Source organism: Dermacentor silvarum, chromosome 9 (genome assembly GCF_013339745.2).
Source record: "Dermacentor silvarum isolate Dsil-2018 chromosome 9, BIME_Dsil_1.4, whole genome shotgun sequence".
NCBI classification, from domain to species: domain Eukaryota; kingdom Metazoa; phylum Arthropoda; class Arachnida; order Ixodida; family Ixodidae; genus Dermacentor; species Dermacentor silvarum.
In genome coordinates this window covers 113,328,840-113,400,637 of record NC_051162.1, presented here as the reverse complement: position 1 = coordinate 113,400,637, position 71,798 = coordinate 113,328,840, and the positions used below count along the sequence as shown (strand labels likewise).

The window sequence follows — 71,798 nt, the reverse complement described above, 5'->3', positions numbered from 1 at the left end:
TGTCCCTTTTACATAGATTATCGTTTTTGATATTTATCTTTGCTAACAAAGAGAGACTTAATGATACTGTAATTCTCGGTTTGCTCTTTCATACAAACATTGCTGAATGCTTATGCCAGAACTGTGAGCTTGAAGACCTCTCACTCTGACTAACGGCTAATCCTCCGTCTATCTCAATACGGTGGCTGCTACGTATATGAGAGGCAAATATATGTTATTTTTCTTTTTTTTTCTTGCAGGTTGAAGAATGTGACGGAGAAAACAGACTCACCTGCCGTAGCACTTGCACAACGTTCAAATGGGGTAAAAATAAACTGATGGTGTACTGATTCCTAAAACTGGCTTTTCACTTTTGCGTGTTTTCTTTTTTGTTTGGACGTACTCCTAAACAGGAGAGGATGTGTCGACATGTGAGACGGTAGGTGTCACATAGCACATCAAATCCTAATTATGTCCAGGTAAATCTCCATGCTCCATACATCAGTTACCTTATGCACATCGGCAGACTGCGAGCGCATCACTTGTAGCCAAACTGCTGACGAAGAAAACAGTTCGAGAGACAGCGAAACGGCTCATGCCGCTGCTCGAGGATTTACGGACCGAGTGGCCGCAAATGTATGCTTAACTTTAGAACCCAATGATTCCCAACAACACACCAATAGAGACATCCTCATTACATTCCATGAAATTTGCACACATTACCGACACCAACGCCTAATGTATCCACCTCTCTCTGTGCCTGGCAGCAGCCAGAGAGAAATATTGTGGCGCCAACTACAAACTCGCACTTTTGTTACCCCGCGCACTTTGCACTTATTCTTTCCCGTCACATACCCGACCCCTAAGTGTCGCTTCTGCCCTGTCCAGATAGGCCTTCTGCGTTGTCCAGATAGGCCTTCTGCACTGTCCTGAGGTGGGCTGAGGAGGTAGAGGAGGCCTACCATGACTGGTAGGCGGACGTCCAGCCAAATAAGGTGGTGACGGACGCCTGCTGGTACTGGAGCACATAGACCTCCCTCTCTCCACCCGGCCCCTCCCCTTTCCTAAAACGGGGGGATAAAATTAATTAATTAATTAATTCATTCGAGAGGCGCTGCCATGCGAACTATCTTGAGTGCCGCTGACGGCGTCGCCTAATACTAGCGGCTCTGCTAAGAACTGTTATCCGCCCTAGAAGTTGTGTTACAAAACGTTAGTGACCCTGGATCCTTCACACATCACAACTAAGTTCCATCAAGCCTCCGGCCCGACGCCATGGATCAGGCCCCCGATGAATGTCCTGTCTGTTTCTTTACGCCATTGATGAGATTTTCTGCTACGAGACATATGTACATACGTGGCCAGCGTGGGACCCGACAAACAAGGAAATCAATAAAGCTTGTTAAAGCATCCGGCACACCGGGTTGCTTTCTCCGGAGAACTTCTGCGCGCTTCTCCAGTTTCGCTTACGTGACTTACCGTCTGTCACGGCCATGTGTTGGCCAGGGATCGGCACAGAATTAACGTTTGATTCCGCCGTGACAAACTGAAGGTGTATGGGTGTTCAGTTTCAGGCTTCACGGGATCTTTTAGATTGACGTCCCACAGCGTTGCCTTCAGCCTGACACGGTGCACACGAACTTGCTGGCAGAGGTCGCTCAAAGCATCTTGCACTTTGAAAAGCTTATGATAGCGTACGACAACGTAGAACGCACCATATTGTGGGATATTGTGGAAGGGGAAGGCTTAGGCAACAACTCCATACAGCTCTTGAGGGAGATTTACTTAGAAAAAACCGTTTGCGTTCAATGGGAAGGGATGAGGCGCGAGAAGACAGTTGACATCACCAAGGGACTGAGACAGGGGCGCCCTTTATTCCCGCTGTAGTGTATGATCTACATGGTTAGGATGGAAAGGGCGCTAGAAGAAATTAATATGGGGTTTAATCTCTCATACAAACAGGCGGGCACAATAGTAGAACAGCATTTTCCAGGTTTGTTTTATGCGGACGAAATTGTGCTTGCTAGCAAACAAAGTGATATGCAACAGTCCGGCCGGAAATCTGTGAACAGAAATGTGAGAGATTATAATAAAAATTTAGCATTAGAAGTCAGGTTTTATGAAATTCAATGAAACCAATGAACAGACAGTGTCAATAAATGGCCAAGAAATACCTTGGGTAAAGTACATCGGGAAGAACAATAATAGAAAAGGGGAAGAGAAATGCGGCTATAATAGAACCCAGAGCGCTATGGGGATACGATAGGTACGAGGTGCTCCAGGGTATGTGGAAGGGGTGATGGTTCCAGGACTTGCATTTGGAAATGTGGCGGTTTGCATGAAGTCAAAGTGGGTACAATGGGGGGCTCAATGGCAACGAAAGGCCAGTGGGATACCTCGCATAGGTCGCTACGTGGGTATGGCGTTGCACTACTACGAAATGCGGCCGCGGCGGCCGCATTTCGATGGGGATGAAGTACAAAAACGCCCGTGTACCGCGCATTTGGTGCACGTTAAAGAACCTCAGGTGGTTCAAATTAATCCGGAGTCCTCACTACGGCGTGCCTCATATTAAAATCGCGGTTTTGCATGCAGTGTTGCGTAGTATAGGCGTTGAAACAAACTTCAGAGACTGTCGTAACTATGACATGGAAGTGGTGCGGAGCTGACAAATCATGTGGGCGTTACATGAACCAACAAGCTGTTTTTTTGTTATTCTCGGACATGAATGTTCATCTTTTCTGGCTATCGCTTTTGTACCGGATGCCGCGAAGCAGCAGTATGCTTGGTAATAGAATACCTCAAGTTGCATAGAAAGCAGTATAGTGCTGAAACTCAATCACTTCTTTCAACATCGATGCAATCGAACGTCACTCTAACGTCACAGATGCAATGTGAGGACGGCGTTGGCGATTCGGAGCAGACAGGAGATACACTTTATTTTTTCCTGTCGTACACCTGTGAGTGGCTGCGCGCGGGCGTTGGTTGCAAGCGAGTATCTGGTTGTATGGCGACAAGATCTTGTAAAAGGTAGAAATTAAATGAAAAAGCGGTGCAATATTTTTCAAGGAAGATAGCCTGTGGGGTGACACGTTCTGAACCAATAACTTCACTCTTTTCACCGGTCTCTTTTTCCGTCATGAAAGTTTATACACTCACCCCCTTCTTGCGTAAGCCGATCAGTACAGGTTGCATGGATCTGTATATAAGGCCAGACTTTTCTTTGCAAGTACACAGAGAAGATTTCTCCTTTGACACCTTGAGCCAACTGCCAAGACCAGCTGACAAATGCTGCCCCTAATTCTGACCCTTGCACTTGTCGGCACTCCTCTCGTCGCGGCTTCGGTGCAGACTCCCGAGCTTATTTCATGCTCCGGTAAGTACTCTGCCCCGCTTTTCTGTTTCGCGGCTCAAAGAAAATTCATTTAGCTTAAGCTCAAAATAAAAAAAATCAAGAAAAACTAGCAACATTTATAGGACACCAAACGGAATGTTGAGTGAAGCTGTATAAGCAAAGGTCGAAATACAGGGACGTCCTTGTAGCCAGATCATTCGTTTCAGCATGACAGCATTGTTCACGAAGAAGACGACGAGCCTTGGAAGCATGCATAACTAAAGGACACGTGAACAGAGTTCGAGATGGATCAAGATAGAGTCAGACATTTTATCAGAACAGAGTATACAGCGTAGGGTGCGATACTGAAGCGGTGGGCACTGCAGTCTTGGAATAGGGACCCACCCTGAAGCGCTCCCTTACTTTTTTCTTTTTTCATGAATAAATGTTAATGCCTCCTCCAAGGTTTTAGTGTCACGACCATTCAAGCACAAACGAGTAAAGCTCTCGGCACCCAAGAATAGCGTGAAAGTGAACTTAACAAAACGTTTCAAGGAGCGCATGCATAGATTGGAAGATTGCGGAGGTGCCAGGGCAACACTAATACAAATAAAGAATACATGGCAAGATTGGAATAAACTTAGTTGGTAAAAGAATCTAGAAAAGAACCCGGCAAAGTAGAAGATCTAACAGGCGTCAATAAGTAAACACCTATAACTCCTTCGGGACACACTGTACAAAGGCGTTGATTTTAAAAATATTGGTCTATAATTGTTCCAAGCTGTAATGCCGCGGAATTCTGAGATCCGAATATTGTAGTCATCATGTACTTTTAGATGGGAGCGTACAGACGTGAAGGGACTCAATGACTATATTGCCAAATGGAAGCCTGACAGCTCCCCGTCTAGCCCCTGTGTAACCCGGACTGTCTATTCTGGGATACGCTAAACACTGTTTCCGTTCACTTTCTCCTGACCAGGCATGACCCTGCTCTCGGTAGAAAAATACAAAAAGCGGAGTGTGTCGTAACAACGGAAAGAAAGACGCAAGGGTCAACCATGTATCGCTCTTTAGGTTTACGCGCGATCGTAATAAGCGGGATATCCCTGTAGTTCAGTTAGAGTAATGAAATGCAAAACGCCTGTACTTTTGTCGGGAACAAGTGGAGCTTCAAGTGAAAAGATGTTTCGAATAAAGGAATTTTCTTATATTGAGGATGCACTATAAATGTTTTACCTCTCTCCCAAAAAAGCCACCTGCGAAAGTCAACAGGATCTTGTAATCCTAGCTATTTGGTCCTATTACGTGAGAGCAACCATTCCAGCGAAACTTTGTACTCATAACAGTGCTACGTGCCTTTATTTCCTGACTCGCGCAGACGCCGAAGACATTCAGGTGCGCGACGTCACCATCACCGATGCGCAGATCGGAAAAACTATGGTCGTGAACTTCACGCTGGACATCAAGAAACCGCTCGGATCGGATCCAACTCTGAAGGTGACCTTGCGTAGGAAGGACGGCTCCGTAATCCCATGCATCACGGGCCTCGGGACGTGGTAAGCTATAATCTTTTTGTGCTCCTACCAGGCACAGTAAACATGAAACTATATTGCAGTAAGAAATGACAGCGTTGGCTTTTCGTAGTGCTATCGCTGTCGCGTTTACTTGGGAACCGCGATCAGCGGAGTGCCACTGTAGCTAATGTATATCTGCGCCGAAGCAAACCTGTGCAGGCGCAGTGACGCCTGGAAGCATAGTTTCGTGTCGTCTGCTACATTGCTGGGAGCCGCCGTGGGGCCCGTGAGCCTGCGTTGTGGTGAAGCGGAGTATTGACCCTTTTCGCGGAGAAGATTGTTTTAGAGAAACGAGATGGCGCTCACGGCGGCGCGCCATACCTCTCCTCAGCGACCGCGCACGAATACGAAACCATTACCACTTCTACCTTGCTTCTGTGCGATCGGCTGTCGGAAATGCAACTGAGTTTTCGCTAACACACTGTGCTCCAATCATGCTAGATTGAATCATGTGGATTGAAGACGCGTGCAGTAGCTGGCTGAAAAAATAGTGACTGGCATGTTAAGGAATAGAATGAATCTGTGTGGCGAAGTTCGCGGACCGCTGCTGCAACTGTCCGAACGTGTTACCGGCACTTCGTGATGTACGGCTTTTCTCAAGGTTACAGAAATTTGCTCATCCGCCAGCCTTGTATCGCTAGCCTTCAAAGAAAGGGCTTCATCGCCAGAAAGTCGGCAAAAGTGAGTACCACTCGTTAAACAATCGCAAAGGAAGTAGCGCCGCTTCCTGTCATGGCAAGTTTCGCGCACGTTATATATAGACATCTGTCCCAAATGGCAGGAAAACTTGCGCCCACTCTATCGCCGACGTATCAAGAAGAAGTGAATGGGCGCACACTTGAATATATGCGCACTGTATACGCACAATAAATGAGAGACTACACCTATGGCGCACGTATGGTGGAAACGGAATGTTTCGTGACGGTCCACAAGAGTAAGCGAGTTACTAGCTGTAATACATATTTGCTGCAAGGTATTGCAATGTGCAAAACAGCTAAGTTTCAAGCTTTGTGCGCAGCAAGAACAAATCTATCGGAGCTGAGAACACACGCGAGCGATTGGGCAGAAAATAATCAGATAGTGGCCGCACCGAGGAACTGCACTGAGTCAGAAACTGACAAGCCACTGCTTCAAAATATTTGCCGAATAAAGAACAAAGAGCAAAACACACTAATCCTGACTGAGTTAATAATAGGAAAGCTTGGATAGCTTGGAATACTTATTTAGCCCCGCTTTTAGAACAAGCACCATATACGCTGATTGCGCCGTTTGGACACAGCTTAATCAGCTCCGAAAGCGCTTTTGCATGTTCTCTGAAGCTGTGATCAAAGCTTCGTGTCGTCCACCTAGTCACCGTCTACGATATCTCGGAAACAGAGGTTTTCTAAGCCGCGCCGGCGTCATACACTTCCATTGTAAACAAGGAGGCAACGGAGACAGTTGAGGCAAGCAATGGACGCGTCACCACGTGATCAAACATGGCAGCGCCCACGGGATCGGTGCGAAAAGGGTCAATAGGAGGAGAGATGAAGTCAGGCCTATCTCTGGGCATCACATGCGCCTGCGCATGTTTGATTCGATGCGTGGCCGCGCTCACTGCATCGGCGCTGCGCGGAGAGCGGCCACACGATCCTGCCCATGCTAAGTGTGATGAAAGAGCGTACAGTGTTTTATTTCACACAAACGCTGTTGAGGCTCGGTGTTCTTGCTGCTAAAAACCGCGTTACGCGATCGGCTATGCGGGAAGCAGAATCGTACCCTCGGGCAACGATACATCAGCGGGAGCGCGACGAAACCTACTTTGCGACAGCAGACAAAAGCGCGAAACCGCGTTTGCCATGCCGTCCTTTGCCTTAGGCCGGCGACAAGACCATCGTCTGCATGCCTTCATCAGGCCACGTCCAAGTCCATAGGTTCAGCCCCGCCAAAAAAGACGAAGAGAAAGCCTTTGACGTCCACCAATAGGATTTCAGTTTGTGAGCCTCTGCAGAAATGTGCATTGCACTTCTGATCTGGACGCGCTAATCAAGGGGCTGTCGCGCATCTGTCAAGTTTTGTAACTTGTGCGGTGTTTTGTGCGACGCACACAGTTCGCCGCACACAGTGCATACAATTCAGAAGCACAACAGGAAATACGATAGCAAAGGAAGACAACATTGGGCTCATTGCGTATAAGTATTTATTGTAAAGACTTCAGTGTCCGCCTTGAGAGCCTGCCGCTGTAGCAGTGAACAGGTTGAGAGCGGGATTAGTTGCTGAAGTCAGCTGATTCGATTTTTTTTTGTTTCAGCGAGTACAAGCTGTGTGATGGAACCAGTCCTAATGAAGAAGCCATACAAGAGTTATGGGACAACCAATGTCCCGTTCCCGTTATTACCCTACGGAAGTCGGTAGCGGAACCACTAGATGCAGATGTTCAAGAAGGAACTGGGGTAAGTTGGTAGAGCGAATGCATTGTATAATATAAACGTGTACGGATTGGGCTGGGTGGTGACTATTCATGGTGCTTTGGTACATCGCAAATGCAAGACATGGGACACAGGAACCAAAGCACCCGTACAATATCAGAATACGCACACAGGCTTTTGACTCTTGTATACATCGCAAAAGCTTAGGTGCTATGAAATCAAGTGAAGCTTAAAGCAATCTCGCCATGATTTCCGGATTTCGGAGGCTTAAACGAGCAGGTTGTACTTATGCGTAGTGCCACCATAATATGCCTCGTCGAACATGCCATCGGACAAGCTGCTTGCGTGTGCACTGAAATGAAATTAGTTGTTTTTATCCTCACCGGCCTGCCGTGAAAACTGTTGTCTCATTTTGTGAAATAGAATTGTCATCAATGCTCCTCAAAGTTTCCAGGTATTTATTCCGAACATCTACGCCACATAATATTGTAATTTAGAGCTAAGTTCTCCTTTCAAAAGACATATATTGACGTTCCATGGAAAGCTTAGACATTTGTTTTCTTGAGACGTAAACATGGCATGTGGATATGCTGTTTACTTTCGGCCTAAGCTTCTTGCAGACCGTTCTCTGTGAACTCTAAAAGCAAATATTTAGGGTTTACTGATCGCCTATAGGATGAAAAAAAAAAAGAAACTGACGTGTCAGGCACTGTTGTCGTAGGCAATCTATGTAGAGAGGAAATAGCAAGGAAATAGCATGCTTTCCGAGCACGGTTATAACAGTAGTTTTCCCGCCCTGAAAACTTCTCTTCCGCGTTTGATAATTTGAGCGAGGGTGCCTATTTAAATACATGGTAACGGACATACTCATTTTCTCGGGCTCACCGCGCCGAAAATGGTGAGGTTCGCGGCGCTAAAAGACGAAGTTAAGAACTACCGACTGTAAAAACAAGGTTTTTGATGTAGGCCATAAATGTTTGAGAAATATTTCTTGAAAACCTTCAAATTTAGTAATGCTCAAGTACCAAGTTTACAGGTCTGTAACTTAGCAATAAAAATGATATCGATGCCACACGTGCCAACTCTCTCAAAAATTTTCTCCGAGCTTTACAAATTTGTGCTCGTTCTACAATTTTAGAATGTTGCGCCATGCTTTAAGAGAACTAAATGCCTTCCGCGATAAAGCTTTGAAAATGCTGTCAGGTTCCGCAAGATTGAAAGAACAATCACGTGCACGAAAGAAAATTGTGATGGTACTTGCGCCGCTCTCTTGTTGCAGCACAACGTGCCACGTTCTGCAAGGTTACTTGCATCGAGCAAACTTATACTGCATAGATCCTAAATCCGGTGAATTCGCCAACAGCAAAGTCGCTACAACAGTAACTCTGTTCTTAAAACAATGCCTCGCTTGTCAAGCTCTGCTGCATCAAACATGGCGCTGCCCACGGGCTGTGCCTAAACGGGGTCGTTGTTATGCGCACATGTATACTAGAAAAAGTGGGCGCTCTGGACAAAGTCTAAAAGAAAATGCGCGCTATCTCGCCTCCCCCCCCCCCACACCCACTTTGGGCTAGTTTTTTCCACATAGAATTTTTGCGAATTTTTGAACATCACAGGTTGGCAGGTGCGATACAACGACTCAGCAAACTGCCCCTATTGAGAAATATATAGCAAGGAAATTTGATGTAATATACCTCTCTCTGCATTACATTATTAACTTAGTAAGACTTTCGGAAACCCTAGTAAACATTGTAACGATTTTGCCTAAGCTGTAACCTCACACGTGATATTTGTGCGCTTTAGATTCTCTAACAGACGCACATTACAGAAGTCTGATATTTGTTTTTGGTACTGAGTTATGGGCTTGCAATCTATGTGCTTGAGATTTTTTAATGTCAATTTGCCGTAATTTGTTGTAAAAACACATGAGGTCCCAACCCAAAATTCAAGGCCCGCATTCGCAGAAAAGCACTTAAACATGTATTGTTCGTAAGCGAAAGTTCCAGCCAATCCTGATACTGCACATACTATTAGCGAAGGCACCTGACGAATGGCAAAACACAAAAAAAATGTGGTTGATCCCTCTTATATAGGAATCGGTATAGAACACGAAAGTGAAACGTGTCTTCACAGAAGTAGTGTAATGTTTATTGCACATTGATATATAATGTCTATTGGTGTTTTGTGGCTAAAGCGCCCTTAGGCGTTGATGCACCCACGCTGACGCCTGGTGGCACGTCTCCTCCATCACGACTACCAACGTCGATGACCATGAGCAACCGTCGTGCATATGGAAGCTGCACTACGCTGCACACGCTAGCACAACGCGAAAGACGAAGCACGTAACTGACACACTAATACAACGCGCAAGACAAAGCACGTAACTGAATCGTCACCGAGTCAAATCAGCGCGTACAGCGCGTCGTAATTGCAGCCTCCGCGATCAACTTCAGAAACATTTTCAGAGCTAATTGCGGAGGCCACGCTCCGCTGTGCTGAGTACGGTGAACGCCACCTAGGTGGCGTTGGTAGTGCTTCTTGATGCCAGCGTCCCTTCGAATGCTGGCATCGAGGCGTCGTAGTACTGAGACCACCGAAGCGTTCACTGTCGGTGCGCGTTAAGGCCGGAATACATGGAGCGAATAACCGGCGTCCGAGCGAAGAACTTCGTCGGGCGGCGAACGTCCGACGGCCGGCGTCAAGAAATTTGCCGTCCGCAGCCGATCTGCCTGTCCAAACATTTTCGTCGGGCGAACGCCGCCGCCGGAAGCGTCTAGCGCGCAGCGGTGGACGACAGCCAATCAGGAGGCACTAGTTCCGGTCGCAATGCATGCTGGTGTTTCGCGCGCGCGCGCCTTTTCGCGTCGTCTGCAATCGCGTTGGTGTTGCCGTGTCTGCATGTCTCTGCACCGATTGAGTAGTTCCTAGTATGATCTCTCAGGAATCGCGTTGTATTTGTACATCCCATATCCGCTGATCTGCGAGGAAACAGACAAGCAGTGCAAGCTCTCTACAACAACCTTCAACAGAAATCTTCTGATCTCAGAGGCCACATGCTGTCGTCATGCCTATCTCCCGACTTCCCCGATAGATGGCGTTGGCATCGGATATTTCTTTCGCTAGGCTTAGACGCGTTCGAAACGAGAAGCGATCTCGAAAACTACTCAAGGTTATCCATAATACTCTGTCGTCGAAGCGGCCTGAGACTAAGCGAAAGCCGTTTACGCAGTCATTTGCTTCCAACTAAGTGAATTCTACAAGGACAACGCCAAATTCAGTTCGAAGCGGGCGGCCGGGACCGCCGCCAACACGGCGGCCAACGCGCGGCGGCGTTCGCCGCATGTATTGCAACACAGCAAACATCCTGCGTCGTGTCGCCGCGTCGTTACTTGACGCGTGAAGTTCGTCGAGAAAGTTCGCTCCATGTATCCCGGGCTTTAGTGTCATAATGCAGTACTTCTCTTTTCTGCTCATAGGCGGCGGCACCGCCCCGAGCAAGAGCGCGGGTACACGGAGGAGTGTTAGATATATAAGGCGCGTCTGTGTAGCTCTCTGCGAATGCGTTTGTGGCGCAATGGGTTAAACGCTCGGCGATCAATCGTCGCGGACCGAGAGGTCGTGGGTTCGATTCCCAAATTTTGCATGTTTGTGGAACTTTTTCTTCTGGTTTCTTTCTTTGTATTATGTTCTATGACGTATTTCCGTGACGGAAATACGTCAGTGAAGTCTTGGTGGACCCCGGAATAAAACACTTTCGTGTTAATAAAAAAAGTATTTCATTCAACTGAACATTTAAAGCTTTACGTGCTTGAGTAACGAACTTGTTCCAGATGCTGGGTCAAGAATAATAGGACATTTTAGGCTCAGTTGCGTGCCGAAGTGTGAAACCTTTGCCTGGTTCCAGGTCTATGGAAATAAGACATTCGCTGGCTCTACGTTTTTATTAGTGAGTGGGGCCAGGTCGACTCGGACATTTCTTTGAAGACGTGAAGTGTATATAATGCTTCGTACTTTGTATATTGCATATGTTATCGTCCTGGTGGAATTGTGCTGTCAAAGTGACTGAGTCTTCGTATCGTCTTTTATCAAAATAAACTTAAAAAAAGAGCACATTCTAGCGTCAGTCGCCTGCAACTGTAAGTCAATGTTTATCAACAACCAAAATTTGCGATTGTTAAAATGACACAAGAATAACCAAACTTCCGCTTTGAAAAACGTGCCGATTATACAATGTTCAGTCCTTAGTGTATGATATTGTCATTGTAGTATTATGTCGTCAGTGTGACTCAAAATGAGCGCACCGTTTTAATGCAGTTAGGATTCTTTGCATACTTCAGCCGTCTTCAGTCTATCTATATAGCCCCTTATGCCGACAAAGTGACCCAAGGTGCCTTGGGATACCATAGGTATTCTTGAGATGGCCAGCTTGGGACACTATAGGTACTCGCTCATGGTCATGATGCTGTCGGGATCATTCCATCGTCTTCCCCTGACTCTCGTCATGCCTTACACGCGGACCCAGAGGCCAAAGTTGTCTAATAATTTGGGTCACTAGGCATGTGCTCGTGCTCGTGATGCTTTCGTGGTAGTTTGGTGGCTGCATTATCGTCATTCCAGCTTTGTCATCCAACTTATACCGACTTCGTCATGCCATCGTTGCCATACCGTCGTCGTGATGTCATCGTGATCGTTCCATAAACGTCATTCCAGCTTTGTCAGGTGACTCCCGTCATGCGATCGTCGTCGCGCATTCTACACCGAACAAGTGGAATAACTTGTGTAACAGCTTGGTCCAGTAGGTATGTGCTCGTGCTAGAGATGCCTTCCTGGTATAGTTTTGTTGAGATGTTCATTTTTTTCAAGGATACGATCGCTCCTTGACCAAAGTAATATGGACGAATGGGGAAAGGGGAAGAAGCGTATGGTGAAGCTAAATAAAGTGTCCGAGATTAATTTCTCGTATATAACACAACAGCCCTCCTCCCCCCCCCCCCCCTCCGCAAGAGAAAGAAACAGAAAACACGATCAGCACCCAGTCGTGCAAATCCGGCAGCCTATTCCTCGGTGACAGCATTTTCAGGGCTTGTTGACACAGCCGAGCGAGACCAGGGCAAGCCCGCAAGATATGCTGCAGGTCCTCTGGGGGTGCGGTCAGACAATGGGTACATCGGCTGTCATCTAGCGATGCGAAGACGATGCGATGGCGCCACTTTGGAGTCAGCACTGTGCTAGTGAGGAGACTATGTAGACGCATGTGGCCGCTGCACGAGGAACGTTCGCAGAAATGCGTGTATGAATTTCGGGTAGTGTACGTTGTAGTGCTTATCATCGTTCTCAGTGGGCAATGGGCACCACTTCATCGTAGTCCCACAGCAGAGCGGAGACGTCTGTTTGAGGGACTCGGGGATTGTGCAACTCCTCCAGTACCAGCCTTTTATTACACACGTTCCCGGGAATGCCCCTGTGACCAGGGACCCAACTGATTGTACATGAGAGCCAGAACTCTCCATCTGACGGACTGCTTTATGTATGCCCTGTATGGCGACACTAATGGGAGAGATGTCGTAACAGGCCCGTGCCGCTTCCTGGCTGTCAGAGTATATGTGATAGGTTTGTCCAGAAACTGTGTCGTTAGGTGCAGTAGAAACAACGCCGGTATAAAGTAAAACTATTTAGATCTGTGTTTATTCCATATCCGCCATTAGCCCTCTTTCAAGAGACCACAAGCACTCACTTTGAGACTACTTCAAGCCAATGCATACCCTACACCCAAACGCCTACACTACTACATGGCGGAACGATTCCCCTATACACAGTGCTGCGAACTGTAATGAACCACTTGACCTCAAACATATGTTCTGGCCATGCGACCGAACTACCAATGCCGATTACACTCAGGACCTGGCCAGGTTCGTGGCTGCCATTCGCATTCCGTATCTGGTTGAACAACTTTGGGCAGTCCAGCAAGCCCACGACGCGGCTGCGAAGCTTCGTTTTCCGGTACCGACGTGAGATGAGCCCTTCTATGGGTCACCCCATAGGCTTGCAGGACCAAATAAAGTTTTCCATCCATTCATCCATCCTCCGTGATGGGTCGGAATGGTTCAGGGCCACACCATATGGGCAGAGCCCGAACCCGAACAATTTTGATGTATTAGGAAGGGCTAATGACCGATTTGGAATAAAAGTACACGGGAATAAGAGAGAGAGAGAGATAAAATAGATCAGAAAGGCAGGGAATTTAACCGGAGGATAGATATCAAGTTTGCAATGGCTTTACGTTATACCGGCCAAGGTCTACACATGCGAGATGAATGGCAAGTAGCTCCGTCGTCTATGGACTGAGCTTTCTAGCGCACACAGATACTCGGGACGCATCTGTGTAAGGTACTTGATAGCCATAAGCTGCAGCCGTTGAGGAAATGGCTGCGTCACAATAACTTATAGTAGCGTCAGTGGCTTTTGGCGCTCGCAGTGCGACGGATCTGTAGCTCGGCTTGCGTTTTTATAGCACCGGCGGGTTCCCGTAGGTCTCATCTCGCGCACCATCAAGAAACGACGTTTGCAAAGCCACTGGCGGCGCTCCTTCTTAAGCGAGCGTTGCGAGATGCCTGGTAGCTGCCAGGGCACTGTTCCTGCTACCCCTGAGCCATTGTTGCCTTGGTTGCCACTGTTGCCATTGTTGCCTTGGTGTTTCCGGGATAGTGACGCAGTTGCCTTGGGCGCTGCGTCGCTATCCCGATGTCGAGAACAGACGTAGCGGGAAAGCTCCGTGCACTTGCTCGCGAGCTTACGTTGGCACAATTGAATTCGGCAGACTCTAAAAAACCATCGCCTTTGTTCCCTGGATCCTGATCTGATGCTCCGCCTTCCACATGGCTTACCACGACGGGAGAGGTAGCTCTCATTTGTCGCCTATGGCTTCGAGTAGCTTTTACGAACGCGTACTCCTACCTTATCGGAATGGCCACAAGTCCAGATTGTGAAGATTGCGGGTGCAAAGAGACGATAGCGCATCTTTCCTTCCTTTCTTCCACAATCACACCCGCGTATAGTTAGAACGCCGTCCGAGGAGATGGAGCGTAACTCTAAAGCTTGCTATTGCTGTGATAGCTTCGCCACCCATGTCGGGCCAAACTGCCAAGTTTTATTTCTCAGATACTGAGGTATTTTAATATTTTGGCACCGACTGCACTAAAGGGACGTCCCGTCACTGAAAGACGGTGTCGTGCAAAAGTACACATCAGTGCCTGGAGGAGTGACATAACTTTCACATGCTTGGACACCGGAGATGCGTGAACCTCCTTTTCATTTACCGCCGTTTCTACTCCGCTGCTTCGGACAGTTCCATACTGGGTCACAGTGGTGCGAAGAGGAAACGTTATTAAACGTCTATCTTAACTTTGCTATACTATAGTCGGTGAGAAGCTAATAATTACAAGCAAGCTTCACCAATTAAAACGCACAGCACCTGCCATTCACCTCTGAAAGAGAGACGAGCCAGCAAGAGTCCACTTACAGCTTAATGAATTTGCTCTGCTAATGTAAATGCTGCGCTAACTGAAAATAAAAGCCAGTTGCTTCAAGTTAAGTTGTTACGCTCGGCTGAGCAGTGATATCATGAACTACCATGAAAAGCGCCTAGACGTTTAGGTTTCATCATAAAACCAGTGACACAAAGGCCGATCTGTACAGAGAACAAAGTTGTTTGAAACGCTTGAAACGGCTTGACGTCAGGTAAGTGCGCGAACCTAATTGGCTGGTACATCTATTTCATTGGCAATATCCGTGCGGCATTCCACCTACAAGAGACAGGCTTGAACGCTGGGATATGGTAGCGAGTGATAAATGCATACATTGTGCACAAACAGCTAGAGACCTACATACATGTAGTAAAGGAATGCGTTGTAGCGCGAACCTTCTGAAAGCTGGTTGGAAGATTATTTGGAATATCCATCGTGCGGGCACCACCGCGGCGAGATCCGTTTGCGAGTCTCGTGTACTACAGCGTTAGCTACGTTTTGTGGTGCTTCCGGAACATTGCAGAACGATCCCGGCAGCCAAATAGAGCAATGTACCCCAGATTGCGCAAACTACGCGTGATAATATGGGGTCATCTTGAAGAACAGCTCTTCAAGCTCGGTGAAGCCGAGTTTCTTCGCCGCTGGTCTACGCGGTATCTAACCGTGTCTCGAGGCAAAGTTTTACTACAGCCAGAATAATGCCCAAATTTTGTTTGCCTGAGTAGAAACTGTACTTGTGTGTGCTTCGGGTGTCATTCATGAATCTGAGGCTGACATTTATGATTTTGCATGTACACTGTCATAGTGTTTTTGATGTGTGGCAAGTCAAGCAGACGCAATTTACTATTTTGTTTGCTCATCTGTTTTGTTTCTATCAAGTACGATGTATTATATGTGTGGCACGTTATATTGTACTCTACGTTCATAGAACAGTTGTACGCGTGCCTACGGGCTAAATAAATTTCCTTGCCATGTAATGAAATTTTGGTTGAGTTGCACAGCCTACATGTAACCTCTTATTTCTTATGTTGCAGCCGACTATGAAACGATGTGACGCGATCGATAGTGAACGTCGCTACTGTTAAACTTTGCACGTGCAGGTCGGAGATACTCAGTCATCTCCTTACGCCACAATGCCAGCTGCTATGCCCGAAAGGTGCAGCAGAAGCTTGTCCGCAACAGCTCGCGAATTGTGTGACACATATATCGGTGACATCCGATAGTAAAAATGATAGCGTGGCGAAGAGCGAAATAGTGTTTCGCAACTAAGATTGAACTGTGTTTTATCGCTCTGTCATGTCAGGAATGACAGTCTACAGTTCAATCACGTGCCACTCTTGCCTAACCGGCGGTGCGGGCTCGCAGATTCTGTATTTAATGCATGTCCTATACGCATAGAACCACACCTGTTCTATTCACAGTTCCGAGGCACAGAAGCATGCTTGGCGTGTTCGCGCTGTTCAGCGTGGTCGGCTTATCACTGGCTGATCCTTGGGTGCAGACACCTACGCTTGAATCGTGCTCTGGTAAATACTTTACCTGGTTTTCCTTTTTAACAGTTGTAAGGTCAGTTGGGCCGCCACCCCAGAGTTAATACAATTTATTTTGCTGCAACGCTCCTCCACGCAGTATAATGATTCTGTATGTTTTCGAAAACAATGCACTTAATGTTCCCGTGGAAAACACGAAGGTCTTCATAACTTCATTAAGAATAGCGAGGGAACCAATGGAATTGTTAAACTCGGTGCAAAAGGTTTTGGTAGGGATAATACGCATTTTGAAAATGGGGCATTGCTGGTGATCAGTTTTATTAAATTACAGTGCATTTAACAAAGGAAAATAAAAAATTACACTCCAGCAGTATATCGGATGGAACACGCAGGTGCTTAAATTACGTTGTGAGTACTTCGATTCCCACCCGCCGGGGTGGCTCAGTCAGCTAAGGCGTTGTGCTGCTGAGCACGAGATCGCGGGATCGAATCCCGGCCGCGACGGCCGCACTTCGATGGAGGCGAAATGCAAAAACGCCCGTGTACATGCGTTGTAGTGCACGTTAAAGAACCCCAGGTGGTCAAAATTAATCCGGAGCCCTCCACTACGGCGTGCCTCATAATCAGAACTAGTTTTGGCACGTACAACCCCAGAAAGAAGTATTTCGATTCCCACGACAATGTGAAGAAATTGCAACGTTTTCAGTTTTCCTCGCTTTAGATCCACAACGTGGGAAAAAAACTCAAAATTTCCTTTAATTGGAGAGGTGTATCCGTTAGAAATACATTTTTTATGAACAATTACAGAAGGCCTGAAATTAGGTAGATAACTCGGTAAAGTTGAGCTATATCAGTTGAATGTTTGAAGAATCGAGCACAACATGGGGTAATAATTTGTCCTGTAGTAGGTGACATGAGTGTTGCCATGGGTGACCTTAAGCAATGCAATCCACTTCGTAGGAGCGCAGCACATGCGCAAAAAAAAAAGCACCCGAAAGGCTTGGACATCTTCCAGGGCCGGTATTTTGTAGCGATGCGTTATGCTTTATTCGAAACTAGTCTTATCCACCGCTCACGACCGACTGATCCTGTTGATAACGTTAGCGGACCGTCGCTCTGACCACTGACCAAGCGCGAAACGCGCGAAAAGGCATTAGCATCGGAAAGGCATCGCTACAAAATACTAGCCTAGGTCTCCATAAGCAGTTTCTTTTTTTTTTTTGTCACTGCGTACTGAGCTATCTCATTGCTGTTGCTTAGGATGGCGTGGCAAAATTAGATTATCAAAGCACAATCGGAGCTCGTAACAAAACTGTTACAGCTACTGGCCATGGCCAGAATTTTTGAAGCTCACTCGCTATTTTGCATGATATGAAATTGAAATACTTTGAGCTTGCAGGGACAATTGCCAATATATTATCCATGGTTTGAGGACTAGTACATAGGGCGAAATTTCGATGGGGTGAAATGCAAAAACGCCCGGGTCCCGTGCATTGCGGGCACGTTAAAGATCCCCTGGTAGTCAGAATTAATCCGGAGTCCCCGACTACGGCGTGCGTCATAATCAAATCGGTGTTTTGACACGTTAGACCACGGAATTCATTCATTCTTATAGGTGCAAAATATTGCAGAGTTGAGGCAATTGGTTCACCAGGTACCTCCCGTTTCAGGAATCTGCTTGGTTGCCTCGTAATGTTTGGTAACTTGTGGAGTTAGTACGCAATCAGCAGATGAGACTTAGAATTTTTTAATGTTGATTTTAAAGGGGGCTAAACACCACTTTGAGGAAGCACAGTGAATGTTTGATTCGTGGGGCTTATTACAGGAAATCAACATCGGACCAAGTAGTGGAGCGCTCCGTATTAATTACTATCATTTAGACTGCATTAGTACGCCTTTCAAAAGCTGGGTAGTACCGAAGGGTTACTACACTCTGCTCCAATTGGAGCATGTCCGTGACTGTAGGGGAATCGAACCCGAGACCTCTTAACAGCAGCAATACACTTTAACCAGGCGATGCCGTGGTGGGAGGACAGCTTGGTCAACATGAGCGATTGTTTGATTTATGAGGTTCAAAGTCCAAATCCAACAATCGGGCTATGAGAAACACCTTTGTGGAAGCCACCGGTTCAAGCTTGAGCACTTCGTTTCTTTAACGCGTGTGGAAATATATGTTCATGAGAATTGTTGCATTTCGCCGCATTAAAATGCAGCCGCCGTGGAAAAATATAAAAAATCGAACCCGCGCCCTTGCGCTCAGCACCATAACGGCGTAGCCAGATAGCCACTAAGGTGGGTCAACATGGTTAATGGAAATTCCTGTTGGACAGGGTGACACCATACTGTACGGGACACCCCCTGCAAGTCGAAGCCAGCTAGCCCGGCTAGCTCGCTGGTTCATGGAGACGTTGGTGTTGTTGATGGCTTAGACTTGCAGGGGGTGTCCTCAGGCTAGCAGTAGCTGGTGTAAAGTACATGCTTGGGATGTCCGCAGGGCACCTGGTTGGTTCTCGCTAGGTACAACCGCTGCCGGAGAACGAACCCCTATAAAAAAAAGCCGCGTATCTGCGGGCTTCGCTGCAAATGTCGTCGAAAGACGATAGTCTTCTGCCGGCCGTACTACATGAGTGCTGGTCTGATCCGCGGCCACCCGTGATGCTGTTCTCGTACCATTTCCGTCCTGGCATGATAAATGCAATGGAGGTTTGTTTGAACAGATTTAATTTTACCGCATTATTTCATCAAGCGGCCATTTATGTTTTGCCCTGCCTCAGACAACGCTTCCTTTATGTTGAATCGGCCGCATCTGGCTGGCATTGATAAAATTGAGGAGGCGCTGCGTGAGACATGGACGCCATCTGGCAATACATCGGGAAACATGAGCTTGTGCAGAGGGTTTCCTTCCTCCATGGCAGAGGGCGCTCGTCGGCGCGCAGTCGGGGAACGTCGTTCGTCGGCGCGCATAGCATGGCATTTTCAGCGCAGCTTAAGAAACTAGGGTCTTTAGAGTTACGTATCTATGTATTTTCTATTAAAGGAACACACCTCCTAATACTTACCTAGTGATGTTGCGCCTCAGATATGCGTAATATTTACTTTGTGATCGATAACGTTCACAAGTATGAACAGCCGTACCAGTTTAAGTAGTGTGGGCGGTAAGCAAGTGGTCCAACTTTGGCCGGGTGGCTGAATCGGGTGACAGACAGACAAACAGACAGACAGACAGACCAAATTTTCAGCGTTTAAGTTCCCCAAGAAAGACTATCGTCTTTAAAATGTCACGAGAGATCGTGACAAAGCCAACAACGACGATCACAGATCCAGTGTCAACCTCAACAACGATCGTGCATAACCAACAGAGGGAGCCACATGCAGTGGTCAGCGATTTAAACGCGATACTCGGCCTGCGTGGCGGCCGGCGCCTTTTGCACTACCCGTGAGTGCTGCGTGATTGCTGGGCTCCAAATGCATTCACAGTACGTCACCAAAAGCCCTCGCTTTCATCGTACGTTATAATGCTTGAGCTCAGTGTGCCCAGCACCCACTGCTGGCGCAGAAAGCGTCCGCCGCCATGCCGGCCTAGTATGGCGTTTCAATCGTTGACCACTGTGCAGGTGTGGACGAAAGTAATGGGAACATGGGAGCTCTGGTCGAACTAAAGTACTTTCGTCCCCACCTGTGCATTCTTGAACTTTCTGTGAATTATGTATAAATAGTGGATATGGTCGATCCGTTGATCACATTTGCACTATTTATGATTTGTGCTTGCAGTTTTATTTATATTCTCTGCATAAGTTGGCGCCATGAAGGGTTTCAATTCTTTTAACTCAGGCGTTTGGAAGTGTAAGTCCTAAAGGTCTCTAACAACGTGACCATTCGCTGTTCGTGCCCTCGAATAACGCAGATGCCACGGACGTGCAGATGAGCGACCTCACCATCACGGACGCAATCATCAGGAAGACAGTGAGCGTGAACTTCACACTGACGATCAACAAAGAACTCGGAGAGGACCCGAAAGTCATAGTGAGCTTGCGCAGGAAAGACGGCTCAGAGATTGGTTGTATCGAAGGGATCGGTTCGTGGTACGATATCCTCTTCTATTTCGGGTGCAATTTTATTGTGATTGACGATGTCTCTTCAGGAACGTTGTAGTAGAAAAAAATGTTGCAGTTTCACCCGAAAGGCGAAGAATCAATTGCGATAGCAATTTAGTAGAGAGCTATACGGAGTAAGGATAGTAGTTTTATCGGCTGTATAAACTTGGACATGTAGCAGCACCAGCAATGCGCAGAACTGTTCGCGACGCCGTGGGCGTTTTGCCGGTGCCTCTGGCGGCGGCTTGGAGGTTTTCGACGAGATCAGAACGGGACACTCGTCGAGCAGCGTCGGAAGTCTTTACCACTTCTTGCCTCGCAAGGTTTTTATATAAATACGCATTTGGTGCCTCAGCTAAACGTCTCCTCTCCTCCCTCCCTCTCGTCCCCCCCGCCCCCGGGGCCTTTCTTGCGGCGGAAGAAGTCGCGTTTGCTCTCCGCCGTGCGTTCGCTCCCCGTGAAAGCGCGCGTCCCTCGTGCGCTTTCACTCGCACATACAGCATACGGCGCGCGGCGACGATTTCATCGCCATTGGAGTTCATACGGAACCTCACGGCGATGGCGACGCCGACGGCAGAAATCCGCTTGGGGTGGCCATATAATTGCTTTCGCAATAATAGAAAGTTGATTGATTGATTCGTCGTACTTGATGTAATGAAGCAACCCTGAGTCTATGAGCTACACCATGTTCGACGCCTCCGCATTATGATTTTGTACTATCTGAAATTCTTGAACAAGCACCTAACTCTAAATAGACAAGCGATTTTTTTTATACCAGCCCCACAGGAGTGTGGCAGCCGTGGCAAGAAATCGAATCCGTAACCTCGCGCTCTGGAGCGGAAGGCTTTAACCAATCAGCAATTACAGTGGCAATGGAACGTTCCATTTTATTTCGACGTCAATAACACGATCGGACACACACACACACAATAACACGAAGGAGACACAATTTCTCCAATGCTATTCACTGCATGCTTAGAAGAAGTATTCAAGCTCTTAGACTGGGAAGGATTAGGAGTGAGGATCGATGGCGAATATCTCAGCAATCTTCGGTTTGCAGATGACATTGTCCTATTGAGCAACAATGGAGAGGAATTACAACAAATGATTGAGGACCTTCATCGAGAAAGTGCAAGAATTGGGTTGAAGATGAATATGCAGAAGACAAAAATAATGTTCAATAGCCTGGCAAGGGAACAAGAATTCAGGATCGCCAGTCAGCCTCTAGAATCTGTAAAGGAATATGTTTATCTAGGTCAATTACTCACAGGGGACCCTGATCATGAGAAAGAAATTTACAGAAGAATAAAATTAGGTTGGAGTGCATACGGCAGGCATTGCCAAATCCTGACTGGGAGCTTACCACTGTCGTTGGAAAGAAAAATGTACAATCATTGCATTCTACCGGTGCTAACATACGGGGCAGAAACTTGGAGGTTAACAAAGAAGCTCGAGAACAAGTTAAGGACCGCACAAAGAGCGATGGAACGAAAAATCTTAGGACTAACGTTAAGAGACAGGAAGAGAGCGGTGTGGATCAGAGAACAAACGGGGGTAGACGATATTCTAGTTGACATTAAGCGGAAGAAATGGAGCTGGGCAGGCCATGTAATGCGTAGGATGGATAACCGGTGGACCATTAGGGTTACAGAATGGATACCAAGAGAAGGGAAGCGCAGTCGAGGACGGCAGAAAGTCAGGTGGGATGATGAGGTTAGGAAATTCGCAGGCGCAAGTTGGAATACGCTAGCGCAAGACAGGGGTAATTGGAGATCGCAGGGAGAGGGCTTCGTCCTGCAGTGGACATAAATATAGGCTGAAGATGATGATGATGAACACGATCGCTCGAGGCACAATCGGGCCGTCGCCATCGTACTGTCGTTCTGGTATTGCCGGTGACATTTCCATCTTTTTATGCTCGTAACTACGTGAAAAAGCCATTTTAAAAATAAATTACCGCTGTCTCAGAAATCAAGACTGGGATCGCAGAAATATCAACTGCCTCTTACGGATGCTGCGTTTCATGACAGATGGAAAGTATGCAGTACGCCAGTACATTTTAAAAAGTCGAGGCAGAGGAAGTTATTCATGCGCAGTCAGTATAAAGAAAAAGAAAAAAAAAGAAGAAACAGAAGCACATATACCAACATTTGGAGTACTGTAGCATCTCATATTATGCCAAAGACCTTTTCCACTTGTATTTTCGTAGGTGTTGGTTATTAAAAAAAATCATAGTTAACGCAAAATCTGGGGCAGTATGCTAAATCGTTGTAAAAAAAAGAAAAAAGAAAGGGAAAACGAAAAACAAATCCAATGAGCGAATATCCGCAGCTCCCGACAAGACGTCTTGTCTGCAGCACGTTGCACGTGAAACGTCTGGGCACTACGCTCAGCTCTCATAACACTCATTCAACACATTTTATTTATTTATACTCTCTAAACGATTAGTCCTGTCTATCGGCTAGTAGTTCTCTTGAACGCACGTAAATCGCCTGCTCTGTACACAAAATACAATTATTTGCCTTTGTTTTTTCAGCACATACAAGCTCTGTAAGGGCTCCACCGGCAAGGACAGAAACGTAAAAAGTGTCTCGGACGCTAAGTGTCCAATTGCAGCAACCAAGATTCAGAAGTCCATGCGAGCCCCATTGGGTTTCATGATACAGTTTGCTATCGGCGTAAGTATACAGGACATCTTAGCGTAATTTATTGGATACAATATCTAATTTATGGGCTTTCGCCTTCGAAAGTTACATGTAACCGTTATATGACGAACTTGATCGTAAACACTTCAGAGCAAGTGAACATTGAGAGCTGTCATACAAACTTTCCACCTTCGTAATACCAAATTTCTTCGTTATATGCTACATTTTTTGTTCCTCGCAATATTCGAGCTTACTACCAGGGTGTCGAACCGAAAAAAATACCGGTCCGGTACAGGTTCCATTTCGAACCCGAAGCGAACCGGTATGCAGCAGTGAAGTGGTCGCAAGCTGGCTCGGCGAAATCCATGTTATCCTGCCCCATAGATTATTGATTTGTCTTATGGCAGATGCGTAAGTTTCTTCCATCAAGGGGAAAGGGTATACGCGGTAATTTTCATGTACATAGTAACGACAGGTCATTAGTGAGAAACCGTGCGTCAGCGTAAGGTCTGCGCAGATTCCACATTCGTTACTTTGACAGCAGCACACTCACGAATTTTAGTTTTTCTTTAGGCTCTTACTGGGTTTTTACTAGCGGATTGGGGCATGTGCTCTATGTGGTCGAAGACAGTGCGAGTTCACATTGTATTACATAAGTTACAACTTCAATCTTCTGGTTTGTAGCAAACAAAGAAGCTAGCATTTGACATTTCGTTCAGTTTGCTGCTTTTTTTAGAAGCACGTGAGGCCATTGGCGTTCCTTAACGATGCAGAAGAATGACTTGGGATGAATCATACGTGAATCTTTCTTGCGCATCTGCACGTGGTGCGTTGTCTTGCGCTGGTTAAGGGGGGACAAAGAAGTTGAAAGCGCACACGTTGTGCCCCCAAAATAATTTCTGCAACTCAAAAAGCATTGTATTTTTCTTGGCTTGGCACCAAACGTGCGTTGAACCGTGAGAAGTCACAAAAGGGGATTTCGCGTGCTGCTTACAGCCACGGTTGCCACTGATTGAAAAGGTGACGGCATTCATTAGCGACCACAGTGTTATGGCTACAACTCATGCAGCTGTACTCGTTGGTTTCGCTCCTCGAAGGCATATTTTCCGCTCTCCTTGTTCATCTAGTTTTAGTAGAAGTTGAACTAACAGCCGTATTGATCGTCACCGGTAATGTTGATTTCGCGGAGTCCCTGAAACAACTTTTCGGCCACAGAGCACAACTAGCATGGCCGACGAAAGTGCAAGCGTCTCTGCCGAGGTGGCCGTAGCTACCAGTACATACTCCATTGTCTATGTCGCCATTGTCACACACAACACAACTCGTGAGGCCTAATTATCTGCGAGTAATGTGCGCTGTTTGAAGAAGTTGTTATTCGAAAAATCGTGTAAACTGTTGAGCGCCCGTTTACGCTTGAACCGTTTTCGTGCCGAACCGGTAACTGTTGTTATTAGACAGTTTTAGTTTAGCGTGCTTACCGGAATAGCGGGATCGGAATGCGCATGCGCAGAACGCTATACGGCTCATACCGTTTAGCGTACGCACGCTATTTCTCAGATTTAACGTTACCGTCTTTGCGTGGTTTACGTAGTGCACGTAAAACATGGTGGCGGTCCCGGTTGCCTGCTTCGAACTGAATTTGGCGTTGTTTTTCTAGAATTCACTTCGTTCATAGTAAATGACTGTGTAAACGGCTTTCGCTTAGTCTCAGGCCACTTCGACGACAGAATATTATGGATAATCTTGTGGCATTTTTGAGATGGCTTCTCGTTTCGAACGTACCTAAGCCTAACGAGAGCAATTTTTTTCTGAGATGCGAGCGCCACCTATTGGTAAAGTCAGGAGATAGGCGCGACGACGGCATATGGCCTCTGAGATGAGATTTCGGAGGCTATGGTAGACAGCTTGTACTGTTTGTTTCGCTGCAGATCGGCGGACATGGGCAGTAAAAATACAACGCGCTCCTAGCTTCCGTTGCGCTGCCTATCGCACTTTCCGGACGCACACACCTATAGAATTACTTAGGTGACCTATGTATGCGAAATTCAAAGCGTAATGGAATAACGTCCCGCACGTAAACTGCGCTATCACGCTATACTAAAACTATCTTTCTGCAAAGTTCATTTGCGGAGCGGTAACGCTATTTCCCCTAACCCTGCTATTAGGCTAACGTTAAACTAAAAATGTCTATTGTTTTTCGGTTCAGGTTCAGGCAAGTTTCAAAAATATCGATCCGGGTTCGCGTTAAGTTCTTCCGAAAATTGCAGTTCAGGTGCGGTTTTTGGTTTGAGTTCGAGATCGGTTCGGCACCCGTTATAGCCGACGCAAATGTTCCTGTATGCTCCGCCGGCTCTACCAACGCCAGCGTCTGGCTGCCCTAGCTCATCACGAATACCCGGTTCTCGAACGGACGCCGGAGTCAGGAACGCCGGGATCTCACAGACGCCCGAGTTGTACGGCCACTTTGGGGCACCGATGGAGGCTCGTTTGCTGGCTGTCCTTTGGCTGATTTGATAATGCCTATACGCCGCTTCACGTCGCCAGCCTTCATCGCTTATGCACAAGGACCATTTTATTTAGCTCGGGGTCGACTCCACTGCCGCCTTTTCAAATACATGCAAAACGTAGAAATGCTTTTGAGAGGCAACCTTAGGACTAATTTGGAAGAACTTTGTTGCGTTTAATAAAGAAAGTTCAATTCTAGTGACTAGAGCAAGCAAGTACAATGCTTTATGCTTAACGCTATCTCCCTGCCTTTTATTTATCCTTTTTTTTATCTATCTCTTTTGGCCGTGTTAACAAACCAACCATTTTCCTGACTATGTCCCATTCCTTTTTCTTACAGTCGGTGCCAACGACCCTTACGGTTAGGTTTGAAGTCACCAATGGCGGAACTACGGTGGGGTGCCAATCATTCAAGTTCGATGTGCGGAAACGTTGAATCCCGAGCTGCTTAAGGGAAATACCAACAGGACGAATATCCACGTAAATAAAGAAATAAAGATATACACAGAAATAAAGATATTGTGCATGAGGTTGTTTTCCTTGGTTCACAACATTTTTAGACTACTCAATAATTTTGATGTCTCGGCATCCTTACTTTGTCACGTGCCCCGTATGCCTGGTGGCTGTCAAGGAATTAATCACTGTTGTTTAGTGTGTTGTGGGTGTCTAATGCTTGAGCCGGCGATCGGCTCAGCGAATCGGTGGCGTCAGACAGAACAATGCCTTTTAGTATGTTTGGGTAGCCGGGCACACACGTCACACGAGCTATCAGCTAAGACAAGACAGACAACAAACACAGCAAGAAATTAAAGTTTGTGAGATTAAGCACAGAAGAAATCTGCACATTCTCCTAGATTGGAGAAAGGGACGCTATTCAGATATTGTCACGTGGTAATGACGGTCATCGATTGTCGAAATCTGATCTGAGAGTCAAGTGCGTTTTATACATGAGTCATGGAAGGTTCCAGAGTAACCTTTGGTGCCCGCGTGTCTTCCAGAAAGTACTACACAGTTTGCGTCGCTCATACAATCAGATTACATAAGCGTCGGTGATAACAGACAACGGATACAAGCATCGATAGCATTCGAGAAACTTCCGATACATGAAGGCGCGTCCTGCGCCGAGCGATAAGATTTAACATTTGTTAGTTGGTGAAAAGCGGTCACCTCTGAAAAATGAACAAGTACACGTGTCAATATGGATATTGTCAGGTTGTAGTGACAGTGAAGAAGGAGACAGTGTCAAAACTGGGAGTTATGAATTTAGCGCACTATTGGGCGAACTTGTGCCCAGCAAAACAAGTAAAGGGTCGTTTACAGTCCGACGTAACGCGAGCGCTCGCACGCGCACGCGCACGCTACGTCACGTTGGCGAAAACGACCCCCTCTATTGACCCTTTTCGCGGAGCACTTTGCTATAGAGGAACGAGATGGCGCTTTCGGCGGCGCGCCATACGTTGCCTCAGCGAATGCGCGTGAATACGAAACCATTACTGCGTCTACCCCCCTGTGTGATCAGCTATCGAAAATGCAACTGGGTGTGCGCTAAAGCACCGTGCCCAATTCATACTGCAAAATGTGTAACGATAAAGGGAAGACGTGTGCTGTAGTTCGCTGCAAAAATAGTGATTCACATATTAGAGCGTTTTAGCAGAGCGCTTGCTGTTCGCTCCGTTCAGACCGGCATATGCTAGCAAATGCTACACAACCGCTTAGCGGGAACGCTATTGCGCTTGCGCACAAGGCTCATACCGTCAGCGGAACCAAGACTGCATCCCTCGCTCCGCTACAAAGCCGACTGAGCGGAGCGTGACAGCGTGTCTACTTCGCTACTTCGTCATTTTGCAGCCGAGTTGATAGCGCATCGCTCGCGTCTCGGCAAGACGCGCTTATCAAATGAGAAATCTACGCAGTTCCCTGCAGTATCTCAGAGCGTGAAGTCTGAGTGGAGCGGAGCGTGAGCGGCGCTCTGCTAAAACTGTCTATTAATGAATGGAATCAACCTGTGTCGCAGCTGCTGCATAAGGACTGCCCGTGTTGGCGCCCTTCGCGATGCACGGCTTTCCTCAAGGATGAATAAATATAATTCATCCACCTGCGCGGTATAGCTAACCTCCAAAGAAAGGACTTCAATTCCGGAACGTCGGCACTAGGGAGTGAGTACCGCTCGTCACAAAATGAAGTAGTGCCACTTACTGGCATTGTAAGTTTCCCGCACGTTATCTACATTCTACACACATCCACCCTTACTCGCACGAAAACTTACGCCCACCCTATCGCCAACGTGTGACTGAATAGGAGCACACTTGAATCAATGTGCCGCAGCATGAGTGACGGCGACTACACCGACAAGACACGAATGCTGGAAGCTGAATGTTTCGTGACGGTCCACAGAGTAAGCGAGGGACTAGCGATAATCCGTCTTTGCTACGGGCTACCACAAAGTACAGAACATTTAAATTACAAGCTTTGTGCGCAGCAAGAACAAATTTATCGCAGCAGAGCATACCCGCGAGTGATTACGCTATAAATAAACAATCAGATAGTGGCCGCACCGAGGAACTTGACTGAGTCAGAAATATGACAAGCTGCTGGTTCAAAATGTTTGCCAAATAAAGAACGCAGAGCACACTGATCCCGATTTAATTCATAAGCGGAAAGTTTGGACAGCTTGGAATACATTTCTAGCCCCGCTATTAGTACAAGCACCGTATACGTTACTCACACTGTTTGGACAAGGCGTAGTGAGCTCTAAAGCTGTGGCCGTCACCGTCTACGACACGCGTCGAAACAGAGGTTTGCTGCGGCGCGCCGGCGTCACGCGCTCGCATTGTAAACGCGGGGGCAACGGAGGCGGCTGAGGCAAGCAATGGGCGCGTCACCACGTCATCAAACATGGCAGCGCCCACGGGTGCGCCGCGAAAAGGGTCAATAGTCGGGCGCACTGGCGCAGCCAACGTAACCGGCGGCTTCCGCGCGCCCCGACGGGCCCGGCCCCGAATTGGCTCCTGTTCTTTCGCGAGTTGGTTTCTTGCCACACGGCGCGCGCTGATCGGGTGCTGGAGTAGCGCTGGGGTAAGGAAGAATAGAGCGCTTGTGGGGTGGTGGTGCCCTCTCTTGCGCTGCGCTGGTACCAAACTGGCGTTTGGGAAATGATTTTCACAAGTTTCTGCTAATTAATGCGCTTAATGCTTGATTATTTCTATCTTTTAAAATATTCTGAATCAAGTTAATTTATTTTGAACCGGTTTCAATCAATTTCACACTTGTTTTGACCCTGTTTTGAGAACTTGTTTTGGCGCGTGACTACGACGACATGAGATCACATTACAAGATTTTCACGATTTTCCCGAGTTTCTGTTAATTAATGAGCTTTATGCTTGCTTATTCCTATTTTTTACATTATTATGAATCATGATAGTTTATTTTGAACAGATTTTGGTCAATTCTGCACTTTTTCGCACCCTCTTCTTGCGCGTGACCACGACGACATGAGATCACATTACACGCCGACAGCCCGGGCGCCTAAAGTGCTTCGCACTTAAAAAAAGAATAACACCAAAGCGGCCCGCAGCTTTGGATTTAGTAGTTTGTGTGCGATTATTGACATCGAGAGACCCCCTCATGCGGATACCGAGATCAGCAGGCGTCTGCGCATGGGTTTCGGAGGCAGTAGATACATGATCCATATCTTCCACACTGTCGTGCCCGCTTTGCCCGGCATAGATTTTAAGAGTATGCCCGCTGGCCCGCTTGTGTTAGGTGATATCTGTAGGACAGCAGACACGTGATCTGCTGGCACGGGCCGGAGAACCGACGGGCGGAAGCTGAGCCAATCATCTACCGTCAGAAGTGCACGATTTCTACTGGCCACAAGGCTGGCGTATCCTGCCCACTAGAGACTGCCTTATACGTGTGTCACACGACGCACTTTTGATCGCGATCGAGCCTGATGCGAATCGAATTTCTCAATGTCGAATGGTTCATTTGCGTAAGCTGGTGGAGGTAGTCAATCATGGTCGGGAAATTCGATCCTGATCGGGCTCGTATTAATTTGTGAGGCGCTGAGCCCACTGACCGATGCCCGCAGTTTGGCCAGGTGGGAAATTTACAACATGCAGCAAGTCTGAATCTAAGCTAGTTGGTAAGGCACCATCTTTGAATAGAACGGCGTAAAAGGCGACATAATGGCGAGTGATGTTTGTTTGCTCGTCGCCTTGTCCCGTCTTCTGCACTTCTGTTCAAAGAGATTACAACACGACCTTTTTGAATACTGAGTTGCGAGAATATTTTGGTTGCTCTTGAGGAGTAAGTTTGGTCTGAAAATCGACAGTAGCACGAGCCCATGAGGAGTGTTTGTGAGCGTGTTGTGCTTCGTAAGAGCTTATGTTATCTGGCGCCAGCGCGGTGCTGCGGCGCTACGAGGTAAGCCTAAAAATGCCATATGCCCCAAGCTACACCGCCTCCGCATGTGTCTCTGTGAGCAAGCTTGTGTGGACCTTCTATAGCCCTGAATAAGCAACAACTACTGCGTAAACGGCCCACATGCTTCATCAAGGTGCCGATAGTCACATTTCGCTATGGATACTGCCGTACAGATTCGGCAAGAGAAACTTTGGCCGCTGTGGCAGGGCTATGAAACCCCACCAACTTGCGTCAATTACTTTATATGCTGCGAAAATGTGAATGCTGTTATCAGACAAACGACTGAAATGTATTTTAGTTGCATAGCTCGCGGTTGAGTGACCGAATTGTTCATCACATGTGAAACAATGTATCATAACCAAGTGTGTATAAAAAACTTGTCTTTCTCGGGAAGGTAAGATAAGAGTGTAGCGGAATAAGACAACAGTTGTATGCTGCGCAGAAAAGTAGTGTAGTTCTAGAGAAGGTGCAGCTGTCTACTGTGATAGGTTTTTGCTGTCGCTGTAAATTATTTGAGGGTCGGTAAGATCACTGAAGTATGCTTACCTTCTTTTTTTCTTTTTTTACTTCTGTGAATGACGCAGACGCCGAGCAAGGTTGGCTTAGCAACGTAACCTTTACGGACGCCGCTATCGGAAAAAAAGTTGTCGCAGTTTCACCTGAAAGGCGAAGCATCAATTGCGATAGCAAATTTGTAGAGAGCTATACGGAGTAATGATAGTAGCTTTATCAGCTGTATAAACTTGGACATGCAGCAGCACCGGCAACGCGCAGAACTGTTGTCGACGCCGTCGGCGTTTTGCCCGCGTTCACACAAAATGCGTGCGGCGTTGGTGACTGTTGCCGGAGCCTCTGATTTAAATAGGCACTTGGTGCCGCAGCTAAACGTCGCCTCCCTTCCCTCCCCCTCCCCCCACGGCCTTTCGCGCGTCCGAGGAAGGCGCGTTTGCTCTACATATATGGTGATTGTAAAGGAGGAAAGAGACGCCTACTTCTGCAGCCCTTAAGGGAGCACGGAGCAGAACGCGCGTTTGTTCTCCGCCGTGGGTTCACTCCCGGTGAAAGCGCGCGTCCCTCGCCCCCTTTCACCCGCACATACAGCGTTCGGCGGCGCGCGGCGACGATTTTATCTTCATTGACGTCATATGGAACCTCACGGCGACGGCGACGACGACGGCGACGCCGACGGCAGAAATCTGCTTTGGAGTGTCCATATAATTGCTATCGCAATAAAACGATGGTTATAAAGTTCACGCTAACGATTGGCAAAGCGCTCGGATCGAATTCGAAGCTTCAAGTGACCTTGGGCAAGCAGGACGGCTCAATAATCCGTTGCATCCTCGGAATCAGGCCCTGGTACGTCATTACCGTCGATTTGAAGTACAGTTTCATCTTTTACGGTTCTGTTAGAATTACGATTTTTAAGAAAGCAGGAGGGGGAGGGGAGAGGGGTTTGTTACAATTGCACGCGAGTGTTTCCTACGAATGAATGAACACGTTCTGCCTGTTTATTAGCACAAAACTACTTTTCGCCACACGAAAATAAAAATAAGAAAAGCTGGCTAAAAAAATCACCAGCCCTTCCCCTGTCGAGAAAATGGGGGGAAGCGAAGCTTGCCGTGTGTGCATCTGAAATTCGTAGTGATTTTCTTTCTTTGTCTCTCTCTCTCTCTTTCTTTCTCTCTTTTGTCTCTCTTTCTTTGTCTTTTTTCTATCTTTCCTTCTCTCTTTCTTTCTCTCTTTTCTCTTTCTCTCTCTCTCGGTTTTTCTCTATCTTTATTGTCCCTGGTATTTGCCGTTGAGTTTGTACCCTTTCTGCACTATCACCAGGATCGGCCCCCTTTTCAGCGTGACACCACCATCACCACCACCACCACCGCCACCACCGACACTTGTATGCATATAAAGCTTCGTTTAAAATGTTATGTCGGGCTTTTTTCAAAAGCGGAATAGAGGATGTACTTTAAATCCATCGTAAGATGGCGCGCGAACGGACAACTGGGAGAGGACAGCCTAGCACTGAAACCACTGAACACCAGCCCTTATCCTGTATTTCGTCCAAGGTGACCATTTGCGCGATTCTTACAATGCATCACTTCCAATTTACTTACGTTGTTAATGGTCCTAATTGCCCGTTTCATCCTCCCCCTATTTTTGCATTTTAACTCTTCCGCTTTTCTGGTTTCGCTTACAGTGGGCGCTAAAAATTTTTAGTGCTCAGTTTAAAGTCATCACTGGTAGGTGTATGGTGGGCTGCCAATCATTTAAGTTCAAGCTAACTTGACTGACAAAGTAGCAGCGGAGTGTCCCCGCAGGTGCACATATGATGGCGGCCAGGCCAAAACTAAAGTACTGCTATGCAAATAAAGAGAACACACTCATAAACACTTCAATGTGCACAATATTTTTCGTTCGCTCAGAACTTATGGTCCACTGGTTCATTCACTGACACACTGGAGACTTTTCCCACATTGAAGAAACATATTTCGTGGATCTTTAATATAGTACAGAGCAGTTGAACTGTTTATAGTGACCGCCACAGAGGATTTACGATCTTAGCAACCTTCTTCTTAGCAACCACTGTGCTTCCTCAGAAGTGTGAGCTGGTTCTACGTAGTGTTCTGAGACAATGTGAAAGACTGATTTTGACGTGTATCCAATTCGTCGTCGCACGAAGCTTTTGCATGGTTTTGTTTTTGTTTTCCAGTTATGAACATGAGCAGCTTTCAGTGCCATCTGTATGGCAGTTTGCCGGCCTCGAAGAACAATGTGTTTAGGAAGGTTTGCAGCGAACAATTGCGACAACTTTGCGTCGGCGACAAGCCACAATGGCAACAGCCTATCCGTTCCTTCCTCTCTTCTTCAAAATGTAGCACCTGTCAGTCACGCTTTTCTTCGAGAACCTGTGGTAAAGGCAGCAGCGATATTTCGTTCTTAAAGACATTTCTCTTAGGAAGACACTGAGATAGCATGTATATGTAGCCTTAGTTCCCTGTAGCCTGAGGCACGGAGAATCTAGTTGAAGAACCTCTTCTTTGGTGCATATAGAGCGGTGTATTTGTCCCGGAAATCAGCATATGAACAATGCTTGCTACTTTGACTCTTATCTGCCTGATACGCTCCTCAGTGCTTGGTGCATGGATACAGACGCCTGAGATTGAAAACTGTTCCGGCAAGTACATCTTTTTCTCCTACCCTTAACAATGCAACAGTGAGTTAACAGTGCCTGACTGCTGTGGAAGCGATGCTCGTGTCAGTTAGGGCGAACTTGGTTCTTGTTGCTTGTCGCCCTTCACCTAAATGGTCCCGGAAGGTGCTGGTGGGAAAAACAGTTAGTTTTCTTGCAATTTAATTTATTTATTATGCAGCGCTCCATTGGATCGGGAGCATTGAAACTGTAGGAAATGATCATGCATTCAATGGACACTAGCATCATACATAGTTATATTCAAAGTCATACATGACTAAATAAGAATGAATTAGTAAAATCTGCAAACAAATCAAATAATAGTTACAAATTCAAGTGAAGTGTCCATTCAATCGAGCAAAAAAGATCACGAAACACGTTTGTAGCTTTATTCAAACAAAGCAAGAAAAAGAGAAAGAAACGAAGAAACGCAAGTTTGTTGACCAGATGGATGTCAGGTTGGCTACTCTGCACAGGGGAAGGGAGCTAATGCATTGAAAAAAAAAAACGGTTAAAGAAAGATGGAGGCGTGAAAAGATGAACAGTAGGTGAACAAATTAAGCAAGCGTTTCGGCATGGGATCTTGCCTTCGTCACGATCAGCACTGCTTCCCTTCGCAGGATTTGTTTATATCCTTCTGACCCAACGGGTAGGAGCCTAAGCCAGTACAAAGGAGTGAGCTGAAAGCTCGATTACCTCTGTGACCTTTGCCTCGGAGAAAATTTACGTGATTACAGTCTGCATACCATTTCTCTTACCGAGTGTGATGGCAACGCCACAGCAGTTGACGCCGGACAATGCAGCTTGTTTCTACCGTCCTACTTTTATACCAACAGCTCTCCCCCTGGAGAGCCAATGTTCAGTAGTATCCATCAGCTATCGTGTGCAAATTTCATTAGGTGGTTATTGCACCTTCGGCAGAATGTTTCTTCATTCCTCTAGCAACAGGGCCATGGGTGATAAATATGCTTAAAAGGCCGCATTTCAAAACGTACTTCGGCATCGTTGGCTAGGGAGGCACTGGGTAATTTTAACCAAGTTGTGACCATGCATTTCTTTTAGCGCACTTACTGCGAACGTTAGAACACACAATCTGCTTGCTCGATTCCTCCTCCCGGCCTGTAGAGCTATTTCGTGTTGAAATTTTAGAACACCGTCGGATTAACCGCAAATACGTGTCAAGCGTTTCCTAATTAACCGGAGAACGAGCGACTGAATGTATGAATGAACTTATGAATGATGAATGAATGAACTAATTGTATAATGTATCAGTGAATGATTAAACGACCGAACTCATGAAAAAATACATGAATCATGATTGAATGCATTATTGAATGAATTCATGAAATAATGCATGAAAAATGAACAAAAGAATCCCAACTTTATTGTTTCTAAAAGGTGCTTAAAACAATGCGATCAGGATAGCTTGTACGATTCTGCCTGTTACAGGTAACGCGAGCGTGACGCCTACAGATGACACAAACACGACGAGCGCTAACTTTGACAGACCTTTACGTGAGGTTAATTTTAATGCTTATTCAGTGTAAGTGCTAGTGTAATAAGAACAAGTGCTTGTTGTATTAAAGTTGGTACAAGATAGCACTCGTGGTTGCTTGCTTCTCCGTGTTTCATGTTCACGCTTAGTGTAACCACAAAAGGGGCCACCAGGCTAAGGGGTCCTCAGTCCAGGGGATGAACTTTGCTTGTGCAAAGCTGGAGAACTTTTCTAAGAACTTTTGGATTTAGTCCCCCAGTTAGCTTTGGGATGCAGCGGATAGGATTAGTCAATGAAGTGGGAGGAGAATGCAAGACCAGAAATAGAATTTATGGCATAAGGAGCCCGTCACATATAATCCTCTGGTGCAGCACTGTTGGTTGGCTGAATAATATTTCTGCCATCTAAACTTGGGTTTATTTTGGTAATCCCTTATTTCGCTCATTCTTTTTCTTCTACAGATAGCCAAATTTTTCGACTGAGCAACGTCACCATCAAGGACGCCACAATTTCAAAAACCATGACCGTAAGGTTCACGGTGACACTGACGGAAGCACTCGGAGATAACCCGAAGCTGCATCTGATCTTGCGCAAGAAGAGCGGGATCAAAATTCCCTGCCTCCTTGGTTACGGGAGTTGGTATGATTCTCTTAGCAGTATAGCGTTTTGACAGGCTAAGTGCAGATAAAAACGCGTATTATGTTTTCGGACTCCACGCCTGAAGGAGCACTAACAATGAGTTGAGAGACACACTTTCATTCATTACGCGATTTTCTCTATAGGGCCTGGCCCACAAAATTGCACAATGTTTTAGAACCGTTTCAACGGAGAGAATGCATAAAGTGCTAACGTGCATTTAGACAAACAGGGTATTTCTTATTGCAGCGTTTTAATGTGTACACGTTTAGACCTGAATTTGTTGGGGTTCTCAGAAACATTAGTAAGAACCATAAATGTCATTTCGATCAAATAATTCGCTTGTTATAGAAGCTTTCTTTTACACAAAGCAAAGTTTACGGAAACCTTAACAGTGTTTCCTTAAAGTGCATTAATAAAGCTCTGGGCACGTCTCGTATATCTGGGCATGTGTCGCACGTAATCAAGCTCTGGGCACGGCTGACGGCTGACATCTCAGTGGGCATCACGACCACAGAGAACTGCTCGAAAAACACTCTCGCGAGTGCACTCGCATCTGAAGCGATGCCTCCGAGATTGGCGCGAGTGTATACTTCGATATCATGTCTCCGGAACTAGCGTATGCGTTGGCTGGCATCGAAGCAGTTCAACTAGTGCGCGAATTTGCCAAAGCTTTGTGGGTCTCGTTTTGAACGACCTTGTTGATTCTTACGCGAAAGCTTTTAAAACTCGCCATCGCGAAATTGGTCAATGGCTACAATAAGTGCGACATAGCATCGAACGTCTGCCATGCATGTATGTATGTATGTATGTATGTATGTATGTATGTATGTATGTATGTATGTATGTATGTATGTATGTATGTATGTATGTATGTATGTATGTATGTATGTATGTATGTATGTATGTATGTATGTATGTATGTATGTATGTATGTATGTATGTATGTATGTATGTATGTATGTATGTATGTATGTATGTATGTATGTATGTATGTATGTATGTATGTATGTATGTATGTATGTATGTATGTATGTATGTGTGTGTGTATGCGTATGTATGTCTTCAATTCAAGAAGTACGTACCTACTAGCGTACATACTTATGTGCGTGTAGTTCATGATTGACTTAGAACTGTAGGTGCTCCCATATTTGTATTTGTTCGTTTGTTGTATCTCAATTTTTCTTTTGTTTATGTTGCGCTCAACTTGTTCTCGGTGACATTTGTTCGACTATTACCCCAACAGCATGTAAATACCTTGGTATTCTTTATTTTGCTGTCATATAGTTGTTCCTCTTAAGATTTAACCTTGACAGGAGGTCCCAAACAGTCATTCGCCATTTGACCTGCTTTTGTTTATCATGTTTATCAGAAATTATAGCTACTGCGTAAAGAAATAAATTGAAATTGAAAGTGACGTTTGACGGTTTCTAGAATATTGCGACCGAAGACAATTGTTTATATTAAGAAATGTGATTGAGGAATACGAGGGATTACGAGACACTCGAATCCGTTATTCAATTAAGGGAGGGTGGACAAGAGTGAGTGGCATGTACCCAGTGGCTCACACCAAGTGACCCAAGTTTGCATCAAGGTAGGTAAGAAAAACTTTATTTCGTCAGCGTTAGGTGGGGTTATTAGGCGTGGTTTCTTCAGGCTGGCGAGATGGCCATCAAGCGATGTTTGATGGCGACCTCTTCAGCTCGTTCTATGGCCTGGAGTTGGATGTCCAGGCCAGAACTGAGCAGCACCGCCTCCCATGCTTCAGGTGATGGAGAGGCCATGAGGTTAAGAGGAGGTTTGTACTCCTCGCAGTCCCATATTATGTGATTCAGTGTTGCTAGCTCCCCACAGAATCTACAGAGTGGGCTTACTTGGTCGGTGTATATGTGTGCATATATGTGCGGATTTGGGTAGGAGTTGGTTTGTAGTCACCGCCATGTGGTTTCTTGGTGTTTGGTGAGCGACTCGTGTGGTGGGGGTTATGTTTGTCTGTTAAGACAATAATATTCTGTGATGTCGTGGAATGTGTATAGGACTTCGCTGGGTTGTCCGGGGTCTGATGGGCTCATAGCTGGATGCCGAATCGTCGAGCGTGTTGATGTGCCGCTTCTTTCCCCGAGTTCTCCACGTGTGCCGGAACCTATACCAGTTCTATTGTTCTTCCTTCCGTGTGGGAGTGCTGTCCTTGGAGGATTCGCATGGTTGGTGTCGCTATGCGGCCTTTTGCAGAGTTGCTTATGGCCGCTTTGGAATCACTTAAGATGATTCGAGAGCTGTTAACACAATGGCTAGAGCTATAGCAGGCTCGTCTGCCACTTCTGTCCGTTTGGTTCGTATCATCGCTGCCGCGGCGATTTTCGCACTGTTGACCGAGGTTGAGCCTGTTGTGGCGCCGATGGCATATGGTTCCCATGCGTTGGGGTATTGTGATGCGTCCGTGTAGACGGCTGATGAGTTTTGCTTCTAGGTTTTATCAAGTGATTTGGCTCTTGTTCTCCTTCTGCCTTCGTGGTGGCCCGAGAGCATGTTCTTGGGTAGTAAACCCCTCCCCCCTTCCCAACTATCGAAGTCCACATCAAGGGACAGCGAATCATAGAAGTGGATACGATGCGTATTTTAAGCATGCTCATGCAGAACTACCGAAGAAATGGCACACCATTGAAAAACTGCACACCGCGGTCAACCAGAATACACGGCTCCTGCGGAGAATAAGCGCCCGGAAGCAAGACATGAAAGAAAAAGACATGGATCGATTCATCCATGCCTTTATAATAAGCTGCCTTACACACGCATATTTGGTGGCGCCATTATTATACGGGATTAATCGTTTCGGCCATACCTAGATCTCCAAAAGAGCGAAAAAGCAGTACTAGACTGCTTAATCCGCCAAGCGTACAAAGTAGCCCTCGGGCTACCACGCAATGCTTCCACCGAGAACCTCATGCAACTCGGCCAACACAACACCATAGATGAGCTCATTGAAGCACTCACAACGGCTCAAATCCACCGATTAAGCATAAGCGAAACAGGACGATGGATACTGGCAAAAATGGGGCACCATGTGAGCCTGGACGCGGACAGATCCACAATACCGCATGAAATAAGGAAAATGATCATCATAAGACCACTACCCAAGTTTGCGTCAAAGATGTTCATTAAAGAGCAGCACTTCACATACCCAGAGACCCAAATAGACATCAAAGAGGTTAACTAAAGTGAGGCACATACCTAGTTTCAAATACCCAGTGACCCAGGTTGTGGTGAAAGAAGTTCTCGTGACCAGCAACAACTGGTGCGTCGCGCCCGGGAGACAGCAAGAGCCGCAGGAGCCCTGGACTGAGGGAACCTCCCAACACACCTCCCTGCTTGTTTTTTTTTCTCTCTTAATAAATGATTTTCCTCCTCCTCCTCCTCATGGAGGAGTGGCCAATAAGCGCTGGCACATACCTAGTTACATAAGTTGCCGTGAAATAGGTTAACTGATGTCATTGAAGTGCGCCACATACGCACTGGCACATACTCCGTCATCCAAGTTGGCCTCAAACAGATTCATTGAAGAACGGCACCTATCTTGTGGCAGATACACAGTGATCAAAGTTGGCGTCAGGTTCACTAATGAGCAGGACAGACCGAGTGGCGCACCCGGTGCTCCAAGTTTGCATCAAAGAGGTTCATGGAACATCGGCACATACACACTGTCACACATCAAGTGACTCAAGTTGGTCCAACGGTTGGTTTTGCACCCTGTTCCATCAACACAGCAACCCGATACGCCACCCCTTAGACCTTGGACTACCCACTCCCAGTACCGAAGTTGGCAGGAAAACGGTTACAGACACAGATAGATAGATATATAGATAGATAGGTATGTATATAGATAGGTAGATAGACACCGAAAGAGAGTAAATTACCGTAAGAATGCTAATCGCATTAATGCCGTTGGTTTGCATGGTTGCGGAGCATTTGCAGCGCCAAATTTTCTTCCAGTAATCTTGATATGAAACTCTGTGGACGCGAGCGTTTTGGAAAGCACTCATCGAATAGTATTGAAGTGCTCCTTTTTGTATATTTGGTGGCGCCATTATTATACGGGATTAATCGTTTCGGATGAGCCACATGTTCCTCCTGTTATGTTTCAGCACCTATAGGCTTTGTGATGGAACCACCAAACAAGAGAGAGCCTTAACACAAATGTGGAACAACCGCTGCCCAGTGCCCGTCTTCGAAGAGACCCTGTCATTTGATGCCCCGGTGATTCCCGCTGTACAGTTGATTACTGGCGTAAGTACAGAACAAATGTAATGTATCCGTCGGAATATAAGCCTGTGTATCTTCGTTTTTTCAGAAAGTCGTGTACTCATCGTGTAATTATGTAAGCTTGCAATGGGTACCTGAGGAAAGCTATGAGAAATTTGGTGTATATATTTCTTGTTACAGATGCCACAGTTATTATTTTGAATGAGGAACGACAGTCATCTCGACTCAGTTAAAAAAAGTGAGATAAGAGCAGAGGTCAGGGTGGGAAGTAAAAAAAAATATCGATATACAATATTTATTATTGACGAGAACAAAAAAGTTACTGTGAGGAAAAGTGCAGAAACGGGCAAAAAGTAGGCATCGTTTAGTGTTTATTTTAAGAAAGCTGTTCCTGGCAGGTGTCCCCGTTTCATGAAGTCATTATTTCGACCGAAGTGCTTTTTCTTTGTGCTTTCAGTTTTGTTGGAATTTCAGTACTATACAAACTATGATTATATTATGCTTGAAATTTGACTTGTAATTTGGGTTTCAATACTCCCAAGGTTTGCGATTTCAATTATATGGAGTGATAATTTTTCAGTTTTACGGAATCTTTAGAAATTACCTGTTACAGATAACATAATTCTAGTCCTTGAGATGAATTATTCAGAGCGGTGGACATTACTTGCAAGAAAAATTAAGACACATATTCAAATAATCAAAAATCAAACTAACAAAAATCACAAGTTTACTGCTTAGGTCATTACTACATTGCGGTGCATATTTCAGTTTACGAATTGTAGCCAGTGAGTTTGCAAGACGTTCACCAACCTAATGTTGTTTGTGGAAATTTCCTGATCTCATCACACATCCTACCTCAGTAAAAGAGTGTGGCTTCCTTGTGAAACAAACTAACTGCATCGAACGGGGACGAGGCAAGCTACTACACCGGCACTCACAAGAAGCAGAATTGTATGACTAAAGAATTAAATTCTGGGGTATTACGTGACAAAACTCACGATCTAATTATGAGGTACGCCATAGTGGGTGCTCCAGATCATTTCGACCACCTGGAGTTCTTTAACGTGCGCCTAAATACAAGTACCTGAGCGTTTTCTGAGAATTCCGCTCGTATCGAAATGCGGCCGACACATCCAGGATTGAAGCCACAACCTCCAAATCAGCAGAGCAATGTTATAGCCACTAAGCTACTGCAGCCGATTAGACTTACACGAAAAATTACTAGGGGTCCCTTATGCTATAACTAAGACGACTTGAAGGCAAAAGCTCGAGCGCTGCTAACTCAATGACACGATGACTTTTTTTTTCTTCCCGTGGCTCAGCACTTCTTTTTTACCGAGTCACTCTCACTTGGGCCCTCAAATCCCAGATACATTTTTTTGCAAGTCATTTCCCCACTACATAAACAATTGATTCACTTTTAATTCGCACTTGATTCACTCTACATTCACCCTATCAGTGCTTGGTTTACCTGTATTCCCTCTGTCATATCGGTATTAGTTCCAGCACCCTTGGTTTCCTCTATTGCTCTTAATTTCCAATTTCATCACTCTTCATTCACCCTATCCCCACTTGATTCACCTTCCTTCACTCTTAATTCACTCTCATTTACTCTTCATTATCTTAGCTCACTCTATATCATCATTACTTTTAGTTCGACTCCTATCATCTAATTCACCATCAATTCAATCTTAATTCACCTCATTCACCTTTCTGTATACCCATTTTTATCATTATCATTACCCTCATTATGCATTACCACCATTAATTCTCGGTTCTTGGCCACTTTCGGGTTTATCACCCATTTTCCCGCTTTGTCATTCTAATTAATATAATAATTTAGTGACGATTATGATTTTTAGCAATATTTATATTCCTCGTGTAATTACCTATTGATTGATTTATAATGTTTTGGGGTTGTAATGACCTTATTGAGTTATGATTTTTTGTACATATCTTTACCGAGTTTTTGTTTAATTCATGGCTCCACTTTTTCAACGTCACCTCAAAACGAGTCATATAAGACTTTCACCTTAATAAGTATTAAAAAAATCATGGCAAAGTGAACACCGCAAGGTACGATGGAGCAATTCGTTTAACAACCTTTTTAATACTGTGTTGTTTACTATTTCATATTTGTAATGCTTCTATGCCCTCCTTCCTGAAGATATTGGGACCCTTACGGTGACACTCTTCCAGCCTGCTCGCCCTCATGTTTTTGTCTTCATTTGCATATATGTTTTGAAATTACAGATTAGTAATGTTGTTTTCTTCATTGCAGCCCGCCCCGACGACCATTACCATTGGCTTTACGGTGACCAACGGAGGAAACATTGTTGCGTGCCAGTCACTTAAAGTAAGGATAAGACGCGATAAACGGAAAGGTATCCATGGAGCGAAGGGGAAGACCGCAGGTTTGGAGGAATAACGAGAGTTTACACTCGCTTAGCGCTTAAACCACAAGCACCAAAAGCTTTCCAGTTCATGAAAAGAAATATCGAAGGCCTGTGGTTCCTATATGTTCAAAACTATTATGACCACCTTGGCACCAAAGTTTGAACTAGAGCATTCGTATATTGTACAAATCTAATCTGGATAGAGAACAAGCAAATTTGCATGTTTCTGTTAGAGAGAGTACCTGTGACCGTAGTATTTTTATAGAAAAACAATAAAGCTCTTCCAACATAACTATTCGTCAGGAGTCGTGATGACACGTTCTTTGTGTGTGTAAGACTTGAGATCCAGTCGCCGAATGTCGAAAATCACCCTGCGTAACTGTAGCCTCTGCCGTGGCTTGGTTCGAGTCCGCTGGTTATTCTACAGATTAGCGGACCCCACCCGCCAACCATGAGCGCGTGTAGTTGTGCTAAGAAGTTACTACCACACCTAGAACTCCGTTTAATACCAAGGTACATGTTGATGAATATACTTCTTGCTATTCTCTTGGACTCGTTACTTTAGCGAATCCCTCAACGTGGATTATTGCCGGCGATCAAATAATCCCTACTACCCAGGGAGAAGAGTGCGAGCTTGACAGAAAACATGCTTGAATCAGCGTTTCGTTAGTCTAGCCTTAAGCACAGGTTTGACAGATGGGGACATGACTGTAAAATTCCCAAACCATATCCCCGGGATGTCGCTGATTTTGGCATCGACACGTCGATGTGAAGTAGCTGGCCGTAAAATAAACATTTATTCAAAACACCCAAGGTGTTTGAGCCTGACACCCTTCGCTGGCAATCAGCAGATTATCAACAAAGTGCGCAGAATTGCCATAAATTTGTGACATCACAAGGGCGTTGTCCATGCTTTCATCTCAGTTTTGTAGGTTCCGAGACATTTCAGTGTGGCGATGGCCAGTCCTAGCTGCCGGTGTGAACATCAGTTGCCGCGAGCTGCAACTCGCCAGGATGGATCGATTGATCGATTGATGTTTTGCGCGTCCCCTTTGAAAAGGGGCGGCGGGTAGCACCACCACGCTATTCTTTCTTTTTTGCCTTATGTCTTACCTATCTTTTCTTTAAACAGAAATTCACAGCGTCAAACTTTGTGAACCATTACTGGGAACTTTGTGTTTCTACGCCTATGTTATTTGTGGTCTCCCTAGTTTTCTGCGGCCAAACCTCGAATTGCGTTTTACTAATATTTGTTGCAGACATCGTTACTTTCCTCCGGTTATCCCTGAACCTAAGGGCTTCAATAAGGTAAACGGGGCCTAAACAATCAGATGGGAAGGTACTTTCACATATTAATACAACATGTCCCATTGTTTCCCTTGTCTTAGGCCTTTGGAGATATCAACTTTCTCCTCGCTCCTTATTCCTTCCCATTTAACACAACCGGTATTTTCATGGTATTTCTCCCTCAAAACCTGTATGCAGTCATTGCCTAAGCATTCTCCTTCCAGAATATCCCGCAAATTTTTGTACTTGACGTTGTAAAACGCTTCGATTATGCCTAAAAATGACAAATATAACGATCTTCTTGCTTCTCTGGATACTTCAATGCACTGAGTAAGAACAAATAAGTTATGATGCAGACGTCTACCGATTCTGAAGCCATTACGAAGTTTTCCCAACATGCCCTCAAGTTGTGGCCATGCTTGCCGTTTTAATTTAAAGGCCTGCGTTGGTAACCTGTAAATTACCAATGTAATGGTCAATGGTCTATAACAGTGAATTCTATACCGCCCCCCCCCCCTTATTACTATAATTTAAATTCATTTTACTTTGCCACCAGCTGTCTGGCATTCGCATATTGTGGAAGCATTTTCTACTGCTTTCAACGAAGCTTCTTTGCGTTTGGTCCTAGCTCATCAATCAGGCTAACGGGAACCTCGTCTAACCCTGTGACTGCACGCTTAGGAATTTTCTCGTTCGTTCTCTCTAGTTGAAATTTCTCAGCAATAGCTCCTTTTCCACCCGGTTCTCGTTCAGGCCCCCTCCTTTTTTTTTCTCAAAGTAACCTCGTTATTGCCTTGAAATGGTTCAGCTGTTATTTTTCGGATGTAAATTTCCGCCGCATTACCTGCCAGTGTGTTTGCATCTTCGTATAGAAAATGCGGTATTGTTCCAGATTTCTTGCCTAATAGGTTAATGTAATTCCGAAATATTATAAGTGCGACCTTTTTTTCTCACGTATTTCTAACAAACAACATTCACTTTCACCTTTACCATTTGCTTTAGCCAGAATCGGAACTATAGATTTTTTCTCCGAGTGTACATCCCATTTTTTGTATACTTATCTTGCAGCAACTCCATTTTTTTGCCTGCTTATGCTCTTGTGATACTTCCCGTTGTTCATCGATCCCTTCTTGTATCTCTTTGTTCCACCAGCTCTTCGGTTTTAGTTTTCCTTTCTAACAAACATGTTACTTCTCGTTCCTTATTTCTCTCTTTATTAGGCTTAGAAATTCGCTATATATTCCCATTCTCTGCTCGGCCATTTACACCGTTCTTTATCGACTGTTGTGACTATATTGGTTATTTATTTTAGCGTTATGACTTGCACTGACCATTCTTCGCTTCTTGCTCTTCTTCCCACAACTACATATCTCATTCTTGAAATGATGCGTTTACAGAGGCTCCTTATGCAGCTTTATACCCTTCCTTGTCAATGACCATTTCTCTTAATTTATCATCAATTCCATCTGTCATCAGACAGTAATCAATGGTCGATTGCCTATTTAAGATTTCCCATGTAATCTGGCCATCACATTTAGGCACTGTATTCACTATAACGAGGTTATGTTTCTTGCAGAGATCTAGCATGAACTTTCCATTGTTGTCAGTAAAACCACCTGGCCCTGTATGTGGCCATTCATGTAACTTAGCAGGATAATTACGGCATTATTAATATTAGCACTTAGGAATTCCACTAACCCTTAATTCTTCTCTTTGCAATGTTTTTCCTGTCCACAGATACGTTAGGTCCAGCCAAGTCTTCTTCCTCCTCACCTCACCTGACAACCAAAAATGCTCTTGGCACTTTGAATTTACTTTTTACCATGTGACGTCCTGATGTATCATAGGAGCTCTTTGTACGTTAGTATCAGGTAAATGTACCTCTGGCCCCTTGCACACCACGATCTGCATCCGAGGGGACATCTCGAGCACATCATCTACACCCTTCCCCACACGCTGGGCTGGTCCTGACGCTTTCGAGTTTAGCACGTTATTCAGCCGCCCCACTACTACATCAAGGTTCCGTCCCTATGCGTTATCCCCGAACTTTTCTCTTGCTCGCTCCCTGACAGAGCCCAGTGTCTTCCCTGGAAACGTCTCTACAGCCACGTTTTAACACGAAAGTGTTTTATGCCGGGGTCCACCAGGACTTCACTGACGTATTTCCGTCACGGAAATACGTCAGCTTACAATGTACACGAACATAATACAAAGAAAGAAACCAGAAGAAAAAGTTCCACAAACATGCAAAATCTGGAAATCGAACCCACGACCTCTCGGTCCGCGACGATAGATCGCCGAGCGTTTAATCCATTGCGCCACAAACGCATTTGCAGAGAGCTACACAGACGCGCCTTATATATCTAACACTCCTCCGTGTACCCGCGCTCTTGCTCGGGGCGGTGCCGCCGCCTACGAGCAGAAAAGAGAAGTACTGCATTATGACACTAACGCGCACCGACAGTGAACGCTTCGGTGGTCTCAGCACTACGACGCCTCGATGCCAGCATTCGAAGGGACGCTGGCATCAAGAAGCACTACCAACGCCACCTAGGTGGCGTTCACCGTACTCAGCACAGCGGAGCGTGGCCTCCGCAATTAGCTCTGAAAATGTTTCTGAAGTTGATCGCGGAGGCTGCAATTACGACGCGCTGTACGCGCTGATTTGACTCGGTGACGATTCAGTTACGTGCTTTGTCTTGCGCGTTGTATTAGTGTGTCAGTTACATGCTTCGTCTTTCGCGTTGTGCTAGCGTGTGCAGCGTAGTGCAGCTTCCATATGCACGACGGTTGCTCATGGTCATCGACGTTGGTAGTCGTGATGGAGGAGACGTGCCACCAGGCGGTCGACGTTGGTAGTCGTGATGGCGGAGGACGTGCCACCAGGCGTCAGCGTGGGTGCATCAACGCCTAAGGGCGCTTTAGCACAAAACACCAATAGACATTATATATCAATGTGCAATAAACATTACACTACTTCTGTGAAGGACCCGTTTCACTTTCGTGTTCTATACCGATTCCTATATAAGAGGGATCAACCACATTTTTTTTGTCGCCTTTCGCCCTCGCCACAATCGTCTCTGAGCACCTAGTCAGATTTGAGTCAGCGGCTATTAGCACCTTGTTATGTCTCAGCGTGGACAAGCGCATACCTTGGACGTTTCCCACCAGGCAGTCCATTCATCAGCGCTTGAACCGACAGCAACCGGGAGTGTCGTAGACGCGTTAACAAAGGAGCTCGCGTCGAGGCAACCACAACCTGCGCCACCGTGGATACGTTAATTTCCGTGAATATCACTACCTAATCGTGATCCTGACAAGAGGGCCGCCAGGCAGAGCCCTCTAATTGATGAAATGGGGCTATCGTCGCCCAAAACTGTGGGAACAGCTTCGAGCTCAGTTTCCCAGGTGGCCACGCATAATCAAGAATGCAGGGGCGCGGGTGCGACATTGGAGGCGGGCGCGGCGGAACGGTGCGTCAACATGGGAGCGATGTTGCGACCGATTCAACGATTGTGATTGGACTAGCTACCGTCACCAGATTCCCCAGTCGAGTCTCCTAGGGAAGACGACGTGATTAAAAGCGGAGAACCGTGGTGCAGTGAGGGTGGTTCTGACGTGTCCGGATGTGAACTCTGATGTTTAATATGATCCTGTTGGACTGGGCTTCCATACCAGGGGCCAGTGTAAATAATGTAAATTAAACCCTTTTTCCTTCATTCCTACTACCGGATGTATTCATCGATGAACTTGGTGGATTCTTCGCCCAAACGCCACCTCGAGTCGCAACAACCTTTTTACTCTCTCCAACTGATGAGGCCTCTTCCTACCTCCCCATGTCCTCGTCCTCCGGGTGACTCGGGTTTTACACGGGGAATTGACCCCCTCAGTCCCCCTTTCCCTTTGCGCTAGCTTAAAAGTAACTGGACCTCTTTCGAGCTGCCGCAACCGCACGTTGCACGGTTCCACGAATCACGCGCGGTTTGTCAGCCCTCCCGATCATGTCACGCCTGGAGACGGCGTCTCATCGTCGACAGCGGTCTGATTACCATTTTTGTCCATGATGGCGGCCCGGCTCAGTTTTTCCCCGGCTGCTCGCAGTCCGTCATCTACCACCTTCCGTGCATCTCGCTTCATGTTGAGCTCATTTTCGAGCTCTTCGACCCGCTTCACAGGCTCAATATGGACGCTCTCCATTATCGTTAGCCTCACTTCGACTTCACAGTGCCTGCACGGTCCACTCAGTTTACGTTCTATTTCCAGCGTTCCCCAGCTGAGGGACCTCCTCCCGCACCCTGCATGCTTTAGCGCCTTTCTTGTCTTATGTTGCACTTAGCTTTTTTCGAAGTGCTAAAACCGAACCTCTCAAAGCACGTACCTTCAACCAAAAGCTTATACGCACTAAACCTATATTCTTAATTGAAATGCCACAAATTATTTACCTGCAAAGTTTTAAAGAGCAATAAATGTCCAACAGACTCAAGGTACGACACATGGTCCCACGTGTTGAAACACGCAGCTACCGAAGGACCTTCTGACAGCCCCACAAAAACAACATTCCCGATACAAACACACGCATTAAAAAATATAAAAAACGAATTGCAAATAGCCTTGCCACTTTGAACCTACTATATAAAGGCTAAAAACAGCTATGGTCCCACGTGGTCGCATGCGAGGAAACACATGGCACGAAAGGACGCGCTGACTCCTACAAAAACAAATACACCCGATACGTACATGTACACGCGAAAAAACTAATAACTAATAGCCTTGATGCTTACAACCTTCTAGATAAAGGCCAAAAAGGAGTCCCAGCAAGCCTTAAAAAAAGAGGCAAGCTAAAAGCGTAGCGTGAAAAACATGTTTCGTCACCCACCATGAAGCCCTGCAAAAAAAAAAAAAAAAAAAAAAAAAAACGTCCTGTCCTCCAAACGGAACCAGTGTGGTCAACGAAAGCCAGTGTGGTCGGTCAGGGCGACCTCTGACAAACATTACATTTTTCATTTAATTTAATTCATTATTATTAGACATTAATACAACGACAACGTAAATGTAACACAGAAGGAGGTCTCAAAGTGAAAACTGTCAGCGGGGTCTCCTGTTAGTACATATGTAAAAATGTAGACAATACGATTAGCAACTAAGGTAAAAACAGCGGGAGAATAACAGAAGTCAATAAATAAGACATTACATGCACTAAGGCTTACTATCAATGGAAAAATACAAATCAACATATTAGAAGTAATTGATCAAAGATCTGGTAGTTGAAGATCACGCGAAAATGAGCAAGTATAATTCTATATTGTAATACATATGTAAGTACAAACAAAGCAGTGAATAAATATGAATAGAATGATTATATAACATCAACTGTTCAACATAGCAACAAAATTTAAAATGAATTTATATAGCACTAATAATCTAGAAACATAAACCGAGAAAAGCAATGAAACATGGCTACACAGTAATGTGTATATATATCAGGTAACGTATGTTGCAAGTAACAACTGCTTTAGAAGTCGCCAGCGACAGTGTAGTGAAGCGCATGATTTATATTGAAAGGCAGAGAATTCCAGAATGAAATTGCGGAAAAGAAGACTGTCATTTTACCGATAGTTAGTGTTTACTTTGGAAGCAAGGGGTTATTACTTTTAAAAAGCCGTGCGTTATTATTATTGTAAGGTTGAGTTAGGGGAAGTAGCTCAGTGGGAATGTCACTGTTTCTACTTCTCAACAATAAGAGACTTATGTCAAGTTGAAATGTGCAGGTTAATGGTAGAATTTCGAGTGCGAAATATGGGTGCTGCTGATGCGGAGTACGAACTATGGCTAATTCGGGCCACCTGGTTCTGAAGGTGAATGAGGGATGGCAGGTGTGTGGGGTATGTGTTGCCCCACGATGAAATACAGTAAGGTGACTGTTAATGAATGCGCTGTAAATTGATTGTAAAATTTGTTGCTGAAAACAATGTCTCGTTCAAATGAGGACGCGGAAGACAAAAGCAGCCTGCTTAATGAAAGAATTTACGTGAATGTTGCATTTAAGCTCAGGGTCTAATGTAACACCCGGAAAGGTAATAAAATCCGATGGGGTAATGACGCAGTTATCGATCTATAGTTCAGTGGTTATTGTAGGCGTTTTGGGGGACGAGTGAAATAACATAAAGTTTGTTTTAAGAGGGTTTAATTTTAGCAAGTTATTCTTACACCAAGAAACAAGATTTATGACATCGGCGTTTAATCTTTTTCAGTATATCGTTAATATCTTTATGCCTTATGAGTAACGTATCATCAGCATAGAGTATACAGTCAGAATAATTAGGTGATGATGGTAAGCCATTATAGTAGATAAGGAATATTCGAGGGCCCAAACTTGATCCTTGTGGGACATCTTGGTTAGTTGTTACTGGTGAGGATAAAGCACTTTCAAAACTGACAACCTGGGTTCTGTTAGTAAGGTAGCTTTGAAAAAGGGCTAAAGCAGGCCCACAAATTCCCAAGGATTGAAGTTTAAGATCCAAAGTTGAGTGGTTAATAGCGTCAAAAGCTTTAGTTAAGTCAACAAATACCACCCGTTGCCCAAAGCCCATGATCGATTAACTCCTTTATGCTGTCAGTTGTATCAGCGCTAATTCGGTTTATAAGTTAGCACGAAAACGAAATGCGTAGGCGTCAAAAGCTTACCTTTTTGTAGGTAGTTCGATAGGCAGTTAACAATGAGCTTCTCAATTCGCATTACTAAAAATAGGAGGATGGTTGTAGGACGACAACTAAAAGCATTTTGATTTCCCCTTTTAAATACATTTCTTACTTTTCCTTATTTGAGACTCGTTGGAAAAACGCCGGTACGAAATGTAGGGTTAATAACATCAGAAAGGACAAAACATAACTCACGAGCCACACGTTTAACTTTAGATGGACAAATTGAGTCTAGGCCACATCCTGTGTTCTTCAGGCCTACTATGGTGCGAAGAACTTCATCTGGTGAAGTGGCTTTTAAGGAAACAGAGTGAGACAAGCGAGACAACCCAGGTGAGTTAGTGATAACGAATGAAGAGCTCTTGAAAAATGATTCATTAAATGAATTGGCGACAGCTATAGCATTAGTTAGAGTGCTGGTACCGTCCGTAAATTCGGTCACAAGCACATGCTGTTTATTAGGATGCAAAAATTATTAATTTTTCTATAGTCATTCCCATTTTCGAGCACTTTATTTTGATAGTAGGTTCTTCTGGCCTGTCCAAGTAAGACGGTAATAGTTTGTGAATACAACTTAAAACGGGCCTTGACGGCGAGGTTAAATGGTTGGAGTTTCACTTTCTTGTAAAAATGACCTTTTTTATTTACACTGCGCAGCAGTCCTCTAGTAATCCGCGGGTTTCAAGGGGTGGAGTACCAACGTGATATGGAGGATGCAGACATACAAGAGTTTTTAATATCTATTAGTTTCTCAGTCAAAGTTTTCAATGCTTTGTTAACACAAGATTTCTCATATAACAGCCCCCAGTCAAAGCGGTATACTATATCCACAAATTTCGCAGAATCGAAAGAACATTCATTAACCATTTCATTCTTACATTTAATTTAGGTATTTAATAAGCAAAAATCGGATAATGGTCTGTCAGATTAAAATTGACCATACCAGCTTTTTGATTAGACAAGACGTTACTAAGTACAATATTCCGACCGCAAGGAGCACATCGTGTCGGAGAATCCAATAGAGATTCGAAACCATGTTCAATGAAGCACTTGGAGTACTGGACACAAGAACTAACCTTAATATTTGTAATGTTAATGTTAATTTCGCCTGCAATAACTATATTATAATTTTAGTAATTACCAAGGTCACTATACTATCAGGTTCCCCACAAAGGTCATTGTAAGATGATGACAGGGAATGGTAACTTGAATAAATGATAGTTCTTTTGTTAGAGTAAAGTCATGGTCAAATTCAAGCCAAGCTGATTCGCATTTCGCCATGGAAAATGCGATATCAGTACGCCGTTTATATGAAAAGATGTTGAAAATAAATATTGCCGATGCACCGTGGCAGTCAGCCAGACGATAACAAAATTCTGCATGATAACCCGGTATTGAAAATAGGTTATCATCAGCTGAAGATAGCCATGTTTCCGATAGACATATGAGCGAAAAGTGGTGACCCGTTATAGTAAGAAAAATTAACCATACCATCAAAGTTCTGGTAAGCTGCAGACGTTGAAACGTATGATGGAAATGTGAGAAGTGTACCCACAACTAAGAAGTTGCTTCAGCTCGTGAAGAGTGTGTGACGCCATGGTGGTTCACAGTCATCAGGTCTAGCTATAGTGCCTTTAGGTAAATATGTTCAGGTCACCGAACCCAGAGAGGCAGTACGCTTGACTGTCGGTAGACTTTCTTGCTTTGATACGACAGTTGTCGACCGTAAGGAACTGCCACTACTTTTCTTGCTTAAGAGCCAATGCGTGAGCAAGCAGCCGCTTGTTCTCCGGAGTGAGGTGATCGTTCACGAGTATGGGCTTATCCTGATTCATTATGCCAATGCACCTGGTTGACAGACGCGCCTTCCGAGCTTTCTAGCAAATTCAGCCTTCTTTTGTCGGGAACAAAAAGGTGTAGTAATGTTGGGGCCACCTTTAGCAGGGACCCTGTGCGCAACATCATTCTCTGCAGGACTCACAGGACAACCATTTTTTTTTCTGTGATCTGTTGCAGAATTGCTTCACAGCTTTGAACCTTTGTTTCTGGTACACCTTTGTTTTCCACATTGTTCGTGCGTGAGTATTGCTGCAATTCAGCCACCTGTTTTGTTAGGTGCTCGTTCGTTCGCGACAGCTCCTTATTTTCTTTGACATAGACCTTCCTGCTTAGTCTTCATTGTTTCAAAGATTTCGTTAAATAGGGCCACGCTGTTACGCAACTCCACAACTTCATTTCGCAATGCATCCAAGATAGCTCAGCACAAGTTGGCATTTTGATTTCGCAGCAGTGGGTGCGGCAAAAAAAATATAAAAAGAAATTCCTATTCAGTGACGCAAATGCAACCAACCTGCGTGGGTGACGGTATCAGCGGAATGTTGCGTTGCCGCCACCTCACCTGCCAAGTGAATAATTCCACGGTGATCCCAGCTTATATAGCTTCCAGATGCTGATGGTTCCTAGAGATATAAACATGTGACATTCGTCACGCGTGGCACGGGGCGTTTTGACTGCAGAGCCAGTCCTGTTCTATCTCCGTGCTAGGCACACACGCTTTGAATAATGTCAGTTGATACACTGCCGCTGGTTCACGGTAATACTGAGCCGGGTCCGTAGAAACCTGCGTAGGGAACGGGAAACAATCAGCGGGATGCTGCGTTGCCGTCACCTCAGCTGCCAAGTCACTAGTGCGAATGCGCCATTAGTTTAATTCACACTCGTTTGTACAAGTGGCGTCCCCTGTTGGTGGAGAAGTGGCGACGATTTCCATCGTTGCCTTGATATGGCGAACGTAGACGAGGCACAACGAGCTACCACGGGGTCAAGCGCATGTCTTTGTGTGACTTGGCCCAGTCCAACCAAACGTGAAGAATGACGGAGTAGGTGAGCGTGATAACATGAGCTTTAGTGCGCGTGTGGGCACATTTGCCAGTATGTGTGTTTGGATCTAGGATAATACTTTCAGACATAACAGGTGGAATGGCGTGATCTGAGCTCGGTGTGATAGATGACGAATCATTAGGGAGAGTGACGGTATGAGATCTATAAGACATGGGCAAAATGAGTAGGCCCAGCGCGCCTTCATCGGCTCCGCGACAAATAAAAGCTGACGGTGTATAACAGACAAAAGGCTCAGTTTCTTCAAACGGGGTTTTCCAAGGAACCTGATTGTGCAGAGCAAGCATGCAAGAGTCATGGAGGTTGGCACAACGACCACTAGTTTTGTGCGTTTTCTGGATTTAATAATCCCCCTAAAGAAACTGGAGCTTGTACTGTTTTTTTTTTACTGCATATGAGCACTCCGCTAGAAAGAGCGTTGTAGAAGTTGCACGGTATATCTGAGTGATATGGTCAACCTGTCGGATTAAGGATGTATAGTCATAGATAGCCCCACAATGTGACAAGTGTCGCAGTGAACGTAGCTTAGGGTTGGGTACGGGCCATGGAACCATACTGTCGCAATGAATTTTGGCCTAATCGTCGTTTGCAAACTTATACTGCTTGATGGTTATATTTCGCAGAAGCCAAACATCTGGTTGCCTTAATGGAAATGTAGGAGCTGCAAGGGTTGGTAGAGGGCTTCCCGTAGGAAATGAAGTCGGAGCACACTTGGCACGCTAAGTATATACTCCATTGTAATGAAACAAGTGCATTCGTTTATTTTTATTAGGTGGATTTACCGTTTCAAAGCAACACACAGACTAGAAAAACGCTCTCCCAAGGTGTCAGAACAATAATGTCCACTTCGGGTCTCAAATCTCGGTACGCAATGAATTATGCATACCACCCCCATCGGGGAGTGGCTGGCGGACTCTCTGAGCAGCAAAACGCCACAGCTACTGAGTCACCGCGGTGCTTAGCGTACGTGTTTTGATGGCATCTGATCGAAGCACTCACTGAGTTTCAGTGCACCCTGCATTGGAATAGGGAAGTCACAGATGGACAACTGCGAAATCTTTGTTTTATTCTACAAGGATAGACAGGTGAAATGCACAGGCGAAGGTTGATTAGGACGTGACGCATAAATTTAACGTTAAAAACAAACAAAGTAATATGTAGGCTGCCGTTCGAAGAAGCCGGCGATGGCAACTGCGGGGCGTCTAGACGCTGATAAACGGCTTACGCGAAACGCACTGCGGATGCGGGCGTTCAACAGTTGAATGTGCTTCCGACCCGGTCTGCGGGTAGTGCATGCACAGCAGCCTGGGCCAAAGTCTAGGGGTGACTCGTTTTCTATAAGCTTGATGTCGACGGAACAGAGCACAATGAAATAAATATAACTGCCTTGCAGCTCCATGCTTAGTTGAAAGATAATGTTGTTATGTTGCACACCTTTTAGGTGAGATGTGCTGCTGCCGAACTGCACGTGAGCACAGAAGCTAGTCAGTCTTTCCCTATCCTAGGAGGCAGTGGTGTCAAATGCGGAAACGAAGAAAAAAAAAGAAAGGCTGTGATTATCGCCTATGATGATGGCGCCTATGTGGCGCGATAAAGTTGCCAAGACTACAGAAGTCAGTCTCATTTGATGCCCCTAATTTCCTGGTATTATGGTCATAATAATCATTATCGTTGTCACCTATAGCATACGATGAACTGCTTTCCTTCACACTACTAGCTCTAATAACCGTGCACTAATCGAGCACACTCCGCATGAGTAAATGTACCACCGACGTAGATCTTCCCCGGCCTACAGCCTCTCCGCCATTCATTGTAGCCCTCGCGGTAATATAAAATATTATCCCTCGTCTTCGTATGGTCAAAATATTACCTTTTCTTGATATTCATTGCGAATAGCATTCTTTGCCTGAAAAAGCAACCTTTTATAGTCTATCTATCTATCTATCTATCTATCTATCTATCTATCTATCTATCTATCTATCTATCTATCTATCTATCTATCTATCTATCTATCTATCTATCTATCTATCTATCTATCTATCATGCACTCGTCGTCAGGCCTTGTACTCTGACACAGTGGTTCACGTTGTCTAGTAGCTCGGGTCTCTAGGTATTCTTTCCGCGCCGTGATAAAGTCGTGGCCCTCGCATCTTCGTCATTCCAGATTGTCATCCGACTTTCGTCATGCTGTCGTCATTAAGCCATCGTCGTCATGGTGTTGTTTTATCATTGTCATAACTTTAGTAAGGTCATGAAATTGTCCTAACGCGATCGTCGTCATTCCATTGATGTCAATCTTTCTTAGTCATTGCATTGTAATCATGATGTGGTCATTCAGTCGTGATTATGCCACAATTGTCACGCAATATTCGTCATCATCTGACTGTCTTAATGTCGTCGTCATCGTCGTCAAGCTGTCGCCGTTATATCGTCATAATAACTTAAAAATCATCGACATCTCATTTTCGTCGACACGTCGTTATGGCGCTTGTCTCGTTTCATCGATATCATTCCTTCTTTGTCTCTCTATTGTCACTGCGTCAGCGTCATACAGTCGTCGTTAGGCCGTCGTGCTCACGGGCGACCTTGCAAGCCAGTACCACAGCAAAGTGAGGTTATATCGGAGCATGTGGCATATAGCCAAAGTGTAATTGGCAAGGGTGGAAGAACGGGCCTGTCGATAATGTCGCATCTTTGGTTAGCGGCGCGATCACCAACGTAGGAAGGGAGAAAAGGAATCGTAAAAAGAGAAGGAACCGAGGCAAAAAGTTTCAGGCCACAAACCTACAAGCCATCTATAGAGATTTTATATGCTTCCTTAGAACAGTCCATAAAGAAGAACATTTTGCGAACCCATGGTTTGTGATGGTTAGATACTGTATTTACACATTAGCCCTGGAATTTTCGTTTGTTTGTTCAATACTCTCGGAGGCAAGCGCTTCTAATGTCCCGCAACTTCGCAAATGACCAAGGGCACCCGACAAGAACGCCACGATCAGACTTGTACAGGTTCAAAAAAAAAAGAAGACCAATTGCAGTACAATTACTTCTTTTAAAAATGTAATTCATTGGAATTACTAATTTATGCGTCATGAAAGCAGTTGAGCAATTTCTAAAACTTAATCGATTATTTTAACTTTCCTTTGCTCCCTACATTTAAAAACATTGCGCAAGTACAGTAAATAGAACAAGTTTGCTTGGCTCTTTCAATGCGTCCTATGCAGCCCTTCACATGTTATCTTCGCTAAGTATTCCTTTTTAAAATTTTATCCGGTAATCTTTCCTCGTTTTCTTGAGAAAACGTCTGCATTGACACTTAAAGCTCGATCAATGTGCGCGCTAGAGATATGAACTGTGTTGTAACGCACGAACAGCTTTCTGAAGTGATTGTGGTTTATCAATGCCGTGATGCTCAGGTATCGGTTATTTAAAAACCGAAACGCTTCATTATTGCTGGGGGCTACTGAAAGGCGTTCGCAACCAAGTCAGTGAGAAAACTGAAAAATCGTATTAGGTGACTCCTTGGCATCAGCGTACGGCCGAAGTATTCATTGCTATCAAGCCATTTCAATTTGTTGGCCAACATCTGATGGCCCTCATCTCGGCACTCTTCACCCCATAGCGATTTATACTTCAACAACTAATTGTATCGGTTCAAGAAACGTTCACGATTCTTGAAAAGGTGTCCAAATCTGTCATGTAATTTAATATAATAGTGTAAATACACCAATAGAAATGCTGTTGGTGTGTTTCAATCACCGAAATCATAAGAAGCCAACAAACAATGACACCAAGGACAACATAGGGGAAATTACTTGTACTTACTAGTAAGTAACATAGGGAAATTACTTGTACTTACTAGTAAGTACAAGTAATTTCCCCTATGTTATGCTTGGTGTCATTGTTTGTTGGCTTCTTATAATATGATTAATAAAAATCGGGCCCCTCGGTTCCCTTTCTTCTCGTTAATCACACAAATAGGTGCATATTAGTAACGCAATATCAAACAGATACAAACGTACGACTTACCTTGCCAAAAACTTCTGTCGATATCAGAGAAGTCGAAGACTGCACTAGGCGACGACGAATTCAGCAGTAACGCGTATCACCTATGAAGGCCGCCTAGAAGCGATTCCAGGTGTGAGGGAGATAAATTTATAAAATGTGATAAGCTTAGAGGTTGGACCTCCAAGAAAACTGTGCAACTCTGCAAGCCTGCCATGTGCAGTTTATCCAGACTGAAGGTGCAGGACGCTGATTGCGGTACGGAAGGTAACGCATCTACATGCCCTTCGTGCTCCGTAGTTCCCGCCAAATTCTCAAAGCTGCGTCCTCTGTCAGAGCTTGTTGCATTGAAAATGTAACGGTTTACACATAATCGGCTGCAGAAAAAAGTGTAGGCGACCTTAATGTTCCCTTTAAGTGTCTCTAATGGCGCTTGCCCCTAGACCTTAGGTTAACGCACGTCCTTCTCCAGCCACACCCAGAGGAGCAACTGACGACGTGTCCTAACGCGCCGGTGGAGCGTGCGTTAGGACACTAAAAATGAATGGCTCATACCCCCTTAAGCAATGGCTCATACCCTCGTAAACGCGGCCGCCCGATTACGACGACAGAAGTGAAATTCCTACGCTGGATTGATGAGCGGCAACGGAGCGAGCTGTGGAAGAAGACGACGACGCTCGAGCCATTGCTGGTGATGATAGTTAATCATCATAATGATGAGGAAGACTTGACGGTTAATTGGCTTCTTTCGTTACTAAACTTATGCTCCTATATCATATATATACTATAGAACTCTTCCCTTGAACCATTATCTCTTTTCGAATGGGTTTTTATTATTCTCACGGTTTCAGAGACACCTGAACTTCTGGTTGCCTGAGGCCGATTTCTGGTATGCTCCTGGAGAAACATAATGTCGCTAGGTGCTAGCGCCATAAAAAAGTGTAATTGAAATGCAGGGGGCGTTACCGCGTAAACTAAGTAATCTTCAATTACAAAATACCCCCTCCCCTCAAAAAAACGCTGTTGATTATAAGTTGATGATGATTACATCATCATCATTCATTATTAGGTGTAAGTCTGGTCTTGATGTATAAGTAGCAGAGAAAAAATACGTCACCACAACGCGCGCAGCCGGCTTTTACCCGGGCTCTAGCAACTCGACAGTTACGCAAAGATAAATCCACTCATAAATCCACTCTTTCTAGTTTTTATGACATGTTGTTTGGTCACTCCTTTCCTATGCAGCGCAGCCTGCAGGTAGCTAGTGCATACATATAAGGGTGGCTGGAGAACCTGGGCTCCATAGGCCGGTTTCAGTTCACGTTGACAGAAAGCTAGAGAAAGCTGCTCAGAGATGCTGTTCGCCCTTTTGCTTCTTGCTGTGGTAAGCGCTCCACTAGTTGGCGCTTCGTTGCAGACGCCGACGCTTACACCAGTGCTCAAGTAAGTATGCATCAATTCATTGCGATAGTCTTCAAAACATTCGAGAAAGCTGAAATCCCTGTGCTTTGGTAAGGTCATTAAGCGAATGGTATGTTCCTTGATTGATTCATTATTGAGTAAAAATGTTGGCGACAGATACTGTACGTCATCGGCTTTCTCCAACACTTTGAACTGTTGCATGAGGGACGATTATAGGTGGAAGAACATTCAGCTATTTAACAGTTCGCTGACAAACACGCGTAGTCACTTGAATAAGAAGGGAATAAAGAATGATACCTGTATAATCGCTTTTGGCATAGATTCTGATATATTGGCCGTTCGATACAGTCTTGTTGCGTTCACAGGCCCTTCCAAGCACTTCAGGGATAGCAACATTAGAAAAAAAAATAAAATAAAAATGAACTTGAGGTTTCACAGTTTTGCACTGCCACACGAAAATCCTTAGACGTCATGAAAGCCAAATACTGATGTAAATCCAAATTCGCACTTCTGTAGGTTATAGTAGTTACCTCTTTAATGCATAAATCTGTGAAGGTGCTTTAACTACCCTAAATTCTAACTAGCTAAGTAAGTAACTAAGTAACTAACTAACTAGCCATCTCACTTACTTGCTAATTATCTAAGTAAATAAAAAAAATAACAGAAAGCGAACTATTGAACATGAATTCAAGACTGCGAGCGATCACCATTTTCAAAGCAGCATACGAAAAAACACGCATGCGTGAAGAGTCAAACCATATTTGAATGCTTGCATCGTTTATGGCATTCTCGCATACTCAGAGATTATTTTCTAAACCACACACACACACACACACACACACACACACACACACACACACACACACACACACACACACACACACGCGCGCGCGCACACGCACGCACACACACACACACACACACACACACATATATATATATATATATATATATATATATATATATATATATATATATAGAGAGAGAGAGAGAGAGAGAGAGAGAGATTGCAGGGACGGGCTAAACCAAATGCTACCAGAATTGTGAATGCATAATTCATGCCGTCATTGGGTGAACTTTGGCGAAGAAAGACAAGCATAACTGAAATCACAATAGCGGGAAGCCCAGTCCTCGTCTGTTCCATATGTATTTGTGCATTTTATTCTCGCTTAGTTATGCAGTCAACATGTCAGATCGACAAGCCCAACAGTTAGAAGCAAAGTCGTTCGTCGAATGTGGTATCACGGACGAAGTGCGTCTGCCATTTATATATGTCTCGCCGTATATATACCAGAGTAATAGTGGGTGCTCGCGGGCATTAGGCAATGTACAACACTATTTGAGTCCCACGCACGAACCTTTTAGGCAAAAAGCTCTTTGTCTGTTGAACAGGAAACAGCAATAAATTAATTTAATATACGTACACGCGTCTTGCACCTGGTGATAACTTTATAACAGTGATAAGCCGGTGAAGAACGCTTAAGGTTGTGGGCATGACATATTTCAATCCGAGTGGTCAGCCAATTCTGAGGGCCGGACGCGATAGCCACTAAGCGCTCGAGCATCTTTCGCACTCGGGAATTCTTCCAAAGGTTTTGTGCACCCCGCAGGGTCGGAGAGTTGCAGCGTCTGTGCACGCATATCGGAGGCCACAGCATTCAATCAGTAGCAGGTGAATGTGACGTTGCGCGCATCGCTAAAGAACCGTTCTTTTTTATTTGGTGGCACTCTCCGTCGTGATATACTACTGCACTCTCCGTTAGCGGCATGGAAGCCGAAGAATTCACTGCACCCTGCAAAATGTGTTTCTAATTGCGATAACAATTATATGCACACGCCAGGTTGTCATCATCATTATGTTTCGTATATATTTAGGTATAAAGCTTCGACTGGGGCTAGTTGGCATGGCATCGTTCTGTTTATTGCGACATACTGTTGCACAAGGAAAATGTACTGCGCAGTAAACAGAAGAACAGAAGGACATTTAGGTATATGCATGCCTTATGTTTATCTAAGCCATATATGAACATGCTAATCTATTGCACCGCCAAAGTTGCTGGAACATTACTTTATTATCTTGGCTGAATTATTCCTCAGAATTTTTTAGAACTAAAGATTGCAAACAAACGTCAAGGAACAGTTCAGTCGCCGCACAAGCCTTTCATCCTAAATCTTCTCAGGCAATTAATACGCAGAAGAATATTACTGCTGACTATCTCAAAGTGACGTAACTTCATTGGTGCCGCTTCGTACAGGCAGCGCAGTGGTGCCAGCGCGACGCAATTACAGGTCCTGCACGGCGCGTTAGAAGTTATGGTGCACCCGCTTATGTCACATCCGTGTAATGTCGCGCCCGCGTACTCGTATATTAGAACAGCGTCTCAGGAGTTGAAACGCGTGGCTAAACCTTGATATCGCTGTCAATGATTGGCACTTGGGGCTAAACTGCCAAATTTGTGCATTTTCACTAGACTTACAAGCCCTTCTAACTAGAATTCAAATGCCTCTTTTACGGCTAAAATTCAGGCAATAAGAGTTTATTGTAATGTAGAGTTGTTCCAAAATGGCAATGCAAAACTATTTTTAAATTAAAATAATTCGAGAAGTGACGCACTGCGAGATGAGAATATGGTAGGTGGTTTGTATTCACTGATCGGGTAAAAGTTTGTGAGACTACGTTTTTTGAATGCCCTGATCTACATACTTATTTCCACCAATTCCGTGCAGTAAAGTGAAAGATGCAGGTTGCGTCAGCCAACTGAAGCATAGACCCAGATGCATAACTGCTCCATTGCCCGCCTGTGATCACCTTGCACGCAAGACCGACTGGTTGGAAGCTTGACGGAGAGAGATGAGGGAGAGTGAGATGCTTTGTTTAACAGAAAGCTGCCGTTGTTCGTCTGGCAGATAGCTTGACATGTTAAACCAGTTCTATGATCAAAAGTATGATTTGGGTGTGATATTTGGATATGTTTGACGAAAGTATCAATGGCACGCAATGGGTGAAAATGTGCATGATTTACATATGATGTTTGAAAATGAAATATTTGATGGAAAAATTTGTGACACAGAATGAGCAAGCAATTCTTCCTTCTAAGAAAGAGGCAGCCGGCTGTCGTTGCTGGCTCACTAACACGACCCTGGCACTTGCTGCATCGCGACGAATCGCTGAGTTGGGGTATATAGATGATAACCTGCTTTGTTTCTCTGAATGTTTCACATTTGCAGGCGAGCAAAAATTTAGGCTGAGCGACTTGACCGTCATGAACGCGACAATCGGGAGAACGGTAACAGTAAACTTCACGCTCACGGTGACCGAGGAACTGGCAGACGACCCAAAAGTGGAAGTGACAGTCTACAAGCAGAACGGGAAGAAAATTTCCTGCCCGACACGGGGAGGGTCGTGGTATGATATATATATTTTTGTATTTATACACTGGTAAAGCATATGAAAGCTTAAGGCGTACTAGTACCAGACGTAAAAGCTTGGTAATGGCAATGCTATTACACCGCATAAACCGAAATTGAAATCAAAGTCAGTTCTTGAAAAAATTAGCCTAAAGGCAGCCCTCGTTTTATATAGCGGTCTTTAGCAGAATGTGTGTCACCGTCTGGCAGCCTAGGGCGTGCATGTTGGTGAACACATGGCCAAAGCCGTATCCATGTCGATGTGTGTTTGCTAGCATTTTTTCCCACCTGTCGCTGCGTCTGCTTGTGCTTTTTTGTTTTTGTCTAGTGAGGGATGAGTAGCGGCACATGGAGACAGTTTGTAGTGGCGCTCGAGATAAAAGTTGTAGATTTTCTGAGAGTTAAAGGGGCCCTGAACCACCCCTCGGGCTTGGTGAAATAACACAGTCTGCGGGTAGCATTCGTTGCTGTGAACATCTCAGCCAAGTTTTGCTGTCGTACGCGGTGCGTGAAGCTCGCAAGCGGAGCGCGAAGTCACCTTTCTCTCAAACGCCCTCGTTTCAACAGAGTCATGATCCTCACTCTCTGCCGTGTGCTTTGTTGCGCAATAAAGCACATTTTAATACGCGGCTGCTATTCGTCGCTGCGGTCGGTACACCTGCGGCCGCCGCGGGTTGCCGCCACGAGTCCACTGGCTAAGCCCACTGCGGCTCTCTTAGGACAACCGCGTTTGGCCTACTGTAGCGCGGCATAGACACCAAAATCGGAAATTTGAACTGCGCGCCACTGTGGCGTTTTGAAGGCGGAGCGTTGTGGCCCCGCCCCATTCCGCCGTAGCCTTCGCAGTGCAATGCATTGAAGAAGAAAGGGGGAGCACAGCGGAGGCTGTGCTTGATTGCTAATAACTCCGCTTCTGCTGACCGCATTGAAATACTTTTTTTTTGCGGCAAAGTATTTCTGACGTAGCCTATTTACACCTCAAATGTCTTTCTCCACCTCGATAAAAAGTGGTTCAGGGCCCCTTGAAAGATAACGTAAGCTCTCAGCTCCAGTTCGGCGTTTGTGAGATTGGGGGGCACCAAAAGGAAAACTGTTGGCGTGCCACCCGCATATTGCATCATTTCGTGGACGTTGCGCAGTACATATCTACAAATTGAGGATGCACCTGCGGACATTGTGAGGAATCTTCGCGCTCGCTTGCTACCGGTAATGGGGCCGCTGTAATATTTAACGCGAATCGGTGATTTGTTCTTGTTGTTTTCTTTTTTTCTATTTCTTTTTACTTCAAGGTAAAAGTTGGACCTATATTCTCACTAGACATATATTACGGTTTATGCGGCAGTTAGGTCAATGTGCGCATGCCGCCTGAGAAATACTTCAGGCTGGGACGGCCCTTATGACACTTATGAGTAAGTCATATATTGTGCTTTAATTGGGGCAAAAATCACGCATGCAATATGAGCGCTCATATCTGAACACGGTTATTTTTGGAGTCACTCAATAGACAAAAAATGAAATTTTTTGTGTAAAGGCTAAACACGGAACTTGGTTTACGTTCATACGAGATCGGGATCAATGATACCTTCAAGATTGACAGTTGCGTTTATTTATGAGAGCAGGCGAACTTAATTTCTTGTACAGTAGTTCTTCATTTTACTAACACAATGGTTCTTGATTTACCTATGAGTTTCATGCTTTTCCTTTTTTTTCGTGTATCCACAATTTAATGATACAGTCCACTTTGTAATGCCCCTATAGTGAATATATGAAAATATATAAATAAGAAATGAAAAATAAAGCTCTATACTCCCATAAACTGCACAAGTGTTAAAATAAAATGCTGACAAAGAGCTCGCATTATGTGCCGGATTACAGAATGCAGCAAGATTCCGAGTTGGTTCAGTTGGTTGAAGTTGATCTTCAGTTTGAAGCGCCACAGCTACGCACAGTACATAAACAACGCAAAAAAAAACAATAAGTGCTTATTCGAAATTAAAGGGACAGACAACCGCTCAGAACATGAATCTAGAGAAGGCCGCTGATGGAAAGATTGCCTATCGCACTGGTTAAAACGACCCATGTTTTTCTCATTATACGTGAATTTATATTTTTAGTTCTACACTACAAGTCAGGAAAAATGAGTTTTGCGCTCCACGCGGCAAAAAGATGAAGATGCATAAGAGGTCTACCACGTGACCTTCTATAAGTGTACGTGGTTTCTGATATTTTTAACAGTATTGAAATGCAATACACTTTTTTTCTGTTATAAGCTTTTTCTAACTTACAATGTACGGATAGGCCTTCCGTTTGTAGCGAGTAGAAAAGTGGCGCTGCCTTCGCCTTCATTTTCGATGAGTTGGCTTGGCTTGTCTACCGACATAATAGCGACGACGGGGGCCAGTCAGCCTTGGCGTAGGCGTGTACTTGGGGAAAAACGCGGTACAAGTAAAAGAAAGGTCTGTACAACAACGCAAACTTATCGTAGAAGCTTTTTATTTTCGAAAGGGGTTGAAAAGGTCAAAATTCAGGCGGTTAACCACAGTTGCACTCACTCCGATAAAAGCAGAACGATGGGCAACTTTCGCAATATGCGAGGCCGGCTATCGGCATCGCTTTTACTTGTCAGCGTTGCTGCAGGAGGGACTCTTACTTTTTTACAGACTGGTCAGATAGAAAAATTCTGCTTACAAAATATCTACGCGATTTTTGAAGTAACCACTACAGGTGTAAGAAATATATACTGAGAGTGAGCTTTTCGTTGCGCCATAAAGGCTAGGTCCTTAAAATTCGGTTGTCAGTCCCATTAAAAATTCTGTCTGGAACATGTCTCATGTACGTGGACAAATCAGAAAAAGCGAGAGCTGTGCATACAGGAACAGAAAAGATAAGTTCTGAATGAATAAAAAACGCTTGGCCAACAACGAGGTCGAAAAAAAACACAAGCAAAATGAAACGACCAACTAGTTTAGTCAGTATACTAACAGAGAAATATTGCTACGAGGCGCTGGAGTAGCGAACGATGATGACAATGTGCAATATGCAAAACAATATGCAAAACAACGAGTCGGCGTACTCAGAATGAAACATGGATATGACACGTCATTCGAAAGGATGAACAAGCAAAAGCTATCGGGACAGCCAGTTGCCGAATAACGGGATTTCGGAATCATACCATCATGTCTACACTGATAACTTGGAAGTTTCACTGATGAGATTCAGTATCAATTTAAAACTTCCGTTACAGCGTAGGATCCAGAAATCACCTTCATCGTAAACTGATTGTACCGATAGCCATTAACTAAAACTTTTGTTAGGCTGTGCAATTCAGAAATCACCTCCGACAACTGGTTCTCCGATAGCCATTGATTGTGGAGCAGTTTACACGCCGTGTCGTTTCCATTTTTTATTCTGCGGATGTCGCGTCAGTGCTTTTCATATTCCCGTGTTTGAGCACTGAACACGGGAGTTGCAAGTTACCGCCCATGCCGCTGTTCTCGTTTCTGCCTGTGTTTCGTAATTTTTTGCGCAAACACGTCCTTCAGCAAATACCAACTAGGCCAACAACAAGCTTTCATAAAGCCAGGAAGTCAAGGCCCCACAAAGGCTGAAACATTTTGCAACGTAAATAGGCAAAAGGGACAAACCCAAAGTTGGTAATCGATAAGTGAAGTTGGTTCCCCTTTGCCGTGAGCATAGTATACGGCGAGGAGGAAACCGGTGTTACCCTATGTTCCAGCGTCTACAAGCTCTGCGGAGGAACAAGCAATGCGGAGAAGTTCCTCGGACAGCTTTGGAACAACGAGTGCCCGGTTCCTGCGAGGGAGAGGCAGGAGTCAGCCAGCGCCCGGTTGGACCCCATGATACAGCTTGTCATTGGTGTAAGTGGTAAACTAGATTTGTTTACCTCGATTGTTTACCTCGATTTGTGTAACTAGATTTGTTTCCCTGATCAAACAATCTGGTCGCCCTTGTCACATGGAATGTGCGGTAGCTAATCAAAAAGCGTTTTTTTTTTCTTTCGAGGATACCAGTTTTGTGCGAGGTCTGAAGGTAAAGCTACATGTACTCCTTTCTTCACGAAAGGACACAAGTAAAATATGGATTTCTGTGCAATCTTCCGCATTTCCTCCTCCCCACGTGTAGGGCAGCCAACCAGGCGTGACCTTGGCTAGATCTTGTTTCTTATCTCCCTCTCTATCTATATCTCTCTGTGCAATCCCCAATGTAGCTTTATTGCTTTATTTGAGTTAGTGATACCTTGTCCAAACAAGGTTTGCAGACCATCAGAGGCCAAAGGAAACAGGCGTATTGAATGCATTAGTCCATTGAAAGCATTAGCGCAGCCAAGATTGGTCTTTGAGTGCGATTCGAGTGATTAAATTTTTTTGTAAATGTATATTTCCAGCAAACTTGTCACAAATATTTTAAACGAAGGCAAAAAAAAAACACTTCTAAAGAAAACTCTTTGTGTATTAGGCCCTTGGTGTGCTTTGTTTCACTTTTATTTCTGTGCTTTTCAGCGTGCACCAACGACACTTACTGTTGAATATAAGGTGAAGAATGGTGGTTCTACGGTTGGATGCCAATCATTTGACGTTCGTGTTGATGCTGCTTGAACGTCAAGGTAGGAATGGAGCACTTCCGCAGGTGAAATGCCACGGCTACCGCCTTTGGCGAACATCCACTCACAAAAATAAAGAATTCCAACAAAAATCTAACAAACATTGCCCTGAAAACAACGTTCTTGCACCACGGGCCTCGCCGACCGAGGATGTGCGAAATGAGCACAGGGACATACCGTATTTGCACAATTCTAACGCGCACCTTTCTTGAATAAAAAGGGCTTTCAAATTTGCATGCGTGTTAAAATCGTACCTAATTTTACTCAAAATAAAACACCAAACCGATTCTTGCTAAAATAGAAAAGCTCAGTGCAAGGTAGCTAGCCGCACTGCCATCGAAGGACGTGGTTTTTTTATGCCTTGGTTTGGCGGTCCACATTTTCCAGTTTTCTGAAAGTGTGGCATTTCTTATGCATTACATGGAAATGAAGATGACTTTTTGTGGTCGGCAGACAGCGAAAAGGAGGTGTCGTCGCACTTCGATAGCGACTAGCCGCTAAGATTCAGCTATGTGTGCGTCTATGTGCCTTTGTTCCATAAAGTCACTTGAACACGGTACGATTCGACTCAAGTTTCATTACTTAATGTGCAGGGTTGAATCGGCACCAAGTTACTTTTTTTCTTGAAATTTGGGCGTTAATATAACTGCGCGTTTAAAACGGGGGCGTGGTAGAATCGTGCAATTACGTAGGTGTTTCGTCATCAGCAACTCGAATGCCTATCTCGTGATCCGCTTCGAAATGTGTGCGTATGTCAGTGCTAAAAGAGACAGAGAATGCTTAAGAGATCACTCTAATCACAATGGTGTGATTATTTAAGCAGATGACGTGACGTGTCATGTGCTAGAACACTTGTAGCTCATAACCACGATCCTATGCGCTTTGATGGCACTGCACTGAATAATGATTTAAATGAGCTCGTAATAAACTACCTAAGACGGGGGTAAAGTTCCACAGCTCCAGCAATAGCAGTAGTTCTCTGTTGGCTATCACATATGCCTGGGAGGTGATTCAAAATAATGACACCATTGAACGATGACGCCAGTTCTTTCATCGTTTAGTAGATGGCATTACATGCCATTACATGCCATTACACGCCATAACATAACATGCCATAGAAGCGATGAAAAACGATGCCTGAAGGCCGTTTCACACACGGTGGCTGCAACGAAAAGAAAGAACGGTGGAGGTGCACGCGTCGCATAGCAATTAAATTGCGAAGACATACCAGCCATTCCCAGCGTTTCACATTTTTGTTGTAATTGGCTCTAGCGAAGTCTTGTCAGTGTGGTCAGATGTAGAATAATAACTGCACAGTATTAAATGCAGAATTATACCTATAAATATTAATTTATTGGTGGACGCCGCTGATTCTGTAACTGTGGTAATAATACCTCTTAAAATGACGGTTAAAACAGAGGATACCAAGTCCGCAAAATATTGCGAGTTTATTGTTTTTGTGAAGGAAAAATAACCTTACGCAAACTGTCGAGAAAAGAAATAAAACTATTCAAGCAGTGCGGATCATGAATTAATGCCGCGAAATGAATTGATGGTACCGTTTGTTCCAAGTCACAGCGTCAAATATGCAATATTAGAATATATGCACGGAATACGCTAAGGTGTGCACGTTTGGTATGCGAGTCTTAATGAGACGTCGCGTCTCGTAGCTGTGGTAACAGAATCTTTCAGTGGTATGCTTCATCCCCCGGTGAAACTGCGCATGAAAACCGACACGAACAGAATGCAACTAAACGGTGGCGCGTTCGGTGCAACGTTGAGACTTCGAGTACTTGGCTGTCGTATCATATACGCCCTGAATCCAGCATTTGGCCGAGGTTGCAATTCTCTAAACTGCCCCACAAGGAGGGATATAAATCATAGGTCAAATGACCGTACAAAGTGTACGCGCTACAAGTGCGCCGTTCTTGCATCGCGAGTACCATGCGCGCCATAAATCCGAAAACTGCGACTATGCATCCGAAGGACCGTGTTCATCTCGTTTGGAACACTTCACAGCTTTGGCCACTTACGGCTCGTGTGAGTAACCTGAAGAGCGCGCAAATGCACTACGTACTATCAGCATTTCTAAGCGCCCAAAACAAACGTGAAAAAGCACTTCATTGGCTACGTAGCGCGTCCACAAACACATAAATATGAGAGAATGGAATATGAAGTACGAGTTTTCATTTTTCCTATTTGTGTCTCGGTCCTGATAAGTACCGGATTCGGCCATCCACGGCGCCGCACAATTAGTTGAAGTTTTCAGAATTTGTTGAACGGCAGACATTTCCAAGCCAACACCATAGCAGAAAAAAAAAACAAAAAAAAAAAAAAACACCGCATATCCACGGGGTGAATGATGATGAGTGGGCGAAGCTCCGGAGGGAATCATCGGTAAACCGTGAATCTTCCGTGTAATTCGCCCAGTCTCGCCCCACTAAATCGAACGATTGACTTCCACCAATGACACGCGCCATATGTGACGTCATTCCTATTTTATAACAGCGCCCTTCATTATAATTGCACCATCTCCCGCTTAAGGGGACCCTAGCACAAACGCGTTAGAAACGCGCAGTCTTTCGTTAATGTTGGGTATTTATTGTCATCGTGGTGCGTGTGTCCATGTGCGCTTCGTGGCGTAGTGGCTAGCGCCGCGCGTGCGGAAGCGAGGGGTCCCTGGTTCGATTCCGCGCTACGGACCCAACTTTCGAAAAAAAAAATTTTTATGAAAGTAGACGTGGCTACCTACTACGACGACGATGACTACTACTACTACTACTACTACTACTCCTACATACTACAGAGGAGGGACAGACCCACATCCCTAAGGAGCTTCGCCCCTAAAAAGAAGAACGAGAAATAGCTCTCGGTACAATTTTGACGGACACTCTCTTCTGCTCTTTTCTTTTTCTTTAGGTGTTGGCGACCAAAAATCGCCCTGATTGCCGCGATCGGTGCAGCGTGTGACCAGCCTGGTGGTCGCAAGTCGCAGGTCCCCTGTGACGGGTGCGATGGCGATTTCGGTCGCATGGGATGGAAATCGCACTTCAGGTGCGACCAAAATTGCATGGGAAACGGGCTGAGCCGAAATACTCGCATACTCGCTTATTTATACGCCGTATGATTTTAGTTTATACGCCGTATGATTCGTCAATCCAAACAGCCGACGGTTCTATTGCATAACCAAGTCGGAAAAGCTCGTGCGGAATACCGTATTTGCTCGATTATAACGCGCACCTTTTTCGAATAAAAGGTGCGTACAAATTTGAATGCGCGTTAGAATCGCAACTGATTCTACCCAAAATCAAAAACGAAACCAATTCTCGCAATAAAATGTTCAATGCAAGGTAGCTAGCCCCGCTGCCATCGAACGGGTCGTCTGATGAAGAAAGCGACGCTCGGGGACATTGCAAGGTAGGTCCATGCTGCGTGGAATGCCCTCCCGCCGACGATGGATTGCACGAGCCTTCAAGAAGTGTGGCATTTCTAATGCATAAAATGGAACTGAAGATGACTTTCTGCGGTCGGTAGACAGCGAAAAGGAAGTGTCGTCGGACTCCGATAGCGACTATAGCCACTAATATTCAGCTGTATGGGTGTCTGTGTACCTTTGTACGAATGTTCCTTAAAATCGTGTTAAGACGGTACGCGTCGACTGAGGTTTCATTACTTGATGTGCCCGGTAGAATCGGTACCAAGTTATTGTTTATATTTGGGCAGTGATATAACTGCGCGTTACAATTGGTGGCGTGGTAGAATCGCGAAAATGCGGTAACCTCTGGCCAACAGCGCGGGCTACCTGTAGACATAGAAGGAAGGCCCCACATACACGCAATTTTTTGTATCCTGAAGAATTTAGTAATATTTACTGCTGTGATTTCATGTCTGTTGTGCACCGCTGAAAATGTATACCTATTTTTCTTGTGTGCACGCTTTACGAAAAAATTTAAAATTACGGATGCGTCGATCAATCGTGACAGAGAACAATATATTATCAGAATCTACTGTTTAAGGAATAATAATTCTCACAATTGAAGCTGGAAAAAAAAGGCTTCTTGCATGCCGCTGTACTTATGAAATACTTAAAAGCGGGCAATACAAACGATCAGATTATTGGCCTCACGTACACATGTACATACACCAAAATAATGCAGAGACGAGGCAATTGTTACGGGAACTATCAGAGCAAAGCATCGTCCTTTCTCCCAAACGCTGTGAATATGTCAGCTATTTATTTAGACCTTTCTCTCTCCATCGGTACATCAAGCTTGCTGAGTCATACGAGATGCAGCATGTGCAATACACGCGCAACACTCGAAACGCAATCGTGCACGCCTTTTCATTTACTTTTTTTTGTTTTTTCTATACCGACGCTTGTGCAGACGTCGTCTCTACTTCCGTTCCACTGAAACTCAACAGGTTAAGTCTGACGCACATGTCTGACGTTGACGCAAACATGTTGACGATGTATTACGAGGAAGTAAAAAGGAGGGAATGCTTATCAAAAAAGCGGTAGGTGTTCTGGGCCCGCTGAATAGCAGTGGCATACAACTCATTGGATTGCGTTCTAGTGCATGACATTATATTTTACCTGAAGATAGCTTACAGCTTATAGCTCACAAGTCACTTGACCTTCTTCGACGACCGCGTCCGAGTCAATGTCAGTGTCGGTAATCCGTTATAGCAGCAGCTTCGGTGTCACTCAATTGCAGCGCCAGGGGGTGCTGCAGTGAACTATCACTGCACTATCACTTGCGCACACACACACACACACACACACACACACACACACACCACACACACACACACAGCACACGCACACACACACACACACACACACACACACACAGACACAGACACACACACACACACACACACACACACACACACACACACACACACACACACACACGTACGCATATATGTTGTCTGGATGTTTGAATGGGCAAGAATAGTGTTACTCCCACGAAAGGCGTTTATTGAACAGCCAGCCAGGCAGAGTTAGTCGCGACGGCCTTGATCAGTCGAGCGCCTGTCAAGATTCAGCGAGCCAGCCGCACGTCGTCTTTCTCTTCACCCGTCTTGGATGCCCCACATTCTGTTCAGGCGTAAACCTGGAACGCACGTAAGAGCGTCACAATATTTAGAAAGACAATATTTAGAAAGATGAGAAATACAACTTCGCGGTTATCTTCGGTTTATTTGCCTAACAGTTTCGGTCGGTGGACCGATCTTTTGCAACGGCTACAGTGAGTTCTCGCCACAAGGTTTCTTCATATATGTAGGTAGCGAAAGAAAGTCGCAGTTTCGCCCGAAAGGTGAAGCATCAATTGCGATTACAAATTAGTGGACAACAATACGAAATAAGGATAACATTTGTACCGGCGGTATAAACTTGCAAACATAGGCATACTAACTAAATGAACAAGCATCGTGCCACGCGCGCACATGCGAACATGAACTCATCTGACTCGAAACTCGCTGTCAAAACCCTGGAGTGAGCA

At 45.1% G+C, this 71,798-nt stretch overlaps 3 protein-coding genes across 4 annotated transcripts; all 3 read left to right on the top strand.

Annotated features, from left to right (window-relative positions):
• The first annotated feature begins 16,238 nt into the window (after nucleotides 1-16,238).
• Nucleotides 16,239-26,070, top strand: LOC119464935 (uncharacterized). The gene is made up of 4 exons (XM_037725800.2): nucleotides 16,239-16,344; nucleotides 20,213-20,390; nucleotides 22,939-23,080; nucleotides 25,893-26,070. The coding sequence occupies exons 1-4, from the start codon at nucleotides 16,257-16,259 to the stop codon at nucleotides 25,986-25,988; spliced, it is 504 nt and encodes a 167-aa protein (XP_037581728.1). The 5' UTR covers nucleotides 16,239-16,256; the 3' UTR covers nucleotides 25,989-26,070.
• A 6,763-nt stretch (nucleotides 26,071-32,833) lies between these two features.
• LOC119464119 (uncharacterized) lies at nucleotides 32,834-42,264 on the top strand. Of its 2 annotated transcripts, none has more exons than XM_037724958.2 (4): nucleotides 32,834-33,149; nucleotides 35,121-35,298; nucleotides 39,438-39,579; nucleotides 41,837-42,264. In XM_037724958.2, exons 1-4 carry the CDS (start codon nucleotides 33,062-33,064, stop codon nucleotides 41,981-41,983), a joined length of 555 nt encoding a protein of 184 aa, XP_037580886.1. In that variant the 5' UTR covers nucleotides 32,834-33,061; the 3' UTR covers nucleotides 41,984-42,264. The 2 variants fall into 2 exon arrangements, with proteins under 2 accessions (XP_037580886.1, XP_049511934.1); XM_049655977.1 differs by having other exon boundaries at nucleotides 32,836-33,153; nucleotides 35,125-35,298.
• A 19,225-nt stretch (nucleotides 42,265-61,489) lies between these two features.
• On the top strand, nucleotides 61,490-66,349 carry LOC119464934 (uncharacterized). Its single transcript, XM_037725799.2, has 3 exons — nucleotides 61,490-61,668; nucleotides 65,407-65,548; nucleotides 66,191-66,349. Exons 1-3 carry the CDS (start codon nucleotides 61,526-61,528, stop codon nucleotides 66,284-66,286), a joined length of 381 nt encoding a protein of 126 aa, XP_037581727.1. The 5' UTR covers nucleotides 61,490-61,525; the 3' UTR covers nucleotides 66,287-66,349.
• Nucleotides 66,350-71,798: the final 5,449 nt, after the last annotated feature.

What these genes read in the sequence shown, in the direction of transcription:
- LOC119464935 (XM_037725800.2), top strand. Translation starts at nt 16,257, where the DNA reads ATGCTTGGCGTGTTCGCGCTGTTCAGCGTGGTCGGCTTATCACTGGCT. An exon ending in TACGCTTGAATCGTGCTCTG is followed by an intron (nt 16,345 to 20,212) that starts GTAAATACTTTA and finishes CGAATAACGCAG; the next exon opens with ATGCCACGGACGTGCAGATG. An exon ending in ATCGAAGGGATCGGTTCGTG is followed by an intron (nt 20,391 to 22,938) that starts GTACGATATCCT and finishes TTGTTTTTTCAG; the next exon opens with CACATACAAGCTCTGTAAGG.
- LOC119464119 (XM_037724958.2), top strand. Translation starts at nt 33,062, where the DNA reads ATGCTTGCTACTTTGACTCTTATCTGCCTGATACGCTCCTCAGTGCTT. An exon ending in CTCCTTGGTTACGGGAGTTG is followed by an intron (nt 35,299 to 39,437) that starts GTATGATTCTCT and finishes GTTATGTTTCAG; the next exon opens with CACCTATAGGCTTTGTGATG. An exon ending in CTGTACAGTTGATTACTGGC is followed by an intron (nt 39,580 to 41,836) that starts GTAAGTACAGAA and finishes TCTTCATTGCAG; the next exon opens with CCCGCCCCGACGACCATTAC.
- LOC119464934 (XM_037725799.2), top strand. Translation starts at nt 61,526, where the DNA reads ATGAACGCGACAATCGGGAGAACGGTAACAGTAAACTTCACGCTCACG. An exon ending in CCGACACGGGGAGGGTCGTG is followed by an intron (nt 61,669 to 65,406) that starts GTATGATATATA and finishes CCTATGTTCCAG; the next exon opens with CGTCTACAAGCTCTGCGGAG. An exon ending in TGATACAGCTTGTCATTGGT is followed by an intron (nt 65,549 to 66,190) that starts GTAAGTGGTAAA and finishes TGTGCTTTTCAG; the next exon opens with CGTGCACCAACGACACTTAC.